The sequence below is a fragment of the Tachyglossus aculeatus genome, chromosome 26 (assembly GCF_015852505.1).
Source record: "Tachyglossus aculeatus isolate mTacAcu1 chromosome 26, mTacAcu1.pri, whole genome shotgun sequence".
Taxonomy (NCBI): domain Eukaryota; kingdom Metazoa; phylum Chordata; class Mammalia; order Monotremata; family Tachyglossidae; genus Tachyglossus; species Tachyglossus aculeatus.
The window spans coordinates 5575489-5645012 of record NC_052091.1 but is presented as its reverse complement, the minus strand read 5'-3'; the positions used below and the strand labels follow the sequence as shown (position 1 = coordinate 5645012).

Genomic DNA, 69524 nt, shown 5'->3' with positions numbered 1-69524 from the left:
CCTGTATCTCTGCAGAGCTGATTGAGGGTATATGGGTGTCTGCATGAAGGCGTGGTGTGAAGGCGCGGTGTGAAGGTCTTTGTGTATCTGTGTGATTACGGTGAATTTATGTCCGTTGTTTTTCCTCATTAAGTCATGAGCTCCCAGAATGGAGGAATCACAAGGTATATTTTTTCCGTATGCTCCCCAAGTCTCCAGGACATTCATTCATTCATTCAATCATTTATTGAGCGCTTACTATGTGCAGAGCACTGTACTAAGCGCTTGGGAAGTCCAAGTTGGCAACATATAGAGATGGTCCCTACCCAACAGCGGGCTCATAGTCTAGAAGCGGGAGGACAGTTCTCTAGATTAATAAATCATTAGATTCTGAACACTTCCAGGGCAGAGATCGTGACTACCAAATATACTGTACTTTCTCAAGCTCCCAATAAATACCATTGATTGACTGACTGATTCATCTGCACATTGAAGGCACTCAATCAGTACTGCCAAGGATGATGATGTGATGGAGTATATGGGTGATCGATTGGGTGGCATATTTATTTGTGTGTGTGCGAGCAGCAGAATGCCACCAATAATCATTTATTCCCTAGGCCCCCAATTCTCCTATCTGTGTCGACTTGGCTGCGTATCAATCAGCCATTGGTATTTATTGAGCGCTTACTATGTGTAATAATAATAATAATGATGGCATTTATTAAGCACTTACTATGTGCAAAGCACTGTTCTAAGCACTGGGGAGGTTACAAGGTGATCAGGTTGTCCCACGGGGGGCTCAGTCTTAATCCCCATTTTACAGATGAGGTAACTGAGGCACAGAGAAGTGAAGTGACTTGCCCAAAGTCACGCAGCTGACCACTGGCAGAGCCGAGATTTGAACTCATGACCTCTGACTCCAAAGCCCGGGCTCTTTCCACTGAGCCACACTCCTTCTCGTGCTTCTTCTTAGAACAGTGTAGACACTGTACTAAGCCCTCAGTTCCCCAATCTTCCCTCCCCTCTGCGTCGACTTGACTGTCAATCAGTCACATACATAAGTTATAATTCCATTTATTTATATCGATGCCCGTTTACTTGTTTTGATGCCTGTCACCCCCTTCTAGACTTTTAACCGTGGTGTAGGCAGGGATTGTCTCTCCTTATTGCTGAACGGTACTTTCCAAGCATTTAGTACAGTGCTCTGCACACAGTAAGCTCTCACTAAATATGACTGAATGAATGAATTTAAGCGCTTACTATATGTAGAGCACTGAACCAGGCGCTTGGGAGAGTACAATTCAACGAAACTAGCAGTCGCATTCCCTGCCCAAAATGAGCTTACAATCTAGACGTTAATATAAATAGTTTATATAATTTATATAAACTATATAATTGTTGCCAACTTGTACTTCCCAAGCACTTAGTACAGTGCTCTGCACACAGTAAGTGCTCAATAAATATGATTGATGATGATTTAATTTAAAGATCTGTACAATCAGCCCCATAAGCAGTTTGATACTTATCCCAGATCCATGGCATTTATGTTCCTAACATTATCCTCTTCTATTTGCCCCATCTGGAATCGTTTTTCCTGTGCTTCTCCCCCTGTAGACTGAAAAGTCCTCCTGGGTGGGGATCTACCAACTCTATTATATTGTACCTGCCCAAGCACTTAGTACAGTACTCCGCACACAGTAAGCGCTCAGTACATACCATCGATTGACTGATTAATGAGCCTTTTCTTGCAACTCAAGCTTCCCCACTCCTCCCACTCCCTTCTTCCCCGGTGGCCTTTTCCCCCAAAGGTCCCTCCGCACCCCCCTCCCCACGATGGGACAGAAACGGAGGGAGGAGGCAGGGCTGGACACCCCTCATGTAGACTGTGGGCAAGTCATTTCACTTCTCTGTGCTTCAGTTACCTCATCTGTAAAATGGGACTGAGCCTGTGAGCCTCACGTGGGACAGGGACTGTGTCCAACCCAATCCGCTTGTACCCACCCCAGTACTTAATACAGTGCCTCCCACATAATAATTGTGGTATCTGTTAGGTGTCTACTATGTGTCAAGCACTGTTCTAAGCACTAGGGTAGGTGAGAGGTAATCAGGTTGTACACGGTCCCTGTTCCACATGAGGCTCACGGTCTTTCTCCCCATTTTCCAGATGAGGTAACTGAGGCACAGAGAAGTGAGGTGACTTGCCCGAGGTCACACAGCAGGTAAGCAGCAGAGTCGAGATTAGAACCCACATCCTCTGAGCCCCAAGCCCGTGCTCTTTCCACTAGGCCCAGCAGCATGGCTCAGTGGAAAGAGCCCGGGCTTTGGAGTCAGAGGTCATGGGTTCAAATCCCAACTCCGCCAGTTGTCAGCTGTGTGACTTTGGGCAAGTCACTTCACTTCTCTGTGCCCCAGTTACCTCATCTGTAAAATGGAGATGAAGACTGTGAGCCCCACGTGGGACAAACTGATCATCCTGTAACCTCCCCAGCTCTTAGAACAGTGCTTTGCACGTAGTAAGCGCTTAACAAGTACCATCATCATTATTATTATTCTTTAGTAAGCGCTTAAGAAAGACCATAATGAACAATTCTGTTCTCTCCAGACTTTACTGAAGGCAGGGAGATGCTGAGATCCAGACGGCGCAAGGGGAGGTGCTGAGCCCAGGCAATAGACCCGGAGGTGAATGCCTGGAGGGAAGGAGGGAGAGAGAACCACACATGGGCAAGGAGGCAGAGGGCAGGGCTAATTCGAGGCAGACCGGACAGGCTCGGAAAGGGAAACTGAGGGCTGGGAAAGGGAAACTGAAGGCCGGGACAGGGAAAGCACAGCCTGATGGGGGAGGAATAGAAAATGACCTGGGCTGGGAACGACATGGAAGGCTGGGAATGACATGGAAGGTTGGAAGGGCCCAGGCCAACACAAGCTTGAGGCCAACTAGCGCAGGTCCCCGGATGGAGGCTACAGTTTTGAGCACTCATTCAGTCATTCAATCGTATTTATTGAGCACTTACTGTGTGCAGAGCACTGTACTAAGCGCTTGGGAAGTTGTGCAGAAACGCTCAGGGCATGTTACGCCCCTCCTCAAAAATCTCCAGCGGCTCCCTGTCAACCTACGCATCAAGCAAAAGCTCCTCACTCTCGGCTTCAAGGCTGTCCATCACCTCGCCCCCTCCTACTTCACCTCCCTTCTCTCCTTCTCCAGCCCAGCCCGCACCCTCCGCTCCTCTGCCACTGCTAACCTCCTCACTGTGCCTCGTTTTCCCCTGTCCCACCATCGGCCCCCGGCCCACGTCCTCCCCCGGGCCTGGAATGCCCTCCCTCCGCACATCCGCCAAGCTAGCTCTCTTCCTCCCTTCAAAGCCCTACTGAGAGCTCACCTCCTCCAGGAGGCCTTCCCACACTGAGCCCCCTTTTTCTTCTCAATCAATCAATCAATCATATTTATTGAGCGCTCACTGTGTGCAGAGCACTGTACTAAGCGCTTGGGAAGTACAAGCTGGCAACATATAGAGACAGTCCCTACCCAACAGTGGGCTCACAGTCTAAAAGGGGGAGACAGAGAACAAAACCAAACATACTAACAAAATAAAATAAATAGAATAGATATGTACAAGTAAAATAAATAAATAGAGTAATAAATATGTACAAATATATATATATATATAAATATATATATACAGGTGCTGTGGGGAAGGGAAGGAGGTAAGATGAGGGGGGTGGAGAGGGGGACGAGGGGGAAGGGAAGGAAGGGCCCCCTTTTTCCTCTCCCCCTCCTCATCCCCCCACCCTACCTCCTTCCCCTCCCCACAGCACCTGTATATATGTTTGTACAGATTTATTACTGTATTTTACTTGTCCATATTTACTATTCGATTTATTTTGCTAATGATGTGCATTTAGCTTTAATTCTATTTGTTCTGGTGACTTGACACCTGTCCACGTGTTTTGTTTTGTTGTCTGTCTCCCCCTTCTAGACTGTGAGCCCGTTGTTGGGTAGGGACCGTCTCAGCGTGGCCTAGTGGAAAGAGCACAGGCCTGGGAGTTGGAGGACCTGGGTTCTGATCCCGGCTCTGCCCCTTGCCTGCTGTGTGGCCTTGGGCAAGTCGCTTCACTGCTCTGGGCCTCGGTTTCTCCATTTTTAAAGTGAGGGTGAAATACCTATTCTCCCGCCCACTTAGACCGTGAGCTCCATGTGGGACACGGACTGTGTTCAACCTGATCATCTTGTGTCCACCCCAGCCCTTAGTCCGGTAAGCGCTTAACAAATATCGCAATTACTATTATTATTATAAAGCCCCGTCCTGGGCCAATCTCGTCCTCTGCACCTGCCAGGGACCAGCTGGGGAAAGGGAGCGAGGAGGGTTCAAATTCCGGCTCTGCCAATCGTCAGCTGTGTGACTTTGGGCAAGTCACTTCACTTCTCTGTGCCTCAGTTACCTCATCTGTAAAATGGGGATGAAGACTGTGAGCCCCACATGGGACAATCTGATAACCTTGCATCTTCCCCAGCGCTTAGAACAGTGCTTTGCACACAGTAAGTGCTTAACAAATGCCATTATTATACATCTAGAAGACATTAGAGTTGCAGCGTGGCATAGCGCACAGGTCTGGGACTCAGCAGGTCATGGGTTCTAATCCCGGCTCCACCGCTTGTCTGCTGTGTGACCTTGGGCAAGTCACTTCACTTCTCTGGGCCTCGGTTACCTCATCTGAAACCTGGGGATTGAGGCTGTGAGCCCCAGGTGGGACAGCCTGAGTACCTTGTATCTACTCCAGGGCTTAGAACAGTGCTTGGCACATAGTAAGTGCTTAACAAATACCATCATCATTATTATTATTATTAGATGGCACTCCCCAGGGCTAAGGCTTCGGCAGGGATCAGGTCTGTTTATTGTTGTACTCTCCCAAGTGCTTAGTACAGTGCTCTGCACTCAGTAAGAGTTCAATGAATACGATTGAATAAATGTCTCCCTCTTCTTTTTTTGGGCATTTGTTAAGTGTTTACTAGGTGCCAGGCACTGTTATTATTATTATTATTAATAATAATAATGGCATTTGTGAAGCACTTACTATGACAGGCACTGTATTCATTCATTCATTCATTCATTCATTCAATCATATTTATTGAGCGCTTACTGTGTGCAGAGCATTGTACTAAGCGCTTGGGAGGTACAAGTTGGCAACATATAGAGACGGTCCCTACCCGACAGTGGGCTCACAGTCTGTACTAAGCGCTGGGGTGGATACAGGCAAATCGAGTTGGATACAGTCCCTGTGCCATGTGGGGCTCACAGTCTCAATCTCCCTTTTCACAGATGAGGTGACTGAGGCCCAGAGAAGTGAAGTCACTTGCCCAAGGTGATACAGCAGACAAGCGGCGTTGCCAGGAGTAGAACCCATGACCGTCTGACTTCCAGGACGGGTCTCTGAGCACTGGGGGTAAATACAAGCTAATCAGGGTGGACACAGTCCCTTCCCGCGTGGGGCTCACAGGCTTACTCCCCATTTTCCAGATGAGGTAATTGAGGCCCAGAGAAGTGAAGTGACTTGCTCAAGGTCACACAGCAGACAAGCCGGGGAGCTGGGATTAAAACCCGGGCACTGTTCAGTGGACCACGGTGCTTCTCACGCTTGTTTCCCTCCGGACTAGGGGGTCGAGGCCTGTCCCTCCCCGGACCTTTGGCATCCCCAAAGCAGAGAAGCAGCATGGCTCAGTGGAAAGAGCATGGGCTTTGGAGTCCTAAGCGCTGAGCAGTGCTAAGTGCTAAGCGCACAGTACAGTGCTCTGCACACAGTAAGCGCTCAATAATTATGATTGAATGAATGAATGAGTCAGAGGTCATGTGTTCAAATCCCAACTCCGCCAATTGTCAGCTGTGTGACTTTGAGCAAGTCACTTCACTTAATAATAATAATGATGATGGCATTTATTAAGCGCTTACTATGTGCAAAGCACTGTTCTAAGCGCTGGGGAGGTTACAAGGTGATCAGGTTGTCCCATGGGGGGCTCACAGTCTTTATCGCCATTTTACAAATGAGGTAACTGAGGCACAGAGAAGTGAAGTGACCTGCCCAAAGTCACCCAGCTGACAATTGGCGGAGCCGGGATTTGAACCCCTGACCTCTGACTCCAAAGCCCGGGCTCTTTCCACTGAGCCACGCTGCTTCTCTATTCTCTGTGCCTCAGCTACCTCGTCTGTAAAATGGGGATTAAGACTGTGAGGCCCCCGTGGGACAACCTGATCATCACCCTCCTTCCCTTCCCCACAGCACCTGTATATATGTATATATGTTTGCACGTATTTATTACTCTATTTATTTATTTATTTTACTTGTGCATATTTATTCTATTTATTTTATTTTGTTAATACATTTTGTTTTGTTCTCTGTCTCCCCCTTCTAGCCTGTGAGCCCACTGTTAGGTATGGACGTCTCTAGATGTTGCCAACTTGGACTTCCCAAGCGCTTAGTCCAGTGCTCTGCACACAGTAAGCGCTCAATAAATACAATTGATTGATTGAGTGTGACTCAGCTACCTCATCTGTAAAATGGGGATTTAGCCTGTGAGCCCCCCGTGGGACAACCTGATCATCACCCTCCTTCCCTTCCCCACAGCACCTGTATATATGTATATATGTTTGCACGTATTTATTACTCTATTTATTTATTTATTTTACTTGTACACATCTATTCTATTTATTTTATTTTGTTAACACGTTTTGTTTTGTTCTCTGTCTCCCCCTTCTAGCCTGTGAGCCCACTGTTGGGTAGGGACCGTCTCTAGATGTTGCCAACTTGGACTTCCCAAGTGCTTAGTACAGTGCTCTGCACACAGTAAGCGCTCAATCAATACGATTGATTGATTGATTGATTGATGGCATTTGTTAAGCGCTTACTATGTGCGAGGCACCCCTCCAGCGCTTAGAACGGTGCTTTGCACATAGTAAATGCTTAGTAAATGATATTATTATTATTGTATTATATTGTATTATTATTTTCTATCAATTATATTATTATATTATATTATAATATATTTTATATTATATAATTATTATTATTCCCTTAGGGCTTAGGAGGGGGCACCTCGGAGCCCAGGGCTCTGTGACACATGCGCCACCTCGTGTCCGCGGGCGGGAAGAGCAGGCGCCTTTGAAGAACGAGGGAAAGATTCTTTGGAAATGTGGTGTTGGAGAATAATAATAATAATAATTGTCGTATTTGGTTTTTTTAATGGCATTTATTAAGCGCTTACTATGCGCAAAGCACTGTTCTAAGCGCTGGGGAGGTTACAAGGCGATCAGGTTGTCCCACGGGGGGCTCCCAGTCTTCATCCCCATTTTACAGAGGAGGGAACTGAGGCCCAGAGAAGTGAAGTGACTTGCCCAACGTCGCACAGCTGACAATTGACAGAGCCGGGATTTGAACCTGGGCTCTTTCCACTGAGCCACGCTGCTTCCCATGTTAAGCGCTTACTAGAATAATAATAATAATGATGGTATTTATTAAGCGCTTACTATGTGCAAAGCACTGTTCTAAGCGCTGGGGGGGATGGAAGGTGATCATCGGACCGGACCGGACCGGCCCTGAGGCCCGCGCACCTTCGCTCAATTCATTCCCAACTTGCATTTTATTCTATTTATTTTATTCTGTTAATATGTTTTGTTTTGTTGTCCGTCTCCCCCTTCTAGACTGTGAGCCCACTGTTGGGAAAGGACCGTCTCTAGATTTTGCCAACTTGGACTTCCCAAGCGCTTAGTACAGTGCTCTGCACACAGTAAGTGCTCAATAAATACGATTGAATGAATGAATGAATGAATCAGACTGAGCCCCCTCCTTCCCCCCCCACAGCACCTGTATATATGTATATATGTTTGTACAGATTTATTACTCTATTCATTTATTTATTTTATTTGTACGTATTTATTTATTTTAATTTATTTATTAATTTATTTTATTTTGTTAACATGTTTTGTTTTGTTGTCTGTTTTCCCCTTCTAGATTGTGAGCCCACTGTTGGGTAGGGACCGTCTCTAGATGTTGCCAACTTGCACTTCCCAAGCGCTTAGTACAGTGCTCTGCACACAGTAAGTGTTCAATAAATACGATTGAATGAAAGAAAGATTGTCCCAAGGGGGGCGCACAATCTTTATCCCCATTTTACAGATGAGGTAACTGAGGCCCAGAGAAGTGAAGTGACTTGCCCAAAGTCACACAGCTGACAAGTGGCGGGGCCGGGATTAGAACCCATGACCTCTGACTCCAAAGCCCGGGCTCTTTCCACTGAGCAACGCTGCTTCTTATAATAATGATGGCATTTATTAAGCGCTTACTATGTGCAGAGCACTGTTCTAAGCGCTGGGGAGGTTACAAGGTGATCAGGTTGTCCCACGGGGGGCTCACAGGCTTCATCCCCATTTTACAGATGAGGGAACTGAGGCACAGAGAAGTGAAGTAACTTGCCCAAAGTCACACAGCTGACAATTGGCGGAGTGGGGATTTGAACCCATGACCTCTGATTCCAAAGCCCGGGCTCTTTCTGCAGAGCCACGCTGCTTCTCTTGTGGAGAGGAGCAGCGTGGCTCAGATAGTTTCCCCACCTTGTCCCCGCTTTTTCCATGGTATTATTCACTCAGTAACTAGGGGAAGCGCCGTGGTTCAGTGGAAAGAGGACGGGCTTCGGAGTCAGAGGTCATGGATTAATTAATTAATGATGGCATTTATTAAACGCTTACTATGTGCAAAGCACTGTTCTAAGCGCTGGGGAGGTTACAAGGTGATCAGGTTGTCCCATGGGGGGCTCACATCTTTATCCCCATTTTACAGATGAGGTAACTGAGGCACAGAGAAGTCAAGTGACTTGCCCAAAGTCACACAGCTGACAAGTGGCAGAGCTGGGATTAGGACCCATGACCTTTGACTCCAAAGGCCGGGCTCTTTCCACTGAGCCACGCTGCTTCTCTAAGTGCCAAGCCCTGGGGTAGAGACCAGCAATCCCAATCCCTTTCCCACGTGGGGCTCACAGTCTCAATCCCCGTTTTACAGATGGGGGAACTGAGGCACAGTGATGTAAAGGGACTTGTCCAAGGCCACACGGCAGACAAGTGGTGGAGCCGGGATTAGAACCCATGACCTCTGACTCCCAAGCCCGGGTTCTAGCCACTATGCCATACTGCTTAGGATTTCGCGAATATCATGGACTGTTCTCTTTCTCCCCCTTCTAGACGGTGAGCCCACTGTTGGGTAGGGACCGTTTCTATATGTTGCCAACTTGCACTTCCCAAGCGCTTAGTACAGTGCTCTGAACACAGTAAGCACTCAATAAATACAATTGATTGATTGCTTGCCCGAAAACCAAACCAATGGGTTTTGGTAGTGAATTAAGCCAATAATAATAATAATGATGGCATTTATTAAGCGCTTACTATGTGCAAAGCACTGTTCTAAGCGCTGGGGTAGATACAAGGTAATCAAGTTGTCCCACGTGGGGCTCACAGACTTAATCCCCATTTTCCAGATGAGGGAACTGAGGCCCAGAGAAGTTAAGTGACCTGCCCAAAGTCACACAGCTGACAAGTGGCGGAGCTGGGATTTGAACCCATGACCTCTGACTCCAAAGCCCGAGCTCTTTCCACTGAGCCACGCTGCTTCTCTAATGTGGTCTTTGGTACCCCACTGTACTAAGGGCTGGGGTGGAGACAAGCAAATTGCATTGGACACAGTCCCCGTCCCAAGCGGGGCTCGCGGTCTCAATCCCCATTTTACCAAAGAGGTAACTGAGGCCCAGAGAAGCAAAGTGACTTGCCCAAGGTCACACAGCAGACAAACGGTGGAGCCGGCATTAGAACCCATGACTTTCTGACGGACAGCCCCGTGCTCTATCCATTAGGCCATGCCACTTCCACAGCACCTGTATATATGTTTGTACATATTTATTACTCTATTTATTTATCTTACTTGTACATATCTATTCTATTTATTTTATTTTGTTAGTATGTTTGGTTTTGTTTTCTGTCTCCCCCTTTGAGACTGTGAGCCCACTGCTGGGTAGGGACTGTCTCTATATGTTGCCAACTTGTACTTCCCAAGTGCTTAGTACAGTGCTCTGCACACAGTAAGTGCTCAATAAATACGATTGATTGATTGATTGATTGATTATATTCATGTCCATCTCCCCCCCTACACACACAGTTTGTTAAGCTCATTGTGACTCGACTTAATTTGGCATATTTTGGACACATCATCAGGAGGACTAATTCTCTGGGAAAGACACTGATGCTTGGAAAAGTCCAGGGAAAACGTGGAACGGGCCTAATGGCAGCCGGATGGATAGAAACCATAACAACGATAATAGCAGGGCTCCGGATTATGGCACAAGACAGGACATTCTGGAGAAAATGGATCCACAGAGTCGTTATGGATCGGAAACGACTTGACGGCCTTTGTAGTGGCTAGAGCCCGGGCCTGACACTGGAAGATCATGGGTTCTGATCCCAGTTCCACCACTTGTCTGCTGTGTAACCTTGGGCAAGTCAGTTTACTTCTCTGTGCCTCAGTTTCCGCATCTGGAAAATGGGATTGAGACTGTAAGCCCCACGTGGGACAAGGACTGTGTCCAACTCGATTTGCTTGTTTCCACCCCAGTGCATAGTACAATGCCTGGCACATAATAAACACTTAACAAATACCATCATTGTTATTATCATCATCAAATAATAATTATTATTACCAAATAGTAATAATAATAGGATGGGCCGTCCACCCTGGCCCCAATTATGTCTTCTGCCCCCTCTCCCGGCTTCTCCTCTCCCTCGCCCCTCTTCTAAATCACGAATCACTGGCAAGGCCACACTGAGACAGACCCATGGTCCACCCAGCCCAGGATTCTGTCTTGGACACTAATCTATAGCAATAATAATAAAATGGTTATTATTATTACAGCATGTTAAGCGCTTACTATATACTAGGCACCGTACTAAGGGCTGGGGTGGAGACAAGCAAATTGCATTGGACACAGTCCCCGTCCCAAGCGGGGCTCGCGTTCTCAATCCCCATTTTACCGAAGAGGTAACTGAGGCCCAGAGAAGCAAAGTGACTTGCCCAAGGTCACACAGCAGACCAGTGTCGGTGGAGCCGGCATTAAAACCCATGACCTTCTGATGGACAGTCCCATGCTCTATCCATTAGGCCATGCCCCTTCTCTATACCTATATATTCATGCCTGTCAAGCTCATTGTGGGCAGGGAACATGACCGCCAACTCAGTTGTATTGTACTCTCCCAAGCGCTCAGTACAGTGTCCTGCTCCCAGTAAGCCCTCAATAAATGCCCTAGATGATGATGATAGGACAATCAGAAGAATCTTGTGCTGAAGCAGCACTGTGGCTTGGTGGAAAGAGCCCGGGAGTCAGAGGATCTGGGTTCTAATTACGACTCTGCCACTTTGGGTGATCTCGGGCCAGTCACTTCTCTGTGCCTCAGTTCCCCCATTTGTAAAAGGAGGATTAAGATTGTGAGCCCCGTGTGGGACATGGATTGGGTCCAACCTGATTATCTTGCATCTACTCCAATTCTCAGTAAAGTGTCTAGCACGTAGTAATCGTTGAAATACCATTAAAAAAGAAGCAGCGTGGCTCAGTGGAAAAGAGCCCGGGCTTTGGAGTCAGAGGTCATGGGTTCAAATCCCGACTCCACCACGTCTGCTGTGTGACCTTGGGCAAGTCACTTAACTTCTCTGAGCCTCAGTTACCTCATCTGTAAAATGGGGATTAAGACTGTGAGCCCCACGTGGGACAACTTGATCACCTTGTATATCCCCAGCGCTTAGAACAGTGCTCTGCACATAGTAAGCGCTTAATAAATACCATCATTATTATTATTATTATTATTATTATAATTATTAAAAAAATAATGCCTTTGGCCTGGTCTTCCTTCTACTTGGTGAGCCCCGTGTGGGACGGGAACTGTATCCGACCTGCTTATTGAATACCTACTCTAGTGCTTTATCCGTATTTGCCACTTATAAGACACTTAAAAATGTTATTGTGGCTGTTGTTCTTACCCCTGCCAGTGCACCCTCTTGGCCACGACGGTGCCCGGATCCCACATCCTTCCCCCAGCCCTCCGCCCACCAAGTGCCCTCATCTTTGGGGTACCTCAAGTAGCGGAGTAGTGAGGTGGGGCGACAGGTGTACGTGTGGAGGTTGGGGGATTGAGGAGAAGTGAAGGGAGTGTGAGGCGACGACCGGGGCAGGGGAAAGGTTCCCGCTTGGAGCAGGGGAAAGAGGGCAGGAACCCGAGTCCCATTCCTCCGGGCTTCCATCGGCAACAAGGCCTCCCTGTTGAGGCAGGGTAACCCAGGGTGAACAGGGAGAGGCAAGAAACCCACATCTGGTCCTCAACGGGTGTCGACTGGAAGGACAGCTCTCCGGTCACGGGACAGCGTGGGGCTCTCCGCCAGCCCCCCAAGCTCCCATCACCAGCTGTCGGGGACGAGTAACGGCAGGGTGCACCGAGATTGAAACATGGCAGCGGGAAAAGCAGGATCTGGGATAAGGGCGGGGAAGAGTTGGAGAGTTGTGCCGTTCTCAGACCAATGGGGGTGTGATAGGGGCTAAGAGTGATGGAGGCCTGGAACAGCGGGGCAGCAGGGTGAGGGGCCCTCAACAGAGGCTCAGCTTATGCTGGATTGAAAGGAGGGGGCGTGGGAGGTTGTCTAGGGCTAAAAGGACGGGGCCTGGGGCGGAAAAGTCAGGCTGATCCCACTACACAGCACTAGCAGGTGGATACGACGATGGCTGATGCGAGATGGGTCCCCTCTGGACGGGGCCGAGCACTCTCACTTCCACACACCATCCCTGACAGGACGTTCCTTACGCCCAAGGAGTCGATAACCAATATACTGTGTGACCTTGGGCAGGATACTTCAGTGACTTCACCTGTAAAATGGGGATTAAGACTGCGAGCCCCACGTGGGACAGGGACTGTGTCCGACCCAATTAGCTTGTATCTACACGAGCGCTTACAACAGTGCTTGCCCCATAGTAAGTGCTTAACAAGCACCATCTGGGACACGAAAATCTCGCTGGGGAACTTAAACCCCTTGGGCAACGGTTCTGATCCATTTTCTTTCCCCGCCCATGAAGCTCGTGCCGTGCAGCAGGGCCACAGCCTGCCTCTCGTTAGGGTGGATGCTGTGGGCAGGGAATGTGCCGGTTTATTGATGCGTAGTACTCTCCCGAGAGCTTAGTACAGCGCTCTGCACGCGGCAAACACTCGATAAATACGGCAGACTGAATGGATGACGGAACGGACAAGGGTGAGCAAACCGCTTATAGTGTCCAAACCGGCCGGCTCCAGCAGATGCCGGGAGATGGGAGTCCACAGGCCGGAGCCCTCCGCTCCGGGGCCAAGGTCCGCGCCTTCATCGGCTGGGCTGGGCAGCCCTTCCGGGAAGAGGCGGCCTGGCGGACGGGTCGGGGTCAACGGGTCTTGGGAGAGGCAGGCGGGTGGCGACGGCTGTTGCAAAGGCCACGGAGATGCCTCACCTGAACTCCCCCCTTCCCCCACCTCGGCCGACACCACAACTCGAGAGACGCCAACAGTCGGGCGGCCGGTTGTGCACCTGCCCTCGGCTTTATTGGGGGATGGGGGGGAAGGGGGGGGAGCTGTACTCTCCAAAGTGGCGCCTGGGAAACCCCACCTCCCGGTCCTCAACTGGGAGGGGCTGGAAAGTGGCCTCCTCCCTTCCCTCCTCCACAGGTGCAAAGCTTACATCCCCGGCAAAACCCCGAAATCGTCCTCCAAGCGCAGAGGGCTCGAGGGGCGCCCCGTCGTCGTCGTCCCACGGGCCAGAACGGGGGTGCAGGAGGCGGGGATTGCCGTCTGCCCCTCCGAGACTCTCTCAACCTCTTCCGCTCTCCCCCCAGAGCGCCCCGGGGGAGGGAGGATAAGGCCGACGGCCGGTCCGTCCCGGGTCCTCCTCCTCCGGTCCCGAGGTGGAGATGGGGTCGGGGGGTTGGGGAGGGGGTGGGGGTGGGACACCCCCCTGGGGGGGTCAGGAGGAGGTGCCCCCGGGCTCCTCCAGCAGCAGGAGGCGGCGGCCGGCCTCGTAGTCGCCCTCGTCGACGCTGACGAGGAGCCGGATGGGCTCGCGGCCGACGGCGTCGCGCAGGGCCTCGGTGAGGAAGACGCCGCGCAGGGCCCGCAGCAGGGCCCCGCTCAGGTAGTCGCCCCAGAAGGCGTCCAGGTAGGAGAGCTCCGAGAACTTGATGTCGCACACCACCGACCCCAGGTCGCGCGACTTGAGCACGGCCGTGGCCTGGCTGAACAGGTCCAGCTGGCGGGCCAGGGGCTGGGGCCGCCGCGACTGCACTCCCTGCTGCAGCGCCCGCGCGTGCTCGCAGTACTCCGCCCGCACCCGCAGCCGGATATCTGCCGGGGAAGACGGGCGCCGTGAACATCCCCGCCCTCCCCTCGGACCCGTCCACCCTCGTGACCCCCGCGATCGTCCACCGCCGGGGAGCCCGGGCCTGGAAGCCGGAGAGACCCAGGTTCTAATCCCGGTTCCGCCGCGGGACCCTGGGCGAGTCACTCCGGGCCTCGGCTCCCTCATCTGGAAAATGGGGATCAAGATTGAGAGCCCCACGGGGGACGAGAACGGTGCCCAACTTGATTACCTTGTATCTACCTCAGCGCTCAGAACATAGAAAATAATCATCCCTTTCTCCCCATCTCCACAGGCACCTCCTCCGGGAAGCCCTCTCTGCTTGACACCCCAGCCCAATGAAGGCAGGAAATGTGTCTGTCATATTGTATTCTCCCAAGACTCAGTCCAGTGCCGTGCAAACAGCAAGTGTTTGATAAATACGATCAACCGACTGACACGGACTCGCCTGTGCAACTCGCCCCGGTGACCGCTGCCATTGGCTGCTTTCTACTTATTTCCCATGCTGGATTTCCAACGTGGATGAGTTGGAGAAGTGAACAATCACAACTGAAAGTTCCTCAACATCAGAGACCCGTGTCTCCCCCCCAAGGGACCTCAGTTGAGTCCAGTTCTGCTCAACGGTGGGGACCCCATTTCTCCTTCCTCTTTCACTACCCTCGACGAATACAGCGAGGGTGACTCTAGTGCCTGAGCTTGCTCCTCTGCTCCCCTGGCCCCTTTCCTTCCTTCTCCCCACTAATCCAGCTCTCCCCTCAGCCCAGACCCCAGCCATGCGTTCTTCCTTTGGCCTCTCCGGGCCCGCCCCTACTGCGGGACAGAGACGGGGGACCGAAAAGGAGCTACTTCTAGGTCTTAAGCTGCCGAAGAGGAAACAAGTCCAGCCTAGGACTGACAGGTTGCCCTGCTGGGCACGTACGAAGACGCCACGGCACGCAAAGAGCCACAGGAGCTCTGAGGGTGAGCAAGGGGACACAAGTTAGGACAAGCCTGAGGAGGGTTGGGCCCGGCCTAGCCCCCCTCAACCAGATGCCAATCATTCTCTTCCTCCAGCCGTCTCTCACCGTCCCTTCCCACCTGGGTCCGCCCCTGACCCGCAGAATCTGCTCCCTCCCACCCTGCTGCTCCTCCTCACCCCGCTCTGTGCCCTCCTGCCTCCATCCCAATGCTTCTCGGGGGGAGGGATAGTGTCGAGTGCTGCCGAAGCCCCCTACCCCTCCACCCCCGGGACAACCAGATCCCCTTGGCCGCCCCTCAAAGCCGGCACGGACGGACCGTGAGTTGGTCACCCCTTTCGCACCCTGCCCCCGCGCCCAGCTTTCCAGAGCCTGTGCCCCGGGACCCTCATCGACAACCCTTCCCCTTCTCAGTGCCCGGCCCCTCCTACCGCAAGTCACTTTGTTCAGAGGAGGTGCAGGAGCTGGGGGAGGAGGAGGAGACGATGGTGGCGGCTGTGGAGGTGGCAGCTGCTCCTGACGCCGGGCTGCCCCCCTGCCTCGCCGACGAGGCCCCGAGCTGGGTCGGCCCCGGCTCACCCGCTGCCTCTTCCCGGAGGATGATCCTGAAGGAGGGGAAGGTTGCGAGAAATCAGAGGGGTGAGGCGGGGGCGGTCAAAGGAGGGGCAGACCCCATTCCCGGGACTCCTCGGGGCTCACCTGTCTCCCACTGGCCCTGCTGAGGGTCTGTAGTAGTTGAGCCCAGGCAGCTGCCCACGCGCCGCTCTGACGGGGAGACCGAAGGGCCACAGCTGTAGCGCTCAGGAGACACTAAGGAGAAACCGCACTGCTGTTACACCTTGGGGGTGCCTGGAAACTGGAGGTCACGGGTCCTGGGTTCTAGTCCCAGTTCTGCCCCTGGCCTGCAGCGTGACAACCACCGTGGGCTCGTTTTCCCAGCGGTTAAGACGGGCTAACCACCACCCCATCTTCTCCTACCTACAGGAACGCTGTGGGGGCCAAAATAAAGTAAGTAAGGGGCAAGCAGCGTGGCTTAGTGGCAAGAGCTCGGGCTTGGGAGCCTGAGGTCGTGGGTTCTAATCCCGCCTCCGCCACCTGTCAGCTGCGTGACTTTAAGCAAGTCGCTTAGCTTCTCTGCGCCTCAGGGACCTCATCTGTAAAACAGGGATGGAGACCGCGAGACAACTTGATAATCTGTATCCAGAACAGGGCTTGGCACACAGGAAGCGCTTAACAAGCACCATCATTACCATTATGACGGCGTTTGGGGTAGTGTGGAGCGTGCCCTACCTTCAAGGTGTCGTTAGGCTGAGGGCCCCACCCTTCCTCCAGTGGGCAGGGCCGCCTCCCTCCCCTCCCCTCGCCCCTGGCTTCCCCCCTGCCGCTTGAGAAGCAGTGTGGCTCAGTGGAAAGAGCCCGGGCTTTGGAGTCAGAGGTCATGGGTTCAAACCCGAGCTCCGCCAATTGTCAGCTGTGTGACTTTGGACAAGTCACTCACTTCTCTGAGCCTCATCGACCTCATCTGTAAAATGGGGGCGAAGACTGTGAGCCCCCTGTGGGACAACCTGATCACCTTGTATTCATTCATTCAATCGTATTTATTGAGCGCTTACTGTGTGCAGAGCACTGTATTAAGCGCTTGGGAAGTACAAGTTGGCAATGTATAGGGACAGTTCCTACCCAACAGTGGGTTCACAATCTAGAAGTTAGTTGTTGAGCGCTTACTATCCCCCCCACCCTACCTCCTTCCCCTCCCCACAGCACCTGTATATATGTTTTTACAGATTACCCTATTTATTTTACTTGGACATATTTACTATTCTAATTTATTTTATTTTAATAGATTTTCTTTTGTTGTCCGTCTCCCCCTTCCAGACCGCGGGCCCGCTGTCGGGTAGGGACCGTCCCTATACGTTGCGACTTGGGACTTCCCAAGCGCTCAGTCCAGTGCGCTGCACACAGTAAGCGCTCAATAAATACGACTGAATAAATAGCTACGCCCCCCCCCCCCCCCCCCCCCCCCCCCCGGCCTGGGCTAAAGACGGAGGGGATCCTCACTTGTAATAATAATAATAATAATAATAGTATTTGTTAAGCGCTTACTATGTGCAAAACACTGTTCTCAGCGCTGGGGAGGTTACAAGATGATCAGGTTGTACCACAGTGGGTTCACAGTTTTAATCCCCATTTTACCCACTGTTGGGTAGGGACTGTATATGTTGCCAACTTGTACTTCCCAAACGCCCAGTCCAGTGCGCTGCACACAGTAAGCGCTCAATAAATACGACTGAATGAACAGCTACCACCCCCTCCCCACCTGGGCTTAAGACGGAGGGGATCCTCACTTGTAATAATAATAATAATAATAATAGTATCTGTTAAGCGCTTACTATGTGCAAAGCACCGTTCTAAGTGCTGGGGAGGTTACAAGATGAGCAGGTTGTCCCACAGGGGGTTCACAGTTTTAATCCCCATTTTACCCACTGTTGGGTAGGGACTGTCTCTGTATGTTGCCGACTTGTACTTCCCAAGCGCTTAGTACAGTGCTCTGCATACAGTAAGTGCTCAATAAATACGACTGAATGAATAATGATAATAACAGTATTTGTTAAGTGCTTACTATGTGCAAAGCACTGTTCTAAGCGCTGGGGAGGTTACAAGATGAGCAGGTTGTCCCACAGGGGGTTCACGGTTTTAATCCCCGTTTTACCCACTGTTGGGTAGGGACTGCCTCTATATGTTGTCAACTTGCACTTCCCAATGGTTAGTACACTGCTCTGCACACAGTAAGCGCTCAATAAATACAATTAAGTGACTTGCTCAAAGTCACACAGCGGACGGTTGGCGGAGCCGGGATTTGAACCCATGACCTCATCCTCATCATCATCAATTGTATTTATTGAGCGCTTACTGTGTGCAGAGCGCTGGACTAAGCGCTTGGGAAGTCCAAGTTGGCAACATCTAGAGACGGTCCCTACCCAACAGTGGGCTCACAGTCTAAAAGGGGGGGGGCAGAGAACAAAACCAAACATACTAACAAAATAAAATAAATAGAATAGATATGGACAAGTAAAATAAATAGGGTAACAAATCTGCACAAACATAAATACATATATACAGGTGCTGTGGGGAAGGGAAGGAGGTAAGATGGGGGAGAGCGCTTAGTACAGTGCTCTGCACATAGTAAGCGCTCAATAAATACGATTGATTGATTGAGAGGAAGGAAGGGGCTCAGTCTGGGAAGGCCTCCTGGGGGAGGTGGGCTCTCAGTAGGGCCTTAGTGTGACCTCTGACCCCAAAGCCCGTGCTCTCTCCAACGCTCAGATCAGTGCCGTGCACATAGTGAGCGGTCGGTAAACGCCACCGTCGTCGCTGCGGCGACTTCCTCCTCACCCGGGCGGGGCCTCTTGAGGGTGAGGTGAGGCAGCAGGTCGTGGCGGGTGAGGAGGCGCAGCAGCTGCAGCAGGGGCCCCAGGTTGCCCTCGTCGCACTGGCCCCGCCGCTCCAGCTCCAGCAGCAGCTGCAGGCCGCTCCTGGCCGGGGGCCTGGCCGGCTCCCAGCCGGGCCCGGGGCCCCGCCCGCCGCCCGGGGGGCCCTGCGCCTCGGCCAGCAGGAAGGACAGCACGGCCACGTCGTTGTCCGTCAGCTGGGCGCCCACCACCTCGAACATGCGGTGCAGGGACAGCAGGCCGTAGTAATCCAGGCACTCGTCCTCGTCCCAGCATGGCACCGGCGGTACCGGGGGCCGTCCCGACATCCTCCGCGGCGGCGCTGGGCCTAGGCCTGGCCTGAAGCCTGCGTAGAGTAGACGGTTGGGCCGAAGCCTTCCTAAGCGTGAAAGGCGACGGTTCGGCCTTTCCCCCGCAGAATGGTTCGTCCCGCCCTCCCCCTAGCCGGCTGCACCCTGCCAACCAGTCGGTTGGCACCTCTCAAACTCGCCCAGACTTTGGTGGTCAACCACTCGTTGGCACCATCGCCCAGTGGCACCGTCCCCAAAGCCAGCCAAGAGGACCCACCCTCCCTACCCTAAGCAGGTCGATCAGGGCGTAGGGCCCAAGACACCCCGGCCCTCAGGGAGCTTCTCCTCTCTCCCGTCGCCCCCACAAACCGAGACACCCCCCACGACTAGCTGCGCGGCCGTTTGGATGGTTCTGGCACCTTCTGAGGCAGTGCGCCTGCGCGCCTGCGCACCCTCACCCCTCCCTCCCCGCGCAGGCGCAGTCGTCGAGCCGCCGGCGCGCAGGCGCAGAGGCCGCCCTCCCTTTGAAGCCGCCTCTCTGCACGCGCGGCCTCGGAATTGTCCTCGTGAGCCCCGGGGAGATTGGTCGATGTGCGCACGCGCGAGGAACCCCGAGGAGGTTGGTCGATGTGCGCATGCGCGAGGGCCCCTCCCCGTGGTATTCATTCATTCCATCGCATTTATTGAGCGCCTACTGTGGGCAGAGCACTGTACTAAGCGCTTGGGAAGTACAATTGTGTTCTGGTTTAGGGACCCCACGTTGTGTCCCCCACCCTCCACCGGCAGGACAAGACCCCGTCTTACCTCCTTCCCTTCCCCACAGCACCTGTATATATGTATATATGTTTGTACATATTTAGTACTCTATTATTTTACTTGTACATGTGTATATATGTTTGTACATATTTATTGCTCTATTTATTTATTTTACTTGTACATGTGTATATATGTTTGTACATATTTATTACTCTATTTATTTTACTTATACATGTGTATGTATAGTTGTACATATTTATTACTCTATTTATTTTACTTGTACATGTGTATATATGTTTGTACATATTTATTGCTCTATTTTACTGGTACATATGCATATATGTTTGTACATATTACTCTATTTTACTTGTACATATGTATATATGTTTGTACATATTTATTACTCTATTTATTTATTTATTTTACTTGTACATGTGTATATATGTTTGTACATATTTATTACTCTATTTATTTTACTTGTACATGTGTATATATGTTTGTACATATTTATTACTTTATGTATTTTACTTGTACATGTGTATATATGTTTGTACATATTTATTACTCTGTTTATTTTACTTGTACATGTGTATATATGTTCATACATATTTATTACTGTATTTATTTATTTTACTTGTACATGTGTATATATGTTTGTACATATTTATTACTCAATTTATGTATTTTACTTGTACATGTGTATATATGTTTGTACATATTTATTACTCTATTTATTTATTTTACTTGTACATGTGTAGATATGTTTGTACATATTTATTACTCAATTTATTTATTTATTTTGCTTGTACATGTGTATGTTTGTACATATTTATTACTCTATTTATTTACTTTACTTGTACAGGTGTATATATGTTTACATATTTATTACTCTATTTTACTTGTACATATGTATATATGTTTGTACATGTTTATTACTCTATTTATTTATTTATTTATTTATTTTACTTGTACCTATCTATTGTATTTATTTTATTTTGTTAATATGTTTGGTTTTGTTCTCTGTCTCCTCCTTCCAGACTGTGAGCTTGCTGTTGGGTAGGGACTGTCTCTATGTGTTGCCGACTTGTACTTCCCAAGCGCTTAGTCCAGTCCAGTGCTGAGCCCTGTACTAAGTGCTTGGAAAGTACAATTCGGTTCATTCATTCATTCAATCGTATTTATTGAGCGCTGTGTGTTATATGTTATATGTATATATACATTTGTACATATTTATTACTCTATTTTACTTGTACCTATCTATTCTATTTATTTTATTTTGTTAGTATGTTTGGTTTTGTTCTCTGTCTCCCCCTTCTAGACTGTGAGCCCACTGTTGGGTAGGGACTGTCTCTATATGTTGCCAGCTTGTACTTCCCAAGCGCTTAGTACAGTGCTCTGCACACAGTAAGCACTCAATAAATACAATTGATTGATTGATAGTAAGCGCTTGGAAAGTACAATTTCATTCATTGTCGTATTTATTGAGCGCTTACTGTGTGCAGAGCACTGGACTAAGCGCTTGGAAAGTACAATTAGGTTCATTCATTCATTTAATTGTATTTATTGAGCGCTTACTGTGTGCAGAGCACTGTACTCAGCGCTTGAAAAGTACAATTCTGCAACAGAGACACTCCCTACTCAACAGCGGGCTCACAGTGTAGAAGGGGGAGACAGATAACAAAACAAGTAGGCGTCAACACGATTCAAATAGATAAATAGAATTATAGATATAGACACATCAGTAATAAAATAAATAGAGTAATAAATATGCACAAAGTAGGATCCCCGGGCGATGGTCTGCGCTCCCTAAAAGTCCTGATTCCTCTCCTCCCTAGGTCCCGGGTCTCGCCCCACTGGGCCGATTCAAGTTCACACTCGTTGTTTCAGGGCCCGAGCGACACCCTGCCACCGCACCCCAAGCTGAGACTTTCGGGCTCCAAGGTACGTAGAGAAGCAGCGTGACTCAGTGGAAAGAGCCCGGGCTTTGGAGTCAGAGGTCATGGGTTCGAATCCCGACTCCGCCACATCCGCTGTGTGGCCTTAGGCAAGTCACTTAACTTCTCTGAGCCTCATCTGCAAAATGGGGGTTAAGACTATGAGCCCCATGTGGGGCAACTTGATCACCTTGTATTCCCCCCCCAACAGCGCTTAGAACAGTGCTTTGCACATAGTAGGCACTTAACAAATGCCATTATTCATTCAATCGTATTTATTAAGCGCTTACTGTGTGCAGAGCACTGTACTAAGCACTTGGGAAGTACAAGTTGGCAACCTATGGAGACGGTCCCTACCCCACAGTGGGCTCACAGTCTAGAAGGGGGAGACAGGCGACAAAACAAAACACGTGGACAGGTTTCAAGTCATCAGAACAAAAACACTGGGGTGGATACAAGGTAATCGGGTTAGACACAGTCCCTGTCCCACATGAGGCGCCCGGTCTTCATCCCCATTTTACAGATGAGGTCACTGAGACCCCCACACATTAAGCCTTGCTGGGGGAGAGGTGATTGCCAGGGGTCTGGCGGGGGGGATGAGTTGGGGAGTGGAGCTCTGACTGAGATTGGGGGGAGAGGATGGGTCCAAAGATCAATAAATGCAATTGAATGAATGAATGAATTACTCTATTTATTTATTTCTTTTACTTGTACATATCTATCCTATTTATTTTATTTTGTTAGTATGTTTGGTTTTGTTGTCTGTCCCCCCTTTTTAGACTGTGAACCCGCTGTCGGGTAGGGACCGTCTCTATGTGTTGCCAACTTGGACTTCCCAAGTGCTTAGTCCAGTGCTCTGCACACAGTAAGCGCTCAATAAATACAATTGAATGAATGAATCAATCCTTCAATGTTATTTATGGGAGCCGGCCCCGTGTCCCCCTTCCCCCTAGAGGTTCCAGGCCTAGAAAAGACCCTGGAATAATAATAATAATAATAATAATAATGATGATGGCATTTATTAGGCGCTTACTATGTGCAAAGCACTGGAAGTCCCAGCTCCTCCCGGACCTATTATTATTATTGTTGCTGTGTGTCGCCTGTCTGTGTGTCTGTCTCTGGGTCTTCCCGGGCTCAGTCCCCGTTTGGGTTTGTGGTTTCCGGGGCGGGGTGAACCACCGCGGCCCTCGCCCTCCCCGCTTTTGTGAGTCAGGCCCTGGCACGAGCAGGCCCGGGTTATTGTCCCCGACCTGTCCCCGTCCCCAACAGACTTATTCATTCATTCAATCGTATTTATTGAGCGCTTACTGTGTGCAGAGCACTGGACTAAGCGCTTGGGAAGTACAAATCGGCAACATATAGAGACAGTCCCTACCCAACAGTGGGTTCACAGTCTTGAAGGGGGAGACAGACAAAAAAACAGAACAAAATAAAATAAATAGAATAAACATGTACAAATAAAATAAGTAAATAAAGAGTAATAGAAGATAAATAAATAAATATATAGAGTAATACACATGGTAAGAGCCCGCTGCGGGACAACGCCTGCGTCCAGGCAGAAGAATCAGCGTGGCTCAGTGGAAAGAGCCCGGGCTTTGGAGTCAGAGGTCATGGGTTCAAACCCCGGCTCTGCTAATTGTCAGCTGTGTGACTTTGGGCAAGTCACTTAACTTCTCTGTGCCTCAGTTACCCTATCTGTAAAATGGGGATTAAGACTGTGAGCCTCACGTGGGACAACCTGATCAACTTGTATCTACCCCAGTGCTTAGAACAGTGCTTTGCACATAGTAAGCACTTAACAAATACCAACATTGTTGTCCAACCCGATTCCCTTCAAGCCATTCCTCGCTTTCCTTCTCCCTATCTTGAAGCGCAACGCTGGGCCAGAGGTAGGATCTAGGCCAGAGAAGCAGCGTGGCTCAGGGGGAAAGATACCAGGTTTGGGAGTCGGGGGTCATGGGTTCTAATCCCGCCACCGCCACTTATCAGCTGTGAGACTTTGGACAAATCGCTTAACTTCTCTGTGCCTCAGTTTCCTCATCTGTAAAAGGGGGATGAAGATTGTGAGCCCCATGTGGGGCAACCAACTTGGACTTCCCAAGCGCTTAGTGCAGTGGTCTGCACACAGTAAGCGCTCAATAAATATGATTGATTGATTGATTCTCTGTGCCTCAGTTTCCTCGTCTGTAAAAGGGGGATGAAGATTGTGAGCCCCACGTGGGACAACCAACTTGGACTTCCCAAGCGCGTAGTACAGTGCTGTGCACACAGTAAGCGCTCAATAAATACGATTGAATGAATGAACCTGATCACCTTGTATCCCCCCCGACGCTTAGACCAGTGCTTTGCACATAGTAAGCGCTTAACAAATGCCATCATTATTATTATCTGTTTACTTGTTTCGTTGTCTGTCTCTCCCTTCTAGACTGTGAGCCCTTTGTTGGGTAGGGACCCTTTCTATAAGTTGCCGATTTGTACTTCCCAAGCGCTCATTCATTCATTCATTCATTCACTCGTATTTATTGAGCGCTTACTATGTGCAGAGCACTGTACCAAGCGCTAGGGAAGTACAAGTCGGCAACAAATAGAGCCGGCCCCTACCCAACAACGGGCTCACAGTCTAGAAGGGGGAGACAGACAACAAAACAAAACATGTAGGTAGGTGTCAAAGTCGTCAGAACAAAGCCCCACGTTGTCCCACGTGGGGCTCACAGTCTTAATCCCCATTTTACAGATGAGGGAACTGAGGCCCAGAGAAGTGAGGGAACTGAGGCCCAGAGAAGGAGCGTGGTTCAGTGGAAAGAGCGCGGGCTTTGGAGTCAGAGGTCATGGGTTCAAATCCCGGCTCCGCCAATTGTCAGCTGTGTGACTTTGGGCAAGTCACTTAACTTCTCTGGGCCTTCAGTTCCCTCATCTGTAAAATGGGGATTAAGACTGTGAGCCCCCCATGGGACAACCGGATCACTTTGTAACCTTCCCAGCACTTAGAACAGTGCTTTGCACATAGTAAGTGCTTAATAAATGCCATCGTTATTATTATTATTATTATTATGTTATATATGTTTGTGCGTATTTATTACTCTAGTTATTTTATTTGCACATATTTATTCTATTTATTTTATTTTGTTAATATGTTTTGTTTTGTTGTCTGTCTCCCCCTTCTAGACTGTGAGCCCGCTGTTGGGTAGGAACCATCTCTATATGTTGCCAACTTGTACTTCCCAAGCGCTTGGCACAGTGCTCTGCACAGTGAGCGCTCAGTTAATACGATTGAATGAATGAATGTTGCCGACTTGTACTTCCCAAGCGCTTAGTACAGTGCCCTGCACACAGTAAGCGCTCAGTAAATACGATTGAATGAATGAATGTATGTTGCCGACTTGTACTTCCCAAGCGCTTAGTACAGTGCCCTGCACACAGTAAACGCTTAATAAATACGGTTGAGTGAATGAATGGTGGAGTCGGGATTAGAACCCACGACCTCTGACTCCCAAGCCCAGGCTATTCCCACTGAGCCACGCTGCCTCGCCCAGTACTGTGCACACAGTGAGCGCTCAAGAAATGCCATTGTATATATGTATATATGTTTGTACATGTTTATTACTCTATTTATTTTTCTTGTGCATATCTATTCTATTTTGTTAGTATGTTTGGTTTTGTTCTCTGTCTCCCCCTTTTAGACTGTGAGCCCACTGTTGGGTAGGGACCGTCTCTAGATGTTGCCAACTTGTACTTCCCAAGCGCTTAGTACAGTGCTCTGCACACAGAAGCAGCGTGGCTCAGTGGAAAGAGCCCGGGCTTTGGAGTCGGACGTCATGGGTTCAAATCCAGCTCTGCCACCTGTCTGCTGTGTGACCTTGGGCAAGTCACTTCACTTCTCTGAGCCTCAGTGACCTCATCTGTAAAATGGGGATTAAGACTGTGAGCCCCGCGTGGGACAACTTGATCACCTTGTATTCCCCCTGCCCAGCGCTTAGAACAGTGCTCTGCACATAGTAAGCGCTTAACAAATGCCATCATCATCATCATCAGTAAGTGCTCAGTAAATACGATTGATTGATTGATTGAATGTTGTCCCCGTGTTATTCATTCATTCCATCGTATTTATTGAGTGCTTACTGTGGGCAGAGCACTGGACTAAGCGCTTGGGAAGTACAATTGTGTTCTGGTTTAGGGACCCCACGTTGTGTCCCCCACCCTCCACTGGCAGGACAAGACCCCGTCTTACCTCCTTCCCTTCCCCACAGCACCTGCATATGCATATATGCTTGTACATATTTATTACTCTATTTATTTATTTTACTTGTACATATGTATATATGTTTGTACATATTTATTACTGTATTTACTTATTTTACTTCTACATGTGTATATGTTTGTACATATTCATTACTCTATTTATTTTACTCGTACATGTGTATATATGTTTGTACATATTTATTACTCTATTTATTTATGTATTTTACTTGTACATGTGTATATATGTTTGTACATATTTATTACTCTATGTATTTTACTTGTGCATGTGTATATATGTTTGTACATATTTATTACTCTATGTATTTTACTTGTACATGTGTACATATGTTTGTACATATTTATTACTCTATTTATTTTACTTGTACATATGTATATATGTTTGTACATATTTATTACTCTATTTATTTATTTATTTTACTTGTACCTATCTATTCTGTTCATTTTATTTTGTTAATATGTTTGGTTTTGTTCTCTGTCTCCCCCTTTTAGACCGTGAGCCTGCTGTCGGGTAGGGAACGTCTCTCTATGTTGCCAACTTGGACTTCCCAAGCGCTTAGTCCAGTGCTCTGCACACAGTAAGCGCTCAATAAATACAATTGAATGAATGAATGAATTACTCTATTTATTTTACTTGTACATATCTATCCTATTTATTTTATTTTGTTAGTATGTTTGGTTTTGTTCTCTGTCTCCCCCTTCCATACTGTGAGCCCGCTGTCGGGTAGGGACCATCTCTATGTGTTGCCAACTTGGACTTCCCAAGTGCTTAGTCCAGTGCTCTGCACACAGTAAGCGCTCAATAAATACAATTGAATGAATGAATCTATTTATTTATTTATTTTACTTGTACATATCTATCCTATTTATTTTATTTTGTTAGTATGTTTGGTTTTGTTCTCTGTCTCCCCCTTTTAGACTGTGAGCCCGCTGTCGGGTAGGGACCGTCTCTCTATGTTGCCAACTTGGACTTCCCAAGCGCTTAGTCCAGTGCTCTGCACACAGTAAGCGCTCAATAAATACAATTGAATGAATGAATTAATTACTCTATTTATTTATTTATTTTACTTGTACATATCTATTCTATTTATTTCATTTTGTTAATATGTTTTGTTTTGTTCTCTGTCTCCCCCTTCTAGACTGTGAAACCACTGTTGGGTAGGAACCGTCTCTATATGTTGCCAACTTGGACTTCCCAAGCGCTTAGTCCAGTGCTCTGCACACAGTAAGCGCTCAATAAATGCGATTGAATGAATGAATTACTCTACTTATTTATTTATTTTACTTGTACATATCTACCCTATTTATTTTATTTTGTTAGTATGTTTGGTTTTGTTCTCTCTCTCCCCCTTTTAGACCGTGAGCCCGCTGTCGGGTAGGGACCGTCTCTATATGTTGCCAACTTGTACTTCCCAAGCGCTTAGTCCAGTGCTCTGCGCACAATAAGCGCGCAATAAATACGATTGATTGATGGAATGAATGGAGGGGCGAAACCGCAGGGGGGCGAGGCGAGTGCGCAGGCGCGCGGGGGCCGCCCCTCGCGGCTGACGTCACGGGGCGCGGATTGGCTGCCGGGAGGGCGGCGCGGCGGCCAATGAGCGACGCCGATGGTGCGAGGTGGCGCCGGCGGCCGGGCTGAGGGAAGGCGCTCGAGGCCTCGCGGGGCGAGGCCTCCTGAGGGGAAGGGGGGCCCGTCGGCCCGGGCCCGAGCCCTCCATGGCGGAGGAGGAGGAGGAGCAGGAGGGGCAGCCCCTGTCCTCGTCCATCCTTTTCCAGCCCCAGTACATGTGCTCTGAATGTGGCCTGCTCTTCGACGCCCTGGAGGCCGTGCTCCTGCATCAGCATCACCACCTGCCCGCCTCGACGCCTTCGACGCCCTCGACGCCTTCCGCCGGCCACTTCCAATGCCTGGACTGCAGCCAACTCCTGCTGTCTCCCGCCGACCTCCTGGCCCACCAGGATGCCCACTTCCCGGGGGGCGACACCGCCGCCGCCGCCGCCGCCCACCCCCCGGGCCCGGTCCACTACCAGTGCGGCGACTGCCAGGAGCTCTTCCCCTCCCCGGCCCTGTGGCTGGCGCACCGGGACGCCCGGCACCCGCTCGCCGCGGCGCCGCCGCCGCCGCCTGCCATGGACCCCTATGAGTGCCCTGAGTGCGCCCAGCTCTTCGCCACGCCCGAGGACTTCCTGGACCACCAGGGCGCCCACTTTGCCGCGCTGGAGAAGGAGGAGAGCGATGGCCGGGAGGGAGAGGAGGAGGGAGAGGAAGAGCCCGAGGGGGACGACGGGCAGGAGGCGGGGGAACCCGAGGCCCCGAGCCGGGTCCACCGCTGTGCCGACTGCCGGCTCCCCTGGCCGTCGGCCGCCGCGCTGAGGCGGCACCGGAGGGCGGCCCATGCCCCGGCGCCCGCCGCCTTCCGCTGCGCCCAGTGCCAGCGCGCTTTCAGCTCGGCCAACCGGCTCCAGGCCCACGGCCGCGCCCACGTGGGCGGGACCCACGAGTGCCCCACCTGCTCCAGGGTCTTCAAGAAGGCGGCGTCGCTGGAGCAGCACCTGCGGCTGCACCGGGGCGAGGCCCGCTACCTGTGCGTGGACTGCGGCCGCGGCTTCGGCACGGAGCTCACGCTGGTGGCCCACCGCCGCGTCCACACCGCCAACCCCCTCCACCGCTGCCCCTGCGGAAAGGCCTTCAGCAACATGACCAAGTTCCTGTACCACCGGCGGACGCACGCGGGCAAGAGCGGCGTGCCTCCCGCCGCCGCCACCGCCGCCCCCCCGGAGCGGGCCCCGCCGCCGCCTCCCCCGCCCCCCGCGCTGCCGTGCCCACAGTGCCCCAAGGCCTTCTCCTCGCCCGCCCGGCTGGCGCGTCACCGGCGCGCGGTCCACGCCCCGCCGGAGCGGCGCCACCGCTGCGGCGTCTGCGGCAAGGGCTTCAAGAAGCTGGTGCACGTGCGCAACCACCTGCGGACGCACACGGGCGAGCGGCCCTTCCAGTGCGCCGACTGCGGCAAGACCTTCGCCTCCCTCGCCAACCTGAGCCGCCACCAGCTGACCCACACGGGCGCCCGCCCCTACCCCTGCCCGGACTGCGGCAAGCGCTTCACCCAGAGCTCCAACCTGCAGCAGCACCGGCTGCTCCACGGCCGGCCGGCCCGCTCGGGCGCCCCGCCCCCCTTCCCCTGCCCCCGCTGCCCGGCCGCCTTCACCCGGGCCTCCCGCCTGCGGGCCCACGCGGCCGCCGCCCACGCCGAGGGGGCCGAGCGGCCGGCCTTTCCCTGCCCGCTGTGCGGCAAGGCCCTGGCCAGCGCCGACGGGCTGACCCGCCACCAGCAGCGCCACGCGGGGCTGCGGCCCCACGGCTGCGGCGTCTGCGGGCGGCGGTTCGCGGCGGCCGCGGGGCTGCGGCTGCACCAGCGGGTCCACGGGCAGTCGTCCCACCTGCCGCCCGCCCCGCCCCGCCAGACCATCATGTGCAACGAGCTGGGTGAGACCATCGCCATCATCGAGACGGCCCAGCCCCTGGCGCTGGCGGACACTCTGCAGCTCTGCCAGGCGGCTCTGGGGTCCGGCGGGCTGCTGCGGCTCGACGCCGCCTTCGTTTGAGGGGCGGGGGTGTCATTAAAGTTTGGCTTGCTGCTTGTTGGAACCCTGGGCGTGCTGTTCTTGTGGCCTCCCACCCGACGGTGCCGGTGGCATTGACACCGTGACCCCCCAGCCGGCCTCCGTGTCCCCCCCCGCCAAATCCCGGAAGCAGGGACCGGGCTAGATCGCCCCTTTTCATGCCAATAATTTATTGAATGGAGAGCGGTCTGTACACAGGCAAACCCTACTGGAGCGTGAACACAAGGGGTGGGGGGGCCCAGGCCTGCTCCGCTCCTTCTGCTTTAGCCCAGGCCGTGGGGGTGAGGAGGGCCGGAGGGGACGGGGAAGGGCGAGGGGAGAATCACGGGAACGGGGTCCTGGGGCGGGGAGAGAGGAGCCGGACAGGGACGGGGAGGGCAGCGTGAATCAGTGACGTTTTCTTTAAGAAAAAAATTTTAACAATCTATTTACACCAGGGAAAGCTAGGAACGGGTGGGGGAGGACGGGTCCACACCTATTTACAAGGGACGGTCTCGGGGGTTAGGGGGGAGCGTGAACTTCACCCTCCACCCTGAATCCGGTGGGGGTGGGGGGCGGCGGGGAGCAGGGCCTCCTCCAGAATAGGGGAGTCCGTTCCCCTTCCCCCCTTGCGTCCACCCCGGCTTTAAAATCGTCTTAAAACGCCCGCTTCCTCACAAAACCCAATCAGACGGGGAGAGGAAAGTGGGGAGAGGCTGCGTTTCTCCCCTCCGCCCCCAGCAGCCCCCACCCCCCCAAGGCCAGGCCAAGGTAGGGGGTAGGGGGGGCCCCCTGAGAGGAACGGGCCGGACGCCGCCCGCCCCTCGCTGACCCTCCAGTTCCTTCTAAGGGGGCTCTTCCCCGGGGTGGGGGGCGGGGCAGGGGGGCAGGAGGCCGGGGCCCTCAGGAGGAGTTGCTGAGGGACGGCGAGGCCTCGGTGGGCGACCTCTCCGCTCCGAGCCGGGGCTCCCCTACGGAGAGGACGGGTCGGTGAGTGGGGTCCAAGCCGGCCCCGCGCTCCCCGCCCCCTGCCCACCCGCCCGCCTCCCCCCGCCCACTCACCGTGGGATGCCGGGGTGCAGGGAGCGGAGCCGGCCGGCGACCGCAGGTGAGAGGGGATGAGGACGGTGTTGAGGGACGGCTGGATGGACAGCTCTGGCCGCGACAGAGGAAGGGGCAGAGCCGGGTCAGGGCCGGGGCCGCGGGGAAGGAGCGACCCGGGGGGTCGGGCCCCCGCCCCGCGTCCCCCTCCCCGGCCGCTCACCGACGGGGCTGAAGTTGAAGAGGGGCGGGAGCTGGCAGCTGTTGGGCATCTGGGCCCCGGGGCGGCGCAGGTCGTCAAAGAAGCTGTGGGCACAGGCCTCCAACGGGGAGAGGCGCGTGGCCGGCGTGTACTCCAGCAGGCGCGAGCACAGCGCGATGGCTTCCGGCGGCGTCCGGGCCTTGAACACCTGGGGGGTCGAGGGGGGTCGCGACCCGGAGGGTCAGAGCCGCCCGGGGATGGGCGCCCCGGGGCTGACCCCACCCCCAGGCCCCCCCCCCACCCGCTGTACCTTTGCCCACGGGTGGGCCTTGATCTGGGGAAACTTGAACTCGGTGTAGTTGGGATTCATCTCCCGGATCTGCTCCCGGGTCGGCGTCCCGAGGACCTGTCAGAGGCCGGGGAACGGTGAGGTCCGGCGACCCCGGGGCCGGCATCCCGCCGGGACACCCCGCCGCCCGTCCGTGCCCCGCCGGGGTGGGGAGGGGAGGGACCCGGCCGGGAGGGGAAGTTGGGGGGTGGGGGGGGGGGTACGGTCGCCCCCGCCCCCACACCTTGATGATCTCCACCAGCTGGTCGACGCCGCTGTCCCCAGGAAAGATGGGCTGGCCCAGGAGCAGCTCGGCCAGGACGCAGCCGGCCGACCACACGTCTGCAAGGGGAAGGGGGAACCGGCCCGCTCAGTCCCGGGCCGGGCCCCACCACCCCGGACCCCCGTCCCCGCCGCCCTCCCCCGGTGCCTCTGACCGATGGACGAGGTGTAGTCGGTGGCGCCAAAGATGAGCTCCGGGGCGCGGTAGTAGCGGGAGCAGATGTACGAGACGTTGGGCTCCCCCCGGACCAGCTGCTTCGCGCTGCGGGAGGCGGACGGGGGAAACCGGACAGGTTGGAGCGGGGAGGGGGGTGACCGGAGGGCCAGAGGGGGTCGGTTCCCCCCTCTCTCGCCCCTCGGCCCCCCTCACCTGCCAAAGTCGCAGAGCTTGAGGACGGCCGTGTCCGGGTCGACCAGGAGGTTCTGGGGCTTGATGTCCCGGTGGCAGACGCCCTGCGAGTGGATGTAGGCCAGACTCCGGAACAGCTGGTACATGTAGACCTGCAGGCCGGAGGCGGCGGGTGAGGGGAAGGGGGCAGGGAGCCACGGGGCGGGGACGGGACGGGGGCGATCCATTTCCTCCCGCCAACCTCCGCTCCCTCGCCCCACCTTGATGTAGATGGCGGGGATGGTCAGCTTGGCCTTGGTGAAGTGGCGGGCCACCCGGTACACCGTCTCCGGCACGAAGTCCAGCACCAGGTTCAAGTAGAGCTCGTCCTTCTGTTGGAAAGAGGAGGGGGTCGGGTGCTCCTCCCGGGGCTCCCCACGGCCCGCGCCCCCCCCGCCACGCACCCGCCCCGGCCTCACCTTCTCGCCGCTGGAGTAGAAAAAGTAGCGCAGCCGCACGATGTTGCAGTGGTCCAACTTGCGCATGATCTGCAGCTCCCGATTCTAGGGCGAGCCACCCGGGCTACTTACCGAGCGCTCGCCGGGTGCGCGGCGCCGTACTCGGCGCTTGGTAGGGTGCGACCCGACGGTGGGTAGAGAGGTTCCCCGCCCACAAGGAGCTCAAGGTCTAGAGGAGGAAACCCACGGGGCCTCCCCCATCACTGGGCTGGCCGGGGAGTGCGGCCCACCACCCCCCGGGACCCCCGGAGCACCTCTCCCTGCCCCCTCCAGCCCCAATTCTTGCCGCCCGGGGCCCGGGCTCGCCTCCCTCCCACCTTCCCCCGGGGGCCCCGACCCACGGGACGCGGCTAACCTTGAACCTCTTGTCTTGCAGCACCTTCTTGATGGCCACCAGCTCCCCGGACTCGGCCAGTCGGGCCTGGTAGACCACCCCGAAGGAGCCGTTGCCGATCACCTTGATGTCCGTGTAGGACACCTCCTGGGACCGCTCGGGCCCCTGGCCCGGGGTGGCCACTACCGTGGTCACCTTCCCGCTGTCACCTAGAGGGAAGCCGGGGGTAGGTCTACGTGTCTATTTTACTTCTACATACTTACTACTGTATTTATTTTGTTAATGAATTGCATATAGCTATAATTCTACTTATTCTGATGGTTTGGGCACCCGTCTACCCGTCTTGTTTAGTCGCCTGTCTCCCCCTTCTAGCCTGGGAGCCCGTAGTCGGGGAGGGACCGGCTATGTTGCCGGGTTGGACTTCCCAAGCGCCTAGTCCAGTGCTCTGCATTCATTCACTCGTATTTATTGAGCGCTTACTGTGTGCACAGCACTGGACTAAGCGCTTGGGAAGTACAAGTGGCGACATATAGAGACGGCCCCTATCCATTCATTAATTCATTCGTATTTATTGAGCGCTTACTGCGTGCAGAGCACTGGACTAAGCGCTTGGGAAGTACAACTGGCAACATATTAGAGAACCAGCGTGGCTCAGTGGAAAGAGCCCGGGCTTTGGAGTCGGAGGTCATGGGTTCGAATCCCCGCTCTGCCACATGTCTGCTGTGTGACCTTGGGAAATCACTTCACTTCTCTGAGCCTCAGTTCCCTCATTTGTAAAATGGGGATTAAGACTGTGAGCCCCACGTGGGACAACTTGATCACATTGTATCCCCCCCGCGCTTAGAACAGTGCTTTGCACATAGTAAGTGCTTAACAAATGCCATTATTATATAGAGACGGCCCCTATTCATTCATTCGTATTTATTGAGCGCTTACTGTGTGCAGAGCACTGGACTACGTGCTTGGGAGGTACAAGTGGCAACATACAAGTGGCAACATATAGAGATGGTCCCTATTCATTCATTCATTCACTCGTATTTATTGAGCGCTTACTGTATGCAGAGCACTGTACTAAGCGCTTGGGAAGTACAAGTAGCAACATATAGAGACGGTCCCTATTCACTTATTCATTCATTCGTATTTATTGAGCGCTTACTGTGTGCAGAGCACTGGACTAATAGCTTGGGAGGCACAAGTGGCAACATATAGAGACGGTCCTTATTCATTCATTCACTCATATTTGTTGAGCACTTACTGTGTGCAGCACACTGGACTGAGCGCTTGGGAAGTACAAGTGGCAACATATAGAGACAGTCCCTCTTCATTCATTCATTCAATCGTATTTATTGAGTGCTTACTGTGTGCAGAGCACTGTACTAAGCGCTTGGGAGGCACAAGTGGCAACATATAGAGACGGTCCCTATTCATTCATTCACTCATATTTGTTGAGCGCTTACTGTGTGCAGCGCACTGGACTGAGCGCTTGGGAAGTACAAGTGGCAATATATAGAGACAGTTCCTCTTCATTCATTCATTCATTCAATCGTATTTATTGAGCGCTTACTGTGTGCAGAGCACTGTACTAAGCGCTTGGGAGGTACAAATGGCAACATATAGAGACAGTCCCTATTCATTCATTCAATCGTATTTGTTGAGCGCTCACTGTGTGCAAAGCACTGTACTAAGCGCTTGGGAAGTCCAAGTTGGCAACATAAAGAGACGATCCCTACCCAACAGCGGGCTCACAGTCTAGAAGGGGAAGACAGACAACAAAACAAAACATATTAACAAAATACACAGATCCAACAGCGGGCTCTGCACACAGTAAGCGCTCAATAAATATGATTGAACGTGTTCTAGACTGTGAGCCCGCTGTCAGGTAGGGACCGTCTCTATATGATGTGGCCAACTTGTCCTTCCCAAGCGCTTAGGGCAGTGCTCTGCCCACAGTAAGCGCTCAATAAACACGATTGAATGCCTTCTAGTAGTAGAGACCGTCTCTATATGATGTTGCCAACCTGTCCTTCCCAAGCGCTTAGGGCAGTGCTCTGCACACAGTAAGTGCTCAATAAACACGACTGAATGCCTTCTAGACTGTGAGCCCGCTGTCGGGTAGGGACCGTCTCTATATGATGTGGCCAACTTGTCCTTCCCAAGCGCTTAGGGCAGTGCTCTGCACACAGTAAGCACAGAATAAATACGATTGATTGATTGATTGATTGACCGTCTCTATGTTGCCACCTTGTACTTCCCAAGCGCTTAGGGCAGTGCTCTGCACACAGTAAGCGCTCAATAAACACGATTGAATGCCTTCAAGACTGTGAGCCCGCTGTTGGGTAGGGACCATCTCTATATGATGTGGCCAACTTGTCCTTCCCAAGCGCTTAGGGCAGTGCTCCGCGCACAGTAAGCGCTCAATAACATGTCCTTCCCAAGCGCTTAGGGCAGTGCTCTGCGCACAGTAAGGGCTCAATAACATGCCCTTCCCAAGCGCTTAGGGCAGTGCTCTGCCCACAGTAAGCGCTCAATAAACACGCTTGAATGCCTTCTAGCCTGTGAGCCCGCTGTTGCGCAGGGCCCGTCTCTATATGATGTGGCCAACCTGTCCTTCCCAATCGCCTAGGGCAGTGCTCTGCACACAGTAAGCGCTCAATAAACACGACTGAATGCCTTCTAGCCTGTGAGCCCGCTGTCGGGTAGGGTCCGTCTCTATATGATGTGGCCAACCTGCCCTTCCCAAGCGCTTAGGGCAGTGCTCTGCGCACAGTAAGCGCTCAACAACATGCCCTTCCCAAGCGCTTAGGGCAGTGCTCTGCGCACAGTAAGCGCTCAATAAACACGCCTGAATGCCTTCTAGCCTGTGAGCCCGCTGTCGGGCAGGGCCCGTCTCTATAGGATGTGGCCAACCTGTCCTTCCCAAGCGCCTAGGGCAGTGCTCTGCACACAGTAAGCGCTCAATAAACACGACTGAATGCCTTCTGGACTGTGAGCCCATTGTCGGGTTGGGACCGTCTCTATATGATGTGGCCAACTTGTCCTTCCCAAGCGCTTAGGGCAGTGCTCTGCACACAGTAAGCGCTCAATAAACACGACTGAATGCCTTCTAGTAGAGACCGCCTCTAGATGATGTTGCCAACTTGTCCTTCCCAAGCGCTTAGGGCAGTGCTCTGCGCACAGTAAGCGCTCAACAACATGCCCTTCCCAAGCGCTTAGGGCAGTGCTCTGCGCACAGTAAGCGCTCAATAAACACGCCTGAATGCCTTCTAGCCTGTGAGCCCGCTGTCGGGCAGGGCCCGTCTCTATAGGATGTGGCCAACCTGTCCTTCCCAAGCGCTTAGGGCAGTGCTCTGCACACCGTAAGCGCTCACTAAACACGACCGAATGCCTTCCAGTAGAGACCGCCTCTAGATGATGTTGCCAACCTGTCCTTCCCAAGCGCTTAGGGCAGTGCCCTGCACACAGTAAGCGCTCAATAAACACGCTTGAATGCCTTCTAGCCTGTGAGCCCGCTGTCGGGCAGGGCCCGTCTCTAGATGATGTGGCCAACCTGTCCTTCCCAAGCGCTTAGGGCAGTGCTCTGCACACAGTAAGCGCTCAATAAACACGCTTGAATGCCTTCTAGCCTGTGAGCCCGCTGTCGGGTAGGGACCATCTCTATATGATGTGGCCAACTTGTCCTTCCCAAGCGCTTAGGGCAGTGCTCTGCGCACAGTAAGCGCTCAATAACCTGTCCTTCCCAAACGTTTAGGGCAGTGCTCTGCACACAGTAAGCGCTCAATAAACACGCCTGAATGCCTTCTAGCCTGTGAGCCCGCTGTCGGGCAGGGCCCGTCTCTATAGGATGTGGCCAACCTGTCCTTCCCAATCGCCTAGGGCAGTGCTCTGCACACAGTAAGCGCTCAATAAACACGACTGAATGCCTTCTGGACTGTGAGCCCATTGTCGGGTTGGGACCGTCTCTATATGATGTGGCCAACTTGTCCTTCCCAAGCGCTTAGGGCAGTGCTCTGCACACAGTAAGCGCTCAATAAACACGACTGAATGCCTTCTAGTAGAGACCGCCTCTAGGTGATGTTGCCAACTTGTCCTTCCCAAGCGCTTAGGGCAGTGCTCTGCGCACAGTAAGCGCTCAACAACATGCCCTTCCCAAGCGCTTAGGGCAGTGCCCTGCGCACAGTAAGCGCTCAATAAACACGCCTGAATGCCTTCTAGCCTGTGAGCCCGCTGTCGGGCAGGGCCCGTCTCTATAGGATGTGGCCAACCTGTCCTTCCCAAGCGCTCAGGGCAGTGCTCTGCACACAGTAAGCGCTCAATAAACACGACCGAATGCCTTCCAGTAGAGACCGCCTCTAGATGATGTTGCCAACCTGTCCTTCCCAAGCGCTTAGGGCAGTGCCCTGCCCACAGTAAGCGCTCAATAAACACGCCTGAATGCCTTCTAGCCTGTGAGCCCGCTGTCGGGCAGGGCCCGTCTCTATAGGATGTGGCCAACCTGTCCTTCCCCAGCGCTTAGGGCAGTGCTCTGCACACCGTAAGCGCTCACTAAACACGACCGAATGCCTTCTAGTAGTAGAGACCGCCTCTGGATGATGTTGCCGACCTGTCCTTCCCCAGCGGTTGGGGCATCCGTTCAATAAATACGATTGAATGAATGCAGTGGTGACCTTTCACCCCCGGCCCTCGCCCGTGTCCGTCCCTCCCTCCTGTCCCCGGGACTCACGCCCCAGCTTGACTCCGGGCGGGGGGAAGCTGGTGCCGGCCCCGGTTCCTCCCCCGCCGGCGGCTCCTCCTCCGGTCCCTCCGGTCCCTCCGGTCCCTCCGGCGGCGGCGGCCGCCCCGGGCCCGGCCGTGGCCTTGGCCCCCGCTCCGGGCCCGGGCTCGGCGAACGAGCTGGTGCGGGGCCGGCCCGAGCCCCCGGGGGCCCCGCCTGCTCCGGCCGTGGGGGCTCCGCCGCTCATGGCGCCCGGGCCGGGCTCCGGGCCTGCTCCTCCCCCTCCCCCTCCTCCCCTTCCTCCCCCTCCTCCTCCTCCTCCGCTCCCGGTCCGCTCCCGGTCCGGCTCCGGCCAAGCGGCCAGCCGCGGGGCACTCTGGGAAATGCAGTCCCCTTCCCCGCCCCGGAGGCTGCTGGGAAACCGAGTCTTCGGCCCCACCTCAGCATCCGGGGCTCCCGAGGAATGCTGGGAAACGGGCCGGTGGCCGCCCCTTCAGAGCCCTCAGTCAATCAATCAATCAATCGGTCGCATTGCTCTGCACACAGTAAGCGCTCAGTAATTGAATGAATTAATGAGTATCTTTTAGTGTTATGTTTTGCTGAGAGCTCACCTCCTCCAGGAGGCCTTCCCAGACTGAGCCCCTTCTTTCCTCTCCCCCTCGTCCCCCTCTCCATCCCCCCGTCTTACCTCCTTCCCTTCCCCACAGCACCTGTATATATGTTTGTACATACTCTCCCCCTCGTCCCCCCTCCATCCCCCCGTCTTACCTCCTTCCCTTCCCCACAGCACCTGTATATATGTTTGTACATATTTATTACTCGATTTTACTTGTACATATCTATCCTACTTATTTTATTTTGTTGGTATGTTTGGTTCTGTTCTCTGTCTCCCCCTTTTAGACCGTGAGCCCACTGTTGGGTAGGGACTGTCTCTATGTGATGCCAGTTTGTACTTCCCAAGCGCTTAGTACAGTGCTCTGCACATAGTAAGCGCTCAATAAATACGATTGATTGATTGATTGATTGATTTTCCTGATATCTCCTGTCTACTTGTTTTGTTTTGTTGTCTGTCTCCCCCTTCTAGACTGTGAGCCCATTGTTGGGAAGGGATTGTCTCTATCTGTTGCCGAATTGTACTTTCCAAGCGCTTAGTACAGTGCTCTGCACACAGTAAGCGCTCAATAAATACGATTGAATGAGTGAATGAATTTATTGAGCGCTTACTGTGTGCTAAGCGCTTGGGAAGTTCAAGTTGGCAACATCTAGACTGTGAGCCCACTGTTGGGTTGCTCCCCTGCCGCTCGCCTCCTCACCGGGCCTCGTTCTGGCCTGTCCCGGAATGCCCTCCCTCTGCCCACCCGCCAAGCTCGCTCTCTTCCTCCCTTCAAGGCCCTAGTGAGAGCTCACCTCCTCCAGGAGGCCTTCCCACACTCAGCCCGCATTTTATTTTGTTAGTATGTTTGGTTTGGTTCTCTGTCTCCCCCTTTTAGACTGTGAGCCCACTGTTGGGTAGGGACTGTCTCTGTATGTTGCCGATTTGTACTTCCCAAGCGCTTAGTACAGTGCTCTGCACATAGTAAGCGCTCAATAAATATGATTGATGATGATGATGATGATGATGAATACCCACGGCCCATGTCCTCCCCGGGGCCTAGAATGCCCTCCTTCCGCACATCTGCCAAGCTGGCTCTCTTCCTCCCTTCAAGGCCCTCCTGAGAGCTCACCTCCTCCAGGAGGCCTTCCCACACCGAGCTCCCTCCTTCCTCTCCCCCTCCTCCCCCTCCGCCTTACCTCCTTCCCCTCCCCACAGCACCTGTATATATGCATATATGTTAGTACGTAGTTATTACTCTTATTTGTGCATATTTATTCTATTTATTTTAATTTGTTAATATGTTTTGTTTTGTTGTCTGTCTCCCCCTTCTAGACTGTGAGCCCGCTGTTGGGTAGGGACCGTCTCTATATGTTGCCGACTTGGACTTCCCAATGCTTAGTACGGCACTCTGCATACAGTAAGCGCTCAATAAATACGATTGAATGAATGAATGAACGATGGCGATCCCTTCAAAGCCCTACTGAGAGCTCACCTCCTCCAGGAGGCCTTCCCACACTGAGCCCCCTCCTTCCTTTCCCCCCCACACAACCTGTATATATGTATGTTTGTACGTATTTATTACTCTATTTTACTTGTACATATTTATTCTATTTATTTTATTTTGTTAATATGCTTTGCTTTGTCGTCTCTGTCTCCCCCTTCTAGACTGTGAGCCCGCTGTTGGGTAGAGACCGTCTCTTGATGTTGCCAACTTGGACTTCCCAAGCGCGTGGTGCAGTGCTCTGCACACAGTAAGCGCTCAATAAATACGATTGAATGAATGAATGGCGTCCGGGGGCGATTCCGGGGAGCAGGGCTGCTTGGCCCCCGGTTGGAGGCGGGAAACCTCCGGAAAGGGTCAGGGTCCGGCCCAGGGACCGGCGGAGGCCGGGCACCAAAGTCCGGGGTGAGCCGAAGGCGCCCTGGGAAAGGAAGTCCGAGATGGAAAAACCTGGCCTCGGGATGGTCTGGACGGAGAGGGCGGCTTCCCTGGACAGGACGGATCATCCGAACCCTTCTCGCACTCATTCATTCATTCCATCGTATTTATTGAGCGCTTACTGTGAGCAGAGCACTGGACTAAGCGCTTGGGAAGTCCAAGTTGGCAACATCTAGAGACGGTCCCTACCCAACAGCGGGTTCACAGTCTAGACGGGGGAGACAGACAACAAAACAAAACATATTAATAATAATAATGACGATGTCATTTATTAAGCGCTTACTATGTGCAAAGCACTGTTCTAAGCACTGGGGAGGTTACAAGGTGATCAGGTTGTCCCACGTGAGGCTCAGTCTTCATCCCCGTTTTACAGATGAGGGAACTGAGGCCCAGAGAAGTCAAGTGACCTGCCCAAAGTCACACAGCTGACAATTGGTGGAGCTGGGATTTGAACCCATGACCACCGACTCCAAAGCCCGGGCTCTTTCCACTGAGCCACGCTGCTTCTCTAGCATATTCTGTATATATGTATATATGTTTGTACATATTTATTACTGTATTTATTGATTGATTTTACTTGTACATATCTATTCTATTTATTTTATTTTGTTAGTATGTTTGGTTTTGTTCTCTGTCTCCCCCTTTTAGACTGTGAGCCCACTGTTGGGTGGGGACTGTCTCTAGATGTTGCCAACTTGGACTTCCCAAGCGCTTAGTCCAGTGCTCTGCACACGGTAAGCGCTCAATAAATACGATGGAATGAATGACGGCGGACGATTCCCGGCCTCCTCTGCGCCGGCCGCGCGGGCGGAGGGCGGCAACTCCGACTCCCGGAAGCCCCGCCCACCCCAACGCGAAAACTCCATTTCCCAGCAGGCCCCGGCCGGCCAAGAGACGGAGGGGCGGCGGGGAGGCTTCTGGGAGTTGTAGTTCCCCCGACGGGAGGGAGGGCGCCCTGCTGCCCCCTGGCGGCCGCCTCGCGTCATGCCGCGCCACGCCGGTTCGGGCCGGGGGAAAAGCCAATCAATCAATCAATCAATCAATCAATCAATCGTATTTATAGTCGTCCCCAGCCGGACACGCGTCTTTCTTCGGACGGCTGCCGTCGGGGCGGGGAGCGCGACAGCCGTTACATAACGTCGAGGCTTCGGTCCGCCGCCGCCGCTCCGCGCATGCGCCGTCCCCGGCGTATTTGCATTCGCGTTGCCACGCAACAGGATCCCGCCCCTTTCCTGAAATAGTCCCCCCCCCGCCCCAACCCTCCCGGAGCCTTACATCACCCCGGCCCCCTCCGAGACCCCCATCGCCGCCCCCGTCCCCCCCCTTTAGTCAGCCAGACCCGGAAAAAGGTCCAAAGAGTTGTTTCTTTTTATTGTTTCCGATACATTCTCCAGCGTCCCCCTCCCCCAAACCCCCCGGAGAGTAAGGCTCGGGGGGCCCCCCCGCACACCCCGCCCCCCCCCCAGCTCCCCGCCCCCCTTGGGGGGTCCGGGCCGGGTGCCCACCCGGGTGGGGGGCGGCAGCAGGTGACGTTGGCAGGCACTTGTGGAGAGAAACTCTGCCCCCTCCCTTCCCCTTCCCCCAGAAATTTTTGGTTCATCAGAAAACTGGCCCTCCCCTCGGGGGGGGCGGGGGTCAGTCGGTCACCCTGGACACCCCCCTCCTCTGCCGGGGGGAGGGGGTGGGGGGGGCCCCCAGGCACTAGCTGAGCCCCAGTTAGGGGGCCAAGGAAGCGGGGTGGGCGGGGGGAGCGACGGGAGGAGGGGGGGGGGCTGGGGGAGACTGTGCTGTGCCCCGAAGGGGAGGGGAGGGCAGGACGGGGGCTGGGGATGAGGGTGGGATGGGCAGAAGGCTTTTATTCCTAAGCGATTGTTATAAAACTTCCTGGGTGATGAGGCCTCCGCCTCTCTTTTTTTCTTTTTTTAAAAATAAAAATTCCCCAAACCAGCAGGCCCCTCTTCCCCACCCCCCCACCCCCCTCCCACCCCATCCCTCCCCCAGCCCAGAGGTCAATACAGAGACGGGGACAGCCCCGCCCCCTGGGCTCTCCCCCCCCCCCCCCGCCCCCCCCCCACCTTTCAACTGAACCATAAAAAACAAAAATGAAAGATTTTATACAAAACTGGGGTGGGGGGGGGGGAGGGGGGGAGAGGGGCAGCCGGGGAAGAGAACGGATTTGGGGCCTGGCCCCAGAGAGCCGCCCGCCCCTCTCCCCCAGGGAGGGGTGTTGGGGGGGTTAAGGCAGCGGAGGAGCTGGGGAGAAGGGGATTTAGGGGGGCTGCGAGGGAGGGAGGGAGGGAAGGAAGGAGGGGCCGGGGGCCTCAGGAGTCCCGGTTCTCCAGCGAGAGCTGGGCCGTGGCGTGCTGCAGGTCGGCGCTGACCCGCCGGGGCGGGTTGGAGGCCGGGGGTCCGGCGCCGGGCCCCTCGGCCCCCACCCCGCCACCGCCGCCGCCGCCCCCGGCCCCGTCTCCGCGCACCTTCTTGTCCTCGCCCTCGTCGTCGGGCCCGGCGGGCCCCCCGGCCCCGTCGAGCCGGCAGTCCTCGCTCCAGCGCCGCTTGAAGCGCAGCTTGAGGGGCATGCACTGCGCCCCGGGGGGCTCGCCGGGCTCCGGCTTGGTGGGGGCCGGGGGCGCGCGGGGGGCCTTGAACACCTCGCCCTCCCCGTCCTCGTCGCTGATGTCCGTCACCTCCACCTCCTCCGACTCGCCCTCGGAGATGGGCTCCACCTTGATCTGGGGCGGCGGCGGCGGCGGCGGCGGCGGGGCGGGGGCGGGCGGCTGGCCGGGCCCGGCGCCCCCGTCCCCGCCGGGCCCCTTCTCCGCCCGCTGCCGGCGCCCCAGAGGGGGCGGCTGCAGCTTGAACTTGAACGGGGAGGAGGAGGAGGACGACGAGGACGACGACGAGGAGGACGAGGACGACGACGAGGAGGACGAGGACGGGGCCGGGGGCGTCTCGGGGGGCAGCGGGGGCAGCGGGCACTTGTCCGGGCGCTGGGGCTGGGGCACCACCAGCCCGGGGTAGTGGAGGAAGGCGCGGGGGCTGAGGTGGTAGTTGTAGACGCTCTGGGTGTGAGCCTGCAGGTAGCGTTTCATGTCCTCGGGGCTGAAGGAGAAGTGGGAGCCGCCAACGCCGCCGCCGCCGGCCGCGGAGGCCCCGGGGCCCGCCGCCGCCGCCGCCCCGGCCCCCGGGTACATGGGGCTGAGCGTCGGGGACGGCGTGTAGGCCAGGTGGGTGGGCGTGATGGGCAGGGCCGGGGACAGCTGCGGCGGCAGCAGGGAGCCCGGCCCGGCCAGGGGCGACACGGGGAAGGGGCTGAGGGGCTCGGGCCCGCCGCGGGGCCGCGGGTAGACGCGGAAGACGCCGGCGTCGGGGGGCAGGCGGGCCAGCGGCGGCCCGCGGAAGGCGCCCAGCTCGGGGGGCCCCGGCGGCCGGGCCCGGGGGTCCTCGCCCAGGGGCTCCTCCAGCTCCGAGGTGGCCGAGGCCCCGTCGCTGCAGTCGCTGACCGAGCCGCGGCCCAGCCGCCGGGCCACCACGGCCGAGAAGAGCGACGACGCCGAGGCGGCCGCCGCCGCCGAGCAGGCCGGCGGGGAGCGGGGGTCCTCCGTGGGCGACAGGGCCTCCGACGGCGTCGACGGCGGGAAGCGGAAGTGGCTGCCGCCCGACGGGACCGGGGGCGCGCTCTGGGGCACCGCCCCGCCTGCCGGGGTCGGGGGGCGAGGGGGAACCCGGGTCAGGGCGACCACGGAGCGGGGCGGGGGGGGGGGGGGGGGGGGGGCGCGCGCGCCCACTCACGCGCGCACGCGGACACGCTCCTTGCGGGCAGGGAATACGTCTGTCACCTCGTCCTCTCCCCAGTGCTTAGTACAGTGCTCTGCACACAGGCAGCCCTCCAGGGAGGAGGGGACAGGCGGGGCACGCGCACTCGTTGTGGGGAGGGACTATGTCTGCTGGACCATCCTCTCCCAAGCGCCCAGTACAGTGCTCCGCACACGGTAAGCGCTCAATAAATACGATTGATGATGATGATGACAGCCGGGGCACACGTACACGCACTCTCATTGCGGGGAGGAACTATGTCTGCTGGGCCGTCCTCTCCCAAGTGCTCAGTACAGCGCTCTGCACACGGTAAGCGCTCAGTAAATACGACCGACTGGCCGCCAGCGAGGAGGGGACAGCCGGGGCACACGTACACGCACTCTCGTTGCGGGGAGGGACTATGCTGGACCATCCTCTCCCAAGTGCTCAGTACAGTGCTCCGCACACGGTAAGTGCTCAGTAAATACGACCGACTGGCCGCCAGGGAGAAGGGGACAGGAGGGGCACACGCACTCTCATTGCGGGGAGGGACTATGTCTGCTGGGCCGTCCTCTCCCAAGCGCTCAGTACAGTGCTCCGCACACGGTAAGTGCTCAGTAAATACGACCGACTGGCTGCCAGGGAGGAGGGGGCACGCGCGCACTCCTCACGGGGAGGGACTATGTCTGGTAGACCGTCCTCTCCCAAGCGCTCGGTACAGCGCTCCGCCCACGGTAAGCGCTCAGTAAACACGACCGACTGACCGTCAGGGATGAGGGGGCAGGAGGGGCACGCACGCGCGCAGGCCCACACGGGAAGGGAATGTGTCCGTCAGACGGTCCTCTCCCAAGTGCTTAGCCCAGTGCTCTGCGCCCGGTTGGCGTTTAATGAATGTGACTGACTGCCACCCCCCTCCACCCCGCTGAGACTCACCGGCCAGCCCCACGTCGATGAAGGGGTAGTTCACCAGCACCAGTTTGTTGAAGTTGAACTTGTAGGTGAAGCGCTTCCCTTTAGTCTTGTGCAGGATTCGCTTGTTGTAGTAGTAGCTGCGGAGGGGGAGAGACAGAGACGGGGAGGTTGAAAACAGGGACCCCCACATACACCCCCCAGGCCCCCACGCCCACCCCCAGCTCACCGCAGGGCCCGGCTGAGCTTGTCGTAGTTCATCTGGGGCTTGCACTTGCGGACCCCCCAGAGGCGGGCCACCTCGTCGGGGTCCTTGATGACGAACTCCCCGTAGTCCCCCTGCCAGGCGATGACATCCTGGTACTCCTCCTTCCGCAACAGCTCCAGGATGAAGTGCCACAGCTGGATCTGCCGGGAGCCCGGCGACGACTCGGGCTTGTAGGCCCAGTCCGGGAAGGCGAAGCCTGCGGGCGGGAGAGGAGGCGGCGGCCCGCGGTCACCACCCCGCCCCGGCCCCCAACCCAGGTGTCCCATCCTTTCTCGTCCCGCGCCAGGCCCCGGGCACAGCTTCAGCCCGGGCTGGGGGAGAGAGGTGAGCGACGGAGAGAGAGACTGAGGCAGGGTGTGAGGGAGCGAGTGGCGCTGAAGGGGGAGAGCTGGAGCCGGCGGAGGAGACACCGGGAGAAACAGGAAACCGGTGGCTGCCGGGGCCTGGGGCCGGTGCCAGGGGCTCGGGCGGGGAGCCAGGCCGGCGGGCAGGGCTGCCAGAGGGGGAGGGGCAGGAAGGGGCAGTCGAGACACACACACACACACACCCACACACCCCGAGTCTCGGGGCAGAGCTCCCACCCACCCGCCACCCCCCCCCAAACCCTCTGCCCCCTTGCTAAGAGATGCCCCTTCCCCGCTCGCCCGTCTAAGCCGTTCCGATAACCCCGTTCCTTCTCCCACCTCATCTCCCCCACGCCCCTTGGGGGCAATTACGCTTCGAGGGAGAGGAGCAGCAGGGGTGGGTTGGGGATGGGTTTTGATGAGGTCAGCACCCGAGCGCGCGCGCACGTCTACACGCACGCGCACTTGCCTCTTGCTTGAGATCGAGGACCGAGCGGTCCCCCGTCCCTTCCCGGGACCCGGGGGATTTGGCCGCGGCGCTCTCTTCTCCAGCCGCCGAGACCCTCCCCGGAGCCAAGTGTCTTTTCTTTTTCCCGCCGGCACCCAGAGGTGCCCCCCACCCCCCCGCCCGGCCCATCTCTTGCGGTGGGTCCCGGTGTCTCTAGGCCGGATGGCGGGAGACAGGACCGGTCTCGCTGGGGCCGAGGTAGCATTAACCTTGGGCAGAGGTTGGCGGCGGTGGGGCGGGCCCCAGGGGGAGAGGTTGGTGGGGGGGGTGGGAGGGGGCCTGCGGTTGCCACCATTTCCCAAACCCCAATCAGGCTCCATCAATAATTCAGCGCCGACACAGCCGGTAATGGAGGGGGCGGGGGGGGGGGGGAGAAGGCGGGAGAGGGGGGCCGGCTGCACCAAGGGCACGCAGGGAAGAGCAGAGCAACTGTTTGGCTGTCATCTTGGGGGTCACCCAAGAACCCCACACCCCAGCCCCCCGACTGGCCCTCTAGAACACCCCCCACACCTCGCCACCAAGCCCCTTCCCAACCTCCCGCCCTCTCCTCAGAGCCCGAAACGTCCTGCCCCGAGGAGGACGGGCGGGGGAGAGGATGGAGACACCCCAGGGTGGGGTGGGAGCGGGGGGCCGCTACCCAGAGACTTCCACCCCTTCCCGTCCTCTTCCCGGTCCCCCCCCCCCCCCACCCCCAACCCCAGCTTCCGTGTCCCGGTAACCAGGCAACCGGCACCGCGGCGACGGGGCCTGGGAGCGGGGGAGCGAGATGCTAAAAATAAACTTTGCGGGGAGAGAGAGAGGGAAAAAGAGAGACTCACACACAAAGGGAGAGAAGGAGGCCGGAAAAGAAGGGGGGGGGGGTGTTGGAAATCTCACCCCAGAGCCAGCTGCACTCTGGGCTGGGGATGGGGGGATGCCCCCACTAAGCCGGCCCCCGGCCCGCCTGGCAGCCCCCGCACTTGCTCCGTCCAGGTCCCGGCTCCATGCCATCCCCGGGCCGCCCCCCGCCCCCCCCGGGCCTCAGTCTTCCCTGAAGCGAACCCACGCACCCTGCCCCTCCCCAACCCAGGTGTCCGGCTTCCCCAGCCGTCAGAGACTCCGACCCAGACATACACAGGGGCCTTTTCCCCAGGACGGGGGTGACGTCAGGGTCTCTCAATGGGGCTCTGTTCCTGAGGGCGGCAGGCACAGACAGGCACGGGCCTGTGTGTTGGGGTGTGTGTGTGTGTGTGTGTGTGTGTGTGTGTGGTGCGTTTGCGTGTGCATGGGTGTGCACGCACGCCGCTGCACGAAGTACTTGCGTGTCCCGTCCCGATCCGCGCCTTCCACCTGGGCAGATTCGGAGAGAGGGGGTGGAGGAAGTCGGGGTTGGCGGAAGGGGTCCCCTCTGCACAGAGTAAGCGCTCAATAAATACGACGGATTGATTGACGTGGGGAGAAGTGGGGTTATGCGTCCTCCGGGGAGTCCAGCCCCCTGAAAGTTCTGCGGACTGTGATACCGCTGTTGGGCGGGGATGTGGCCAACTTGGCCTTCCCAACGCTTAGTCCGGTGCTCTGCACACAGTAAGCGCTCAATCATTGTATATATGTATATACGCCTGTACATATTTTTTACTCTATTTACCCACTGTTGGGTAGGGACTGTCTCTATATGTTGCCAGTTTGTACTTCCCAAGCGCTTAGTACAGTGCTCCGCACATAGTAAGCGCTCAATAAATACGATTGATGATGATGATGATGATCAATACGACGGAATGAGGGGCCAACTCAGCATCCTAGCGTGTCTTCCGCGCCCCCACCTCCCACCCCCACTCGGCCTGCCCGTGGCGCCAGGGCCGGGGGAGGAGGGGGGCGAGGAGGGAGGAGGGGGAGGGAGGAGGAGGGAGGAGGAGGAGGAGGAGGACCAGCCAGGGCAGGGAGGAAAACAGGAAGTGGGAACTAAGAGGGGCGGAGAAGGGGCAGACAGGGAAGGAGGGGGCCTGTCGGCGGAAGGCTGGGGGGGGGCACACAGACACACACACACACACACACGGACTGACAGACACCCCCCCACCCCCAAGGGCCCACAACGTCCCTCCCGGGCCCCCCCGGGCGGCCCGGCCTGCCACGCCCGCGGTGCCCGGCGGGCAGAGGCCCAGGCCTCGGCGGGGGCCCCGGGGCCTGGGCGGGGATCGCTCTCGGCCCGCCGGACTGACTGACTGACCGCCTCCCGGTTTGTCTGCCTGTCTGTCTGCCTGTCTGTCTGCCTGTGTCAGAGACAGACACGGAGACGGAGAGGCGGAGGGAGGGAGGGAGGGAGGGGAAAACAAGTGAAAAAAAAAAGAGTAGGAGAAGCAGAAGAAGAGAAAAGCGGGCGAGCCGGTCCCACCAGAGGGAGAGGGAGGAGGAGGAGGAGGAGCAGGGAGCGGACCCCCCGGGTGGGTCCTGGCGGACGGAGGGGGGGTCCCCCTCGGGGGCGGGGCCCCCAACACGTGACTGACCCTAACGCGCGCGCGCTCTCCCAGTCACACACACACTCACACACACTCACCAAACCGCCCCTCCGCCCCCCAGCCCGGGGCCCCTTTAAACACCCCCCTCCCCCTGCCCGCCCCCGGCCCGGGGGCCGGTTTGGGGGGGGCGCGCGCGCACACACGCACACACACACGCACGCACACACACGGAGTCACACACGTTCTCGCCGCCGCCGCGGGAAGAAAACAAGTTTGAACAGCGGCGCCCCCCGCCCCCTCCTCCCCCTCCTCCCCTCCCTCCTCCTCCTCCTCCGGATTCCGACAGGGGGAGGGGAGGGGAGCCTGGGCCCCCCGCCCCCCGCCGCCCCTCGAGGGCCCGAGCCGCCCGGACGGGGGAGGGGACCAAAGTCCACACGGGGGGAGGGGACAGACAGAGACAGAGAGAGAGAGAAAGGGGGGAAAGTCCGGGGCCCCTTGGGACCGACCCCCGGGCCCGGGAGGAGGGGGTCCGAAACAAAAAAGTTCCTTTTTCGACCAAGTCGTGCGGACCCCCGCCCCATCCCCAACCATCCCCCCTCCGGCCGGGAGACCCCAGGGGGGCCCGTCCCCGGGGCCCGGAGGGCAACGTGACACGGGGGGATGGGGAGGGAGGGAGGGAGGGAAAGAGGAGGCGCCGCCCCCAGCCCCCACCCGTTCGAAGATTGCACACACACACACACACACACGCACGCACGAGAGGAGGACTCCTCCGTCCCTTTTAGGGGAGGGGGCCGCGGGTCCGAGCCTCGCAAGTAGCAACAAGTCCTCCTCCTCCTCCTCCCCCGCCAAAACTTTCCGCCCGCCCCCACCTGTGTCCGCCGGGGTCTTCATGTCTCCGGGGGGGGGGGGGGGTTCGGCGGCCCGGCTCTCCGGGCTCCGCACCGGACCGGACTCCCTGCAGTGCCCGAGGTCCCTCCTCTTCCTCCGGCCCGATCCCGTCCCCTCCTCCCGCCGCCGCCGCCGCCGCCACCACCGCCGCCGCCTCCCGGGTTAATATCGCCCCGGGGCCCGGGCCGCCCACGCCCCCCGCCTGACGACGTCACCGCCGCGTCGCCATGGAGACGCTGCTCCCGCCCCCCGCCCCCGGCCGGCGCGCGCCCGCGCACGCGCACGCGCCGGCACTCACCGGCGCGGACGGGAGCGCGCGTGCGCGCACGCGGTGGTGATGATGATTCATTCATTCCTTCAGCCGGATTTACTGAGCGCTTACTGTGCGCGGAGCGCTGGGCTAAGCCCTTGGAAAGTGCATTCATTCACTCAATGGTATTTATTGAGCGCTTACTGTGCGCAAAGCGCTGGACTAAACCCTTGGAAAGTGCATTCGTTCATTCAGTCGTATTTATTGAGCGCTTACTGTGTGCGGAGCGCTGGACTAAGCGCTTGGGAAGTGCATTCATTCACTCAATGGTATTTATTGAGCGCTTACTGTGTGCGGAGCGCTGGACTAAGTGCTTGGGAAGTCCACTCGTTCATTCAATCGTATTTATTGAGCGCTTACTGTGCGCAGAGCGCTGGGCTAAGCCCTTGGAAGGTCCATTCATTTAGTCGTATTTATTGAGCGCTTACTGTGCGCAGAGCACTGGACTAAACCCTTGGAAAGTGCATTCGTTCATTCAATCGTATTTATTGAGCGCTTACTGTGTGCGGAGCGCTGGACTAAGCGCTTGGGAAGTCCATTCATTCATTCAATCGTATTTATTGAGCGCTTACTGTGTGCGGAGCACTGGACTAAGCGCTTGGGAAGTCCACTCGTTCATTCAGCCGGATTTACTGAGCGCTTACTGTGCGCGGAGCGCTGGGCTAAACTCTCGGAAAGTCCATTCGTTCATTCAATCGGATTTATTGAGCGCTTACTGTGTGCGGAGCACTGGACTAAGCGCTTGGGAAGTGCATTCATTCATTCAATCGTATTTACTGAGCGCTTACTGTGCGCAGAGCGCTGGACTAAACCCTTGGAAAGTGCATTCGTTCATTCAATCGTATTTATTGAGCGCTTACTGTGCGCAGAGCTCCGGACTAAGCCCTTGGAATGTCCATTCATTCATTCAATCGTACATATTGAGCGCTTACTGTGTGCGGAGCACTGGACTAAGCGCTTGGGAAGTCCATTCATTCATTCAATCGTATTTATTGAGCGCTTACTGTGCGCGGAGCGCTGGACTAAGTGCTTGGGAAGTGCATTCATTCACTCAATGGTATTTATTGAGCGCTTACTGTGTGCGGAGCGCTGGACTAAACCCTTGGAAAGTCCATTCGTTCATTCAATCGGATTTATTGAGCGCTTACTGTGTGCGGAGCACTGGACTAAGCGCTTGGGAAGTGCATTCATTCATTCAATCGTATTTATTGAGCGCTTACTGTGTGCGGAGCACTGGACTAAGCGCTTGGGAAGTCCACTCGTTCATTCAGCTGGATTTACTGAGCGCTTACTGTGCGCGGAGCGCTGGGCTAAACTCTCGGAAAGTGCATTCATTCATTCAATCGTATTTATTGAGCGCTTACTGTGCGCAGAGCATTGGACTAAGCGCTTGGAAAGTGCATTCATTCACTCAATGATATTTATTGAGCGCTTACTGTGTGCGGAGCACTGGACTAAGTGCTTGGGAAGTCCATTCATTCATTCAATCGTATTTACTGAGCTCTTACTGTGTGAGGAGCACTGGACTAAGTGCTTGGAAAGTCCATTCATTCATTCAATCGTATTTACTGAGCTCTTACTGTGTGAGGAGCACTGGACTAAGTGCTTGGAAAGTCCATTCATTCATTCAATCGTATTTACTGAGCTCTTACTGTGTGCGGAGCACTGGACTAAGCGCTTGGGAAGTCCATTCATTCATTCAATCGTATTTATTGAGCACTTACTGTGTGCGGAGCACTGGACTAAGCGCTTGGGAAGTCCATTCATTCATTCAATCGTATTTATTGAGCGCTTACTGTGCGCAGAGCGCTGGGCTAAGCCCTTGGAAAGTGCATTCGTTCAATCAGTCGTATTTATTGAGCGCTTACTGTGTGCGGAGCGCTGGACTAAGCGCTTGGGAAGTCCATTCATTCATTCAATCGTATTTATTGAGCGCTTACTGTGCGCGGAGCACTGGACTAAGCGCTTGGGAAGTGCATTCATTCACTCAATGGTATTTATTGAGCGCTTACTGTGTGCGGAGCGCTGGACTAAACCCTTGGAAAGTCCATTCGTTCATTCAATCGGATTTATTGAGCGCTTACTGTGTGCGGAGCACTGGACTAAGCGCTTGGGAAGTGCATTCATTCATTCAATCGTATTTACTGCGCGCTTATTGTGCGCAGAGCGCTGGACTAAACCCTTGGAAAGTGCATTCGTTCATTCAATCGTATTTATTGAGCGCTTACTGTGCGCAGAGCTCCGGACTAAGCCCTTGGAATGTCCATTCATTCATTCAATCGTACATATTGAGCGCTTACTGTGTGCGGAGCACTGGACTAAGCGCTTGGGAAGTCCACTCGTTCATTCAATCATATTTATTGAGCGCTTACTGTGTGCGGAGCACTGGACTAAGCGCTTGGGAAGTCCATTCATTCACTCAATGGTATTTATTGAGCGCTTACTGTGTGCGGAGCGCTGGACTAAACCCTTGGAAAGTCCATTCGTTCATTCAATCGGATTTATTGAGCGCTTACTGTGTGCGGAGCACTGGACTAAGCGCTTGGGAAGTGCATTCATTCATTCAATCGTATTTACTGAGCGCTTATTGTGCGCAGAGCGCTGGACTAAACCCTTGGAAAGTGCATTCGTTCATTCAATCGGATTTATTGAGCGCTTACTGTGCGCAGAGCTCCGGACTAAGCCCTTGGAATGTCCATTCATTCATTCAATCGTACATATTGAGCGCTTACTGTGTGCGGAGCACTGGACTAAGTGCTTGGGAAGTCCACTCGTTCATTCAATCGTATTTATTGAGCGCTTACTGTGTGCGGAGCACTGGACTAAGCGCTTGGGAAGTCCATTCATTCATTCAATCGTATTTATTGAGCGCTTACTGTGCGCAGAGCGCTGGACTAAACCCTTGGAAAGTGCATTCGTTCATTCAATCGTATTTATTGAGCGCTTACTGTGCGCAGAGCTCCGGACTAAGCCCTTGGAATGTCCATTCATTCATTCAATCGTACATATTGAGCGCTTACTGTGTGCGGAGCACTGGACTAAGCGCTTGGGAAGTCCACTCGTTCATTCAATCGTATTTATTGAGCGCTTACTGTGTGCGGAGCACTGGACTAAGCGCTTGGGAAGTCCATTCATTCATTCAATCGTATTTATTGAGCGCTTACTGTGCGCAGAGCGCTGGACTAAACCCTTGGAAAGTGCATTCGTTCATTCAATCGGATTTATTGAGCGCTTACTGTGCGCAGAGCGCTGGACTGAGCCCTTGGAAAGTGCATTCATTCATTCAGTCGTACATATTGAGCGCTTACTGTGCGCAGAGCGCTGGACTAAACCCTTGGAAAGTGCATTCGTTCATTCAATCGGATTTATTGAGCGCTTACTGTGCGCAGAGCGCTGGACTGAGCCCTTGGAAAGTGCATTCATTCATTCAGTCGTACATATTGAGCGCTTACTGTGCGCAGAGCGCTGGACTAAACCCTTGGAAAGTGCATTCGTTCATTCAATCGGATTTATTGAGCGCTTACTGTGCGCAGAGCGCTGGACTGAGCCCTTGGAAAGTGCATTCATTCATTCAGTCGTACATATTGAGTGCTTACTGTGTGTGGAGCACTGGACTAAGCGCTTGGGACGTCCATTCATTCAGTCGTATTTCTTAGAGTGCTTACCTTGCGCAGAGCTCTGGACTAAGCGCTTGGGAAGTCCATTCATTCATTCAGTCGTATTTATTGAGCGCTTACTGTGTGCAGAGCTCTGGACTAAAAGTGCTTGGGAAGTCCATTCATTCATTCATTCATTCATTCAATCGTATCTTTTGAGCGCTTACTGTGTGCAGAGCTCTGGACTAAGTGCTTGGGAAGTCCATTCATTCATTCATTCATTCATTCATTCATTCATTCAATCGTATCTTTTGAGTGCTTACTGTGCGCAGAGCTCTGGACTAAGCGCTTGGGAAGTCCATTCATTCATTCATTCACTCAATCGTATCTATTGAGAGCTTACAGTGAGCAGAGCACTGGACTAAGCACTTGGGAAGTCCATTCTTTCAATCATATTTCTTGAGCACTTACTGTGTGCAGAGCACTGGACTAAGCGCTTGGGAAGTCCATTCATTCATTCATTCATTCACTCAATCGTATCTATTGAGAGCTTACAGTGAGCAGAGCACTGGACTAAGCACTTGGGAAGTCCATTCTTTCAATCATATTTCTTGAGCACGTACTGTGTGCAGAGCACTGGACTAAGCGCTTGGGAAGTCCATTCATTCATTCATTCATTCATTCAATCGTATCTATTGAGTGCTTACTGTGTGCAGAGTTCTGGACTAAGCGCTTGGGAAGTCCATTCATTCATTCGATCGTATCTATTGAGCGCTCACTGTGCGCAGAGCTCTGGACTAAGCGCTTGGAAAATCCATTCATTCATTCATTCATTCAATCGTATCTATTGAGCACTTACTGTGCGCGGAGCACTGGACTAAGCGCTTGGGACGTCCATTCATTCAATTGTATCTATTGAGTGCTTACTGTGCACAGAGCTCTGGACTAAGCGCTTGGGAAGTCCATTCATTCATTCATTCATTCATTCAATCGTATCTATTGAGCACTTACTGTGCGCGGAGCACTGGACTAAGCGCTTGGGACGTCCATTCATTCAATTGTATCTATTGAGTGCTTACTGTGCACAGAGCTCTGGACTAAGCGCTTGGGAAGTCCATTCATTCATTCATTCATTCATTCAATCGTATCTATTGAGCGCTTACTGTGCGCAGAGCTCTGGACTAAGCGCTTGGAAAGTCCATTCATTCATTCAATCGTACATATTGAGCGCCTACTGTGTGCAGAGCACTGGACTAAGTGCTTGGGAAGTCCATTCATTCAATCGTATTTCTTGAGCGCTTACTGTGCGCAGAGCGCTGGACTAAGCGCTTGGGAAGTCCATTCATTTATTCATTCATTCAATCGTATCTATTGAGCGCTTACTGTGCGCAGAGCTCTGGACTAAGCGCTTGGGAAGTCCATTCATTCATTCATTCAATCGTATCTATTGAGCGCTTACTGTGCGCAGAGCACTGGACTAAGCGCTTGGGAAGTCCATTCATTCAATCGTATTTCTTAGAGCGCTTACCTTGCGCAGAGCTCTGGACTAAGCACTTGGGAAGTCCATTCATTCATTCATTCATTCATTCAATCGTATCTATTGAGCTCTTACTGTGAGCAGAGCACTAGACTAAGCGCTTGGGAAGTCCATTCATTCGATCATATTTCTTGAGCGCTTACTGTGTGCAGAGCACTGGACTAAGCGCTTGGGAAGTCCATTCATTCAATCGTATCTATTGAGCGCTTACTGTGCGCAGACCACTGGACTAAGCGCTTCAGAAGTCCATTCATTCATTCATTCAATCATATCTATTGACCACTTACTGTGCGCAGAGCACCGGACTAAACGCTTGGGAAGTGCATTCATTCATTCATTCATTCAATCGTATTTCTTGAGCACTTACTGTGCACAGAACACTGGACTAAGTGCTTGGGAAGTCCATTAATTCATTCATTCATTCAATCGTATCTATTGAGCGCTCACTGTGCACAGAGCTCTGGACTAAGCGCTTGGAAAGTCCATTCATTCATTCAGTCATTTATTGAGCACTTACTGTGCGCAGAGCTCTGGACTAAGCGCTTGGAAAGTCCATTCATTCATTCAATCATATTTATTGAGCACTTACTGTGCGCAGAGCACTGGACTAAGCGCTTGGGAAGTCCATTCATTCAATCGTATCTATTGAGCACTTACTTACTGTGCGCAGAGCACTGGACTAAGCGCTTCGGGAGTCCATTAATTCAATCGTATCGAGCGCTTACTGTGCGCAGAGCACTGGACTAAGCGCTTCAGAAGTCCATTCATTCATTCAATCGTATCTATTGACCACTTACTGTGTACAGAGAGCACTGGACTAAGCACTTGGGAAGTTCATTCATTCATTCATTCAATCGTATTTATTGAGCGCTTATTGTGTGCAGAGCGCTGGACTAAGCACTTGGGATGTTCATTCATTCATTCATTCAATCGTATCTATTGAGCGCTTATTGTGCGCAGAGCACTGGACTAAGCGCTTGGGAAGTCCATTCATTCATTCATTCAATCGTATTTATTGAGCGCTTACTGTGCGCAGAGCACTGGACTAAGCGCTTGGGAAGTCCATTCATTCAATCGTATTTCTTAGAGCGCTTACCTTGCGCAGAGCTCTGGACTAAGCGCTTGGAAAGTACATTCATTCATTCAATCGTATTTATTGAGCACTTACTGTGCGCAGAGCACTGGACTAAGCGCTTGGGAAGTACATTCATTCATTCATTCAATCGTATCTATTGAGCGCTTACTGTGCTCAGAGCTCTGGACTAAGTGCTTGGGAAGTCCATTCATTCATTCATTCATTCAATCGTATCTATTGAGCGCTTACTGTGCGCAGAACTCTGGACTAAGCGCTTCGGAAGTCCATTCATTCATTCAATCGTATCTATTGAGCGCTTACTGTGTGCAGAGCACTGGACTAAGCGCTTGGGAAGTCCATTCATTCATTCATTCAATCGTATTTATTGAGTGCTTACTGTATGCAGAGCATTGGACTAAGCGCTTGGGAAGTACAAGTTGGGAACCTATAGAGATGGTCCCTACCCAACAGCAGGCTCACAGTCTAGAAGGGAGAGGCAGACAACAAAACAAGACATATTAACAAAATAAAATAAATAGAATAAACATGTACAAATAAAATAAATAAATAAATAAATAGAGTAATAAATACATACAAACATATATACAGGTAAATGATGGCATTTGTTAAGCACTTAGTACGTGCAGGACACTGTTCTAAGCGCTGGGGGGATACAAGGTGATCAAGTTGTCCCACGTGGGGCTCACGGTCTTAATCCCCATTTTACAGATGGGGGAACTGAGGCTCAGAGAAGTGAAGTGACTTGCCCAAGGTCACACAGCAGACATGGGGCAGAGTCGGGATTTGAACCCATGACCTCTGACTCCAAAGCCCGGGCTCTTTCCACTGAGCCTCGCTGCCGCCAGGGTCGGAAAGGAGGAAAGGAAAGAGGGGGCGAAGGCATCCCGGGGTCACCCCGGATGGGGAGCATCCCCTGCTCCTCCCACTCACCCACCTGCCGACTCTGCTGCTTCGCACCCTCCATCCTCAAGCCTCCGGATGCCCTAAATCCCTAAATAAAGCTCTTTTGCCCTCCCTCCATCTCCCCGTCTCTCTGGAGGCCTTCCCACACTGAGCCCCCTCCTTCCTCTCCCCCTCCTCATCCCCCCCGCCTTACCTCCTTCCCCTCCCCACAACACCTGGATATATGTATATATGTTTGTACAGATTTATTACTCTATTTATTTCACTTGTACATATTTATTTTATTTTGTTAATATATTTTGTTCTGTCATCTGTCTCCCCCTTCTAGACTGTGAGCCCGCTGTCAGGTAGGGACCGTCTCTATACGTTGCCGACTTGTCCTTCCCAAGCGCTTAGTCCAGTGCTCTGCACACAGTAAGCGCACAATAAATACGATTGAATGAATGAATATGTTTGTACGTATTTATTACTCCATTTATTTTACTTGTACGTATTTATTCTATTTATTTTATTTTGTTAATATGTTTTGTTCTGTCGTCTGTCTCCCCCTTCTAGACTGTGAGCCCGCTGTTGGGTGGGGAACGTCTCTAGATGTTGCCAACTTGGACTTCCCAAGCGCTTAGTACAGTGCTCTGCACACAGTAAGCGCTCAGTAAATGTAATTGAATGAATATGTTTGTACGTATTTATTCTATTTATTTTATTTTGTTAATATGTTTTGTTCTGTCGTCTGTCTTCCCCTTCTAGACTGTGAGCCCACTGTTGGGTAGGGACCGTCTCTATATGTTGCCAACTTGGACTTCCCAAGCGCTTAGTACAGTACTCTGCACACAGTAAGCGCTCAGTAAATACAATTGAATGAATGTTTGTACGTATTTATTACTCTATTTATTTTACTTGTACGTATTTATTCTATTTATTTTATTTTGTTAATACGTTTTGTTCTGTCATCTGTCTCCCCCTTCTTGACTGTGAGCCCGCTTGTCGGGTAGGGACCGTCTCTAGATGTTGCCAACTTGGACTTCCCAAGCGCTTAGTCCAGTGCTCTGCACACAGTAAGCGCTCAATAAATACGACTGAATGAAGGAATGGATATGTTTGTACGTATTTATTACTCTATTTTACTTGTACGTATTTATTCTATTTATTTTACCTTGTTAATATGTTTTGTCGTCAGTCTCCCCCTTCTAGACTGTGAGCCCACTGTTGGGTGGGGACCGTCTCTAGATGTTGCCAACTTGGACTTCCCAAGCGCTTAGTCCGGTGCTCTGCACACAGTAAGCGCTCAATAAATACGATTGAATGAAATGAGTGAATGTCTCTCCCCGCCCTGTCTCTGAGGTCTGAGAGCCGGCCCACCCTGCAGCCGGGGAGCACGCGGAAGCTTTCTCCCGCAACATGACTAATAATCAGCATAATGACCGTATTTATTAAGCGCTTACTACGCTCCAGGCTGGGGGGAGGGAGCCGAGCAAATGGGGTGGGACGCGGTCCCTGGCCCACGTGGGGCTCACAGGCTCCATCCCCATTTTACAGAGGAGGGAAGCAGGCTAGGGACTTTTCCTCCGACTAGGCTGAAAGCTCCTCTAAAAGAAAAAAAGGATGGAGTTCATCCCGGCTCCACCACTTGTCGGCTGTGAGACCTTGGGTAAGTCGTTTATCTCCAGCGCTTGGCTCATAAATTATAATAATAATAATAATAATAATGGCATTTGTTAAGTGCTTACTATGTGCTAAGCGCTGGGGGGGATACAAGGTGATCAGGTTGTCCCACGTGGGGCTCACAGTCTTCATCCCCATTTGACAGACGAGGGAACTGAGGCTCAGAGAAGTTAAGTGACTTGCCCAAGGTCACACAGCAGACGCTTTTGTTAAGTGCTTACTATGTGCAAAGCGCTGTTCTAAGCGCTGGGGGGGGATACAAGGTGATCAGGTTGTCCCGCGTGGGGCTCACAGTCTTCATCCCCATTTGACAGATGAGGGAACTGAGGCTCAGAGAAGTTAAGAGACTTGCCCAAGGTCACACAGCAGACGCATTTGTTAAGTGCTTACTATGTGCAAAGCGCTGTTCTAAGCGCTGGGGGGGATACAAGGTGATCAGGTTGTCCCACGTGGGGCTCACAGTCTTCATCCCCATTTGACAGACGAGGGAACTGAGGCTTAGAGAAGTTAAGTGACTTGCCCAAGGTCACGCAGCAGACATGGGGTGGAGCCGGGATTCGAACCCATGACCTCTGACTCCAAAGCCCGGGCTCTTTCCACTGAGCCACGCTGTTTCCCTTAAGCAGTTTAAGCAGCACATCGTACGTGATTAACAAATACCGTCATTATGATGTATTATTATTTCTCTGTGCCTCATCTGTAAAATGGGGGTGAAGTCTGTGAACCCCACATGGGACAACCTGATTAGCTTGTATAATAATAATAATAATGGCATATATTAAGCACCTACTATGTGCAAAGCACTGTTCCAAGCGCTGGGGAGGTTACAATAATAATGATAATAATAATAATAATAATGGCATTTGTTAAGCACTTACTATGTGCAAAGCACCGTTCTAAGCGCCAGGGAGGATACAATAATAATGATAATAATAATAATGGCATTTGTTAAGCACTTACTATGTGCAAAGCACTGTTCTAAGCGCCAGGGAGGATTCAAGGTGATCAGGTTGTCCCACGGGGGGTTCACAGTCTTCATCCCCATTTTACAGATGACGTCACTGAGGCACAGAGAAGTTAAGTGACTTGCCCAAAGTCGCACAGCTGGCAATTGGCAGAGCTGGGATTTGAACCCATGATCTCTGACTCCAAAGCCCGTCCTCTTTCCCACTGAGCCACGCTGCTGCTTGTACCTACCCCAGCCCTTAGAACGGTGCTTGGCACATAGGAAGGGCTTAACACACACCATTATTATTATTACAGTGCTCTGCACACAGTAAGCGCACCATTAATTCGATTAAATGAACGGTCTGCACCCCAAGGATTCATTCAATCGTATTTAGCGAGTGCTTACTGTGTGCAGAGCACTGCAGTCAGAGAAAGAGGCCTTCTGCCTTTACATAGTAAGGGCTTAACACACACCATTATTATTATTACAGTGCTCTGCACACAGTAAGCGCACCATTAATTCGATTAAATGAATGGTCTGCACCCCAAGGATTCATTCAATCGTATTTACCGAGTGCTTACTGTGTGCAGAGCACTGCAGTCAGAGAAAGAGGCCTTCTGCCTTTACCGAGCCCAAATTATTCCAAATTATTCCGAGCCTTCTCTGTAGCCTGAATTACGGAAAGCCTTCTCCTCTAGACTGTAAGCTCGTTGTAGGCAGGGACTATTGTCCTACTGTACTCTCACAAGCACTTAGTACAGTTTTCTGCCCAGAGTAAGCGCTCAATAAATACAGTTGACTGATTGACTGACAGACTCTGCAGCCTGAATTAGTGAGAGCCTTCTCCTCTGCAACCTGGTGGCTCAAACTTGAGGGTCTTTTTTTTTTCTCTCAGCCTAAGGGAGGGGGGGATCAGCGTGCCTCAGTGGAGAGAGCACGAGCTTTGGAGTCATGGGTTCAAATCCCGGCTCCGCCACTTCTCAGCTGTGTGACTTTGGGCATGTCACTTCTCTGTGACTCAGTTACCCCATCTGTAAAACGGGGATTAAGACTGTGAGCCCCAGGTGGGACAACCTGATCACCTTGTAACCTCCCCAGCGCTTAGAACGGTGCTTTGCACATAGTAAGCGCTTAATAAATGCCATCATTATTATCTTCTCTCCTATGCCCAAAGTCAGGAGAGCCCTATTCTCTACACCCTGATCACTCGATCAATCGTATTTATCGAGCGCTTTCTGTGTACAGAGCACTGTGCTAAGCGCTTTGGAGAGTAGACTATATAACAGAGTTAGTAGACACATTCCCTGCCCACAGTGTACCTAATGGGCTGAGAAGAAGTAGCGTGGCCTAGAGGAAAGAGCACCTATCTGGGAGTCAAAGGACCTGGGTTCTAATCCTGACTCTGCCACACGTCTGCTGTGTGACCTGGAGCGAGTCACTCCTCTGAGCATCTGTAAAAATTATAATAATAACGGCGGTAATGGTTAAGTGCCTACTGTGGGCCGGGCACGATACTAAGAGCTGGGGTGGTTACAAGTAAATCAGGTGGGACGCAGTCCCTGTCCCACCTGGGACTCACAGTCTCAACCCCCATTTTACAGATGAGAGAACTGAGGCCCAGAGAAGTGCAGTGACTTACCCAGGGTCACACAGCAGACAAGTGGCAGAGCCGGGATTAGAACCCGGGATCCGTCCGCTACACCGTGCTGCTCAAGTCTTACGTGGGACATGGACCGTGTCCATCCCAGCTCCGCCAGTTGTCAGCTGTGTGACCTTGGGCAACGACTTCACTTCTCTGGGCCTCAGTGACCTCATCTGTAAAATGGGGGTTAAGACTGTGAAAAGATTGAAAAGATTGGGAATTTATAAAGAAAACCAGGAGACAAAAGTTTTCAGAATCAGGGCTTCTAAATAATAATAATGGCATTTATTAAGCGCTTACTATGTGCAGAGCACTGTTCTAAGCGCTGAGAAATAAAATGCTTCTAAAGTGAATGAAAGAAATGAGATCAGGACATTTGGTAAACTCCAAGGACTACCTATTCTCCTCCACCCCAGATGCAAACCCCTGATCACCTGTATATATGTATATATGTTTTTACACATTTACTACTCTATTTATTTATTTTATTTGTACATATTTATTCTATCTATTTTATTTTGTTAGTACGTTTTGTTTCGTTCTCTGTCTCCCCCTTCTAGACTGTGAGCCCACTGTTGGGTAGGGACCGTCTCTAGATGTTGCTAACTTGTACTTCCCAAGCGCTTAGTACAGTGCTCTGCACGCAGTAAGCGCTCAATAAATACGATTGAATGAATGACTGTGGGACAACCTGATCACCTTGTAACCTCCCCAGAGCTTAGAACAGTGCTTTAGACATAGTAAGCGCGTAATAAATGGCATCATCATCAACCCGATTGGCGTGTACCTCCCCCGGCGCTTAGTACAGTGCCTGGCACATAGTAAGCGCTTCACAAGTACCATTTTGTGTTATTTTTTTTTAAAAAAAGCAGCTTTTTTCCTACACTTTCTCAAGGGAGGAGGCGGTCGTCTTGTCTAGTCTTACCGCACACAGGCTGTGGGTTCTGAGAGGAGAAGTCGGGGGGGACGGGGAGGTGGGAGGGGTGTCCCCAGAGGGGACCAGGGCCGGAATTCGAGGGGGAGGGCGCCGACTGACCTGGCTGGGAAGGAAGTGACTGGAGGGGCCGACGGCTGAGCCATCCGGCAGCTGTCCCGAGGAAGGAGAGGCCAGAGCGGGTGACCGGCAGCCCGGGAGCCGGAGGCGGAGGAGGCCATCAGCGCGGTCTGGGGCCTGGCCCGAATGGGCATGGATACGTGCACAGAGTGGACAGTGGGCAGGAGCTTGGGCAGACGGTATTACACTCTCCCAAGCGCCCAGTACAGTCCTCGGCGCAGAGCAGCGTGACTTAATGCGTAGAGCACGGCCTTGGGAGTCAAGGATCTGGGATCGAATAATATCATCATCATCATCATCAGTCGTATTTATTGAGCGCTTACTATGTGCAGAGCACTGTACTAAGCGCTTGGGAAGTACAAATTGGCAACATATAGAGACAGTCAATAATAATATTGATGGTTTCTGTTAAGCGCTTACTATGTGCAGAGCACTGTACTAAGCGCTTGGGAAGTACAGATTGGCAACATATAGAGACAGTCAATAATAATATTGATGGTTTCTGTTAAGCGCTTAGTATGTGCCAAGCACCGTCCTAAGCGCCAAATCCCGGCTCCGCCGCCTGTCTGCTGTGTGACCCTGGGCTGGTCACTTCTCTGGGCTTCAGTGACCTCATCTGTAAAATGGGGGTGAAGACTGGGAGCCCCGTGCGGGACAGGGACTGTGTCCAGCCCGACGGACTTGTATCCACCCCGGTGTTTAGAACAGAGCTTGGCGCATAGTAAGCACTTAACAAGTACCGTGATTATTAGTATTAATAATAATAATGATGATGATGGCATTTGTTAAGCGCTTACTATGTGCAAAGCGCTGTTCTAAGCGCCGGGGAGGATACAAGGTGATCAGATTTTGTCCCACCTGGGGCTCACAGTCTTCATCCCCCTTTTACAGATGAGGTCACTGAGGCACAGAGAAGTGACTTGTCCAAAGTCACACGGCTGACAATCGGCAGAGCCGGGATTTGAACCCATGACCTCCGACTCCCGTGCTCATCCCCATTTTACAGATGAGGTCACTGAGGCACAGAGGAGTTAAGTGACTTGCCCAAAGTCACACAGCTGACAGGATTTGAACCCACAACCTCTGACTCCAAAGCCTGGGCTCTTTCCACTGAGCCGTGTTATCATTACTAAATATCACTGATTGATTGGTAGAATTGGGAGCTGGAAAGTGGGCAAGCAAGCCGTGGTCTTTACTGGGCACTTACTGTGTGCCGAGGACTGTACTGAACAGAAGCAGAGTGGCCCAGTGGAAAGAGCACGGGCCCAGAAGTCAGAGGACCTGGGTTCTAATCCCGGCTCTGCCACTTGTCTGCTGTGTGACCTTGGGCAAGTCACTTCATTGTCCTGTGCTTCAGTTTCCTCATCCGTACACTGGGGTATAAGACTTTGAGCCCCATGTGGGACAGAGACTGTGTCCAACGTGATTTGCTTGTAATTATTATTCTCCCCCTTTTAGACTGTGAGCCCACTGTTGGGCAGGGACTGTCTCTATATGTTGCCAATTTGTACTTCCCAAGCGCTTAGTACAGTGCTCTGCACACAGTAAGCGCTCAATAAATACGATTGATGATGATGATGATGATGATAATAATAATAATGACGGCATTTGTTAAGCGCTTACTATGTGCAGAGCACTGTCCTAAGCGCTGGGGTGGATACAAGGTGATCAAGTTGTCCCAGGTGGGGCTCACAGTCTTAATCCCCATTTTACAGATGAGGGAACTGAGGCTCAGAGAAGTTAAGAAGTGACTTGCCCAAGGTCACACAGCAGACTTGTGGCAGAGTCGGGATACGAACCCATGACCTCTGACTCCAAAGCCCGGACTCTTTCCACTGAGCCACGCTGCTTCTCTACCCACCCGAGTGCTTAGTACAGTGCCTGGCATATAGCAAGCACTTAACAGGTACCACAATTATTATTATTATTATAATTACTGTTATAACTAAATGCTTGGAAGAGCGAAAAAGAGGAGGGAGGCCCAATGCCTGGACCCCAAGGAGCTTAGAATCCGGCGGGGGAGACGGACGTTAAAAAAGAGTGCAGAAAGGGGATTCATTCATTCATTCAATCGTATTTGTGGAGCGCTTACTGTGTGCAATAAATATGATTGATTGATTGATTGATTGCAGAGCGCTGTACTAAGCGGTTCGGCAACAAACGGAAACAATCCCTACCTAACGACGGGCTCGCAGTCTGGAAGGGGGGAGACAGACGACAAAAAAAGGCAAAGCAAGTAGACAGGCATCAATAGCATCAATATAAATACACAGAATGATAGAAATACGCACATCATTAATCAATCAATCAATCGTATTTATTGAGCGCTTACTATGTGCAGAGCACTGTACTAAGCGCTTAATAATAATGGCATTTATTAAGCACTTACTATGTGCAAAGCACTGCTCTAAGTGCTGGGGAGGTTACAAGGTGATCGGGTTGTCCCACGGGGGGCTCACAGTCTTAATCCCCACTTTACAGATGAGGTAACTGAGGCACAGAGAAGTTAAGTGACTTGCCCAAAGTCACACAGCTGACAATTGGCGGAGTCGGGATTTGAACCCATGACCTCTGACTCCAAAGCCCGTGCTCTTTCCACTGAGCCACGCTGCTTCTCTATATAGCCACGCTGCTTCTCTATATTAATAAAATAAATAGAATAATAAATAGAATAATAAATATGTACATAGATACACAAGTGCTGTGGGGCAATAGCATCAATCTAAATACACAGAATGATAGAAATACATACATCATTAATAAAATAAATAGAATAATAAATATGTACGTAGATACACAAGTGCTGTGGGGCGGGGAGGGGGGTAGGGCAGAGAGAGGGAGTCGGGGCGATGGGGGGGAGGAGGAGCAGAGGAAAAGGAGGGCTCAGTCTGGGAAGGCTTCCTGGAGGAGGAGAGCTTTCAGCGGGGATGCAACAGCGTAAGAGGAGATGCTCCCTGGGGGTCTGGATAAGGGGTCAGGGGATGTTGGCTCTGTGGGGGTGGGAAAGGGAGACCCAAGACAGGAAGATGAGACCCCCGCGCCCCCCAACCCCGGCCTGCCCCGTGTCCATGGCAGGGGAGAGGGCCTGGGGACCTGGCTCGCTTGGGGTCCACGAGAAGGCCCAGTGGAAAGATCTCGGGCCCAGGAGTCAGAGGACCTGGGTTCTAATCCTGCCTCGGCCAGGTGCTTGCTGTGCGACCCTGGGCGAGTCACTTGGCTTCTCTGCACCTCATCTCGAGAAGCAGTGTGGCTCAGTGGAAAAGAGCGCTGGCTTGGGAGTCAGGGGTCATGGGTTCACATCCCGGCTCCGCCAACTGTCAGCTGTGTGACTTTGGGCAAGTCACTTCACTTCCCAGCGCTTAGAACAGTGCTTTGCCCATAGTAAGCGCTTAATAAATGCCATTATTATTATTATTATTCTCTGGGCCTCAGTGAGCTCATCTATAAAACGGGGATGAAGACTGTGAGCCCCCCGTGGGACAACCTGATCACCTTGTAACCTCCCCAGCGCTTAGAACAGTGCTTTGCACATAGTAAGTGCTTAATAAATGCCATTATTATTATTATTATTATTATTATCTGTAAAATGGGGGTTGAGACTGTGAACCCCAGGTGGGACAGGGACTGTATCCAACCCCATTTGCTTGGAACCACCCAAGCTCCTCATAGTATCGTGCCCCGGCACACAGTAAGCGCTTAACCAATACCACAGTTATTATTATCGAAAGTGCTTGACACATTGTAAGCGCACAACAGAGAAGCAGCGTGGCTCAGTGGAAAGAGCTTGGGCTTTGGAGTCAGAGGTCATGGGTTCGAATCCCGACTCCACCGCATGTCTGCTGTGTGATCTTGGTCAAGTCACTTAACTTCTCTGGGCCTCAGTTACCTCATCTGTAAAATGGGGATGAAGACTGTGAGCCCCACGTGGGACAACCTGATCACCCTGTATCCTCCCCAGCGCTTAGAACAGTGCTTTGCATATAGTAAGCGCTTAACAAATGCTAATTATTATTATTATTATTATAACAAATACCATTAAAAAAAGGGAGGGAAGGAGGAGGACGGGATCAGGAAGCAGGAGGCCCCGGGACCTTGGAAGAAAGCAAGAGGATGATTACTCTGTTGTACCGTACTCACCCAAGTGCTCGGCACAGTGCTCAGCGCTTAGTACAGTACTCAGCACATAGTAACCGTTTAACAAATACGATTGCTTGGAGGATGAAATGAAGTGTAGGATGTCTGACTTTTTGGAGAAGAGAGGGGAGGAAAACAGAGGGGAAAGGGAGAGGGGAAGAGGGGGCAGAGGTTAAGAAACTGGATGGTAGTCAGGGCAGGAGCAAGGGAGAAGGGAGAACCTCTCCTCTTATCCTCCCAGATAATAATAATAATAATAACTGGGGTATTTAAGCGCTTACTATGTGCCAGGTACTGTCCTAGGCCCTGGGGTAAATAGAATGTAATTGCATTGGACACAGTCCCTGACCCACATAGGGCTCCAATCCCTTCTAGACTGTGAGGGCATTGTTGGGTAGGGACCGTCCCTAAGATGTTGCCGACTTGTACTTCCCAAGCGCTTAGTCCAGTGCTCTGCACACAGTAAGTGCTCAATAAATACGATGGAATGAATGAATCTCTGTCCTGAGGAGATGGAGCGGCGCTGAACGACGCTTGTGCCTGTGGAAACGAGAAACCAGAGGAGGGAGCCCACGGCAGTCGCTGAGACCCAAAACAGCAGAGAGAAATCAAGAGACGCAGAAATCAAACAGAGACCAGAGCCCCCAGAGACCTGGGGGAGACGCAGAGGCAGAGGCAATAATAATAATAATAATAATAATAATAATAATAATAATAATAATGGCATTTATTAAGCGCTTACTATGTGCAAAGCACTGTTCTAAGCGCTGGGGAGGTTACAAGGTGATCAGGTTATCCCACGGGGGGCTCACAGTCTTAACCCCCATTTTACAGATGAAGGAACTGAGGCCCTACTGAGAGCTCATCTCCTCCAGGAGGCCTTCCCAGACTGAGCCCCTTCCTTCCTCTCCCCCTCGTCCCCCTCTCCATCCCCCCATCTTACCTCCTTCCCTTCCCCACAGCACCTGTATATATGCATGTACATATTTATTACTCTATTTTACTTGTACATATCCATTCTATTTATTTTATTTTGTTAGTATGTTTGGTTTTGTTCTCTGTCTCCCCCTTCTAGACTGTGAGCCCACTGTTTGGGTAGGGACTGTCTCTATATGTTGCCAGCTTGTACTTCCCAAGGGCTTAGTACAGTGCTCTGCACACAGTAAGCGCTCAATAAATATGATTGATTGATCGATTGATTGACTTGCCCAAGGTCACACAGCAGGCAATTGGCAGCGTGGTTCAGTGGAAAGAGCACAGTCTTTGGAGTCAGAGGTCATGGGTTCAAATCCCAGCTCCACCACTTGTCAGCTGGGTGACTTTGGGCAAGTCACTTAACTTCTCTGTGCCTCAGTTACCTCATCTGTAAAACTGGGGATGAAGACTGTGAGCCCCACGTGGGACAACCTGATCACCTTGTAAACTCCCCAGCGCTTAGAACAGTGCTTTGCACATAGTAAGCGCTTAATAAATGCCATTATTATTATTATTATTATTAATTGGCGGAGGCAGAATCTGAACCCGTGACCTCTGACTCCAAAGCCCGGGCTCTTTCCACTGAGCCACGCTGCTAGAAAAATAGAGACTTCTAGAGACAGCAAGCGGGATATCCGGCCAGGCAGATTGACGCGCTTAAGGAGAGAGGGATGTAAGAGAGGAGAGAGGGGAGACAGTCTAGAAAGGAGTCTGAGAAAGCGGGACAGAGAGATCCAGAGAGGCGGAGAAACCAAGAAAAAGAAAAAGGATACATTTACAGTGATATATACTTCCATTTTCAACACTTGTGTATGTGTTTATTCACTTTTGCATTCAATTATTTTGATTCCTTTGACTGAAAATATTTTTATGTATGTTTCCACTTCGGAGTGTTAGCTCCTGCTGGGAAGGGAATCTGTCACTTTTTTTTTTATGGCATTCGTTAAATGACTTCTATGTGGCAGGCACTGTACTAAGTGTTGGGGTAGATACAAGCTAGCCGGGAGTTTTTATGGTATTTGTTAAGCATTTACTACGTGCCAGGCACTGTTGGGGTAGATACAAGCTAATCAGGTTTTGGTTGGGGTTTTTTTTAATGTTATTTGCTAAGTGTTTACTATGTGCCAGGCACTGTACTAAGTGATGGGGTAGATACAGGCTAGTCAAGTTTTTCTTTTTCTTAAATGATATTAAGCACTTACTAGGTGCCAGACACTGTACTAAGCGCCGGGGTAGATATAAGCTAGTCAGGTTTTTGGGTGGGGGTTTTATGTTTTTTGTTAAGGGGCAGATACAAGCTAATCAGGTTTTGGGGTTTTTTTATGTTATTTGTTAAGTGCTTACTATGCGCCAGGCACTGTATTGAGTGCTGGGGTAGATACAAGCTAGTCAGGTTGGAAACAGTCCGTATCCCATAAAGGGTTCACAGTCTTCATCCCCATTTTACAGATGAGGGAGCTGAGGCCCAGACAAGTGAAGTGACTGCTCCAAGGTCACACAGCAGACAAGTGGCAGGGACGAGATTAGAACCCAGGTCCTTTTGACTCTCAGGCCCAGGGAGAGAAGGGATTGATGGTGGAGAAAGAACAACGCTCTCTCTCCCTCATTAAGAACCGTTCTGGGCCCTACTGTCTTTTCTTTCTCCTTCCCATCGGCTTTAAAGCACTCAATCCCCTCGCCCCCTCCTCCCTCATCATCATCATCATCAATCGTATTTATTGAGCGCTTACTGTGTGCAGAGCACTGTACTAAGCGCTTGGGAAGTCCATGTTGGCAACATATACAGACGGTCCCTACCCAACAGTGGGCTCACAGTCTAAAAGGGGGAGACAGAGAACAAAACCAAACATACTAACAAAATAAAATAAATAGAATAGATATGTACAAGTACAATAAATAAATAAATACAGTAATAAATATGTACAAACATATGTACATCTATACAGGTGCTGTGGGGAAGGGAAGGAGGTACTGAAGGCACATCTCCTCCGAGAGGCCTTCCCTGACCAAACCCTCCTTTCCATTTATTTATTTACGTTAAGGTCTGTCTCCCCCTCTAGACTGTAAGCTCCTCGTGGGCTGGGTATATGTCTATTATATTGTTGTATTGAATCAATCAATCAATCATATTTATTGAGCGCTTACTGTGTGCAGAGCACTGTACTAACCGCTTGGGAAGTACAAGTCATCATCATCATCATCATCAATCGTATTTATTGAGCACTTACTATGTGCAGAGCACTGTACTAAGCGCTTGGGAAGTACAAGTTGGCAACATCTAGAGACAGTCCCTACCCAACAGTGGGCTCACAGTCTAGAAGGGGGAGACAGAGAACAAAACCAAACATACTAACAAAATAAAATAAATAGAATAGATATGTACAAGTAAAATAAATAAATAAATAGAGTAATAAATATGTACAAACATATATACATATATACAGGACAACATATAGAGACAGTCCCTACCCAACAGCGGGCTCACAGTCTAGAAGGGGGAGACAGGACTTAGGAAGGACTTAGTACAGTGCCCTGCACACAATAAGCATTCAATAAATATGATTAAACAATTGATCGATAT

The 69524-nt window shown here is 53.0% G+C and overlaps 4 protein-coding genes across 6 annotated transcripts; 1 reads left to right on the top strand and 3 right to left on the bottom strand.

Annotated features, from left to right (window-relative positions):
• Window positions 1-13992: 13992 nt before the first annotated feature.
• Window positions 13993-19502, bottom strand: DEDD2 (death effector domain containing 2). 3 transcript variants are annotated; one of them, XM_038767203.1, is made up of 5 exons: window positions 19486-19502; window positions 18771-19172; window positions 16077-16187; window positions 15809-15982; window positions 13993-14408 (listed from the first exon to the last, which is right to left on the bottom strand). In XM_038767203.1, the coding sequence occupies exons 2-5, from the start codon at window positions 19132-19134 to the stop codon at window positions 14032-14034; spliced, it is 1026 nt and encodes a 341-aa protein (XP_038623131.1). In that variant the 5' UTR covers window positions 19135-19172; window positions 19486-19502; the 3' UTR covers window positions 13993-14031. The 3 variants fall into 3 exon arrangements, with proteins under 3 accessions (XP_038623131.1, XP_038623129.1, XP_038623130.1); XM_038767201.1 differs by having other exon boundaries at window positions 19403-19490; XM_038767202.1 differs by lacking the exon at window positions 19486-19502 and having other exon boundaries at window positions 18771-19367.
• An 8203-nt stretch (window positions 19503-27705) lies between these two features.
• ZNF526 (zinc finger protein 526) lies at window positions 27706-29687 on the top strand. The gene is made up of 2 exons (XM_038767391.1): window positions 27706-29244; window positions 29401-29687. The coding sequence occupies exons 1-2, from the start codon at window positions 27780-27782 to the stop codon at window positions 29664-29666; spliced, it is 1731 nt and encodes a 576-aa protein (XP_038623319.1). The 5' UTR covers window positions 27706-27779; the 3' UTR covers window positions 29667-29687.
• Window positions 29688-29840: 153 nt separating this feature from the next.
• Window positions 29841-37666, bottom strand: GSK3A (glycogen synthase kinase 3 alpha). The gene is made up of 11 exons (XM_038767204.1): window positions 37417-37666; window positions 32718-32905; window positions 32324-32407; window positions 32126-32236; window positions 31887-32017; window positions 31672-31778; window positions 31479-31576; window positions 31217-31312; window positions 30928-31114; window positions 30726-30818; window positions 29841-30634 (listed from the first exon to the last, which is right to left on the bottom strand). Exons 1-11 carry the CDS (start codon window positions 37652-37654, stop codon window positions 30567-30569), a joined length of 1401 nt encoding a protein of 466 aa, XP_038623132.1. The 5' UTR covers window positions 37655-37666; the 3' UTR covers window positions 29841-30566.
• Window positions 37667-42207: 4541 nt separating this feature from the next.
• ERF (ETS2 repressor factor) lies at window positions 42208-49202 on the bottom strand. Its single transcript, XM_038767198.1, has 4 exons — window positions 49067-49202; window positions 44875-45109; window positions 44670-44785; window positions 42208-43638 (listed from the first exon to the last, which is right to left on the bottom strand). The coding sequence occupies exons 1-4, from the start codon at window positions 49086-49088 to the stop codon at window positions 42263-42265; spliced, it is 1749 nt and encodes a 582-aa protein (XP_038623126.1). The 5' UTR covers window positions 49089-49202; the 3' UTR covers window positions 42208-42262.
• Window positions 49203-69524: the final 20322 nt, after the last annotated feature.

Coding starts and splice junctions, on each gene's coding strand:
- DEDD2 (XM_038767203.1), bottom strand. CDS start 19,134: ATGTCGGGACGGCCCCCGGTACCGCCGGTGCCATGCTGGGACGAGGAC. Junction 15,983..16,076: donor GCAGGGCCAGTGGGAGACAG/GTGAGCCCCGAG, acceptor CCCCTCCTTCAG/GATCATCCTCCGGGAAGAGG. Junction 14,409..15,808: donor TCTGAACAAAGTGACTTGCG/GTAGGAGGGGCC, acceptor CTTCCCCGGCAG/ATATCCGGCTGCGGGTGCGG.
- ZNF526 (XM_038767391.1), top strand. CDS start 27,780: ATGGCGGAGGAGGAGGAGGAGCAGGAGGGGCAGCCCCTGTCCTCGTCC. Junction 29,245..29,400: donor CGCCCCGCCCCCCTTCCCCT/GCCCCCGCTGCC, acceptor ACCAGCAGCGCC/ACGCGGGGCTGCGGCCCCAC.
- ERF (XM_038767198.1), bottom strand. CDS start 49,088: ATGAAGACCCCGGCGGACACAG. Junction 45,110..49,066: donor GAAGACCCCGGCGGACACAG/GTGGGGGCGGGC, acceptor TCCCGCCCGCAG/GCTTCGCCTTCCCGGACTGG. Junction 43,639..44,669: donor CATCGACGTGGGGCTGGCCG/GTGAGTCTCAGC, acceptor CGACCCCGGCAG/GCGGGGCGGTGCCCCAGAGC.
- GSK3A (XM_038767204.1), bottom strand. CDS start 37,654: ATGAGCGGCGGAGCCCCCACGGCCGGAGCAGGCGGGGCCCCCGGGGGC. Junction 32,408..32,717: donor TGCAAGACAAGAGGTTCAAG/GTTAGCCGCGTC, acceptor GGCTCGCCCTAG/AATCGGGAGCTGCAGATCAT. Junction 32,237..32,323: donor TCTACTCCAGCGGCGAGAAG/GTGAGGCCGGGG, acceptor TCTTTCCAACAG/AAGGACGAGCTCTACTTGAA.